Source organism: Carcharodon carcharias, unplaced genomic scaffold (assembly GCF_017639515.1).
Source record: "Carcharodon carcharias isolate sCarCar2 unplaced genomic scaffold, sCarCar2.pri scaffold_993_ctg1, whole genome shotgun sequence".
Taxonomy (NCBI): Eukaryota; Metazoa; Chordata; class Chondrichthyes; order Lamniformes; family Lamnidae; genus Carcharodon; species Carcharodon carcharias.
The window spans coordinates 1-59464 of record NW_024471199.1 but is presented as its reverse complement, the minus strand read 5'-3'; the positions used below and the strand labels follow the sequence as shown (position 1 = coordinate 59464).

The 59464-nt window shown below is 62.3% G+C and overlaps 1 protein-coding gene across 1 annotated transcript; it reads left to right on the top strand.

Moving 5' to 3' along the window:
* Nucleotides 1–24240: 24240 nt before the first annotated feature.
* On the top strand, nt 24241–47753 carry LOC121275239 (adiponectin receptor protein 1-like). The gene is made up of 7 exons (XM_041182662.1): nt 24241–24464; nt 30922–31065; nt 34395–34566; nt 34751–34937; nt 38621–38808; nt 44299–44492; nt 47520–47753. The coding sequence occupies exons 1-7, from the start codon at nt 24336–24338 to the stop codon at nt 47646–47648; spliced, it is 1143 nt and encodes a 380-aa protein (XP_041038596.1). The 5' UTR covers nt 24241–24335; the 3' UTR covers nt 47649–47753.
* The last annotated feature ends 11711 nt before the right edge of the window (nt 47754–59464 follow it).

The window sequence follows — 59464 nt, the reverse complement described above, 5'->3', positions numbered from 1 at the left end:
CCCCCCCTCCCCCCATCACTGCCCCCCGCTCCCCCATCACTGCCCCCTCCCCCCATTCACTGCCCCTCCTCCCCCCATCACTGCGCCCGCCCCATCAATGCCCCCTCCTCCCCCCCATCACTGCCCCCCTCCCCCCATCACTGCCCCCCCCTCCCCCTCATCACTGACTGCCCCCCCTTCCCCCCATCACTGCCCCCCCCCCCTCCCCCCATCACTGCCCCACCCTCCCCCGCATGCACTGGCCCACCCCCTCCCCCATCACTGCCCCCCTCCTCCCCCCATCACTGCCCCCCCTCCCCCCATCACTGCCCCCCCTCCCCCCATCACTGCCCCCCTCCCCCCATCACTGCCCCCCCTCCCCCCATCACTGCCCCCCCTCCCCCCATCACTGCCCCCCCTCCCCCCATCACTGCCCCCCCTCCCCCCATCACTGCCCCCCCTCCCCCCATCACTGCCCCCCCCCTCCCCCCATCACTGCCCCCCCTCCCCCCATCACTGCCCCCCTCCCCCATCACTGCCCCCCTCCCCCCATCACTGCCCCCTCCTCCCCCCATCACTGCCCCCCCCATCACTGCCCCCCTCCCCCATCACTGCCCCCCCTCCCCCCATCACTGCCCCCCCATCACTGCCCCCCTCCCCATGACTGCCCCCCCTCCCCCATCACTGCCCCCCCTCCCCCCATCACTGCCCCCCCCTCCCCCCCCCATCACTGCCCCCCCCTCCCCCCATCACTGCCCCCCGCCCCCCATCACTGCCCCCCCTCCCCGCATCACTGCCCCCCCTCCCCCCACCACTGCCCCCCCCACCACTGCCCCCCATCTCTGCCCCCGCATCACTGTCCCCCCCTCCCCCCATCACTGTCCCCCCCCTCCCCCCATCACTGTCCCCCCCCTCCCCCCATCACTGCCCCCCCTCCCCCCATCACTGCCCACTGCCGCCCTCCTTCCCCGCATCACTGCCCCCCCCTCCCCCCCATCACTGCCCCCCTCCCCCCATCACTGCCCCCCCTCCCCCCATCACTGCCCCCCCGCCCCCCATCACTGCCCCCCCTCCCCCCATCACTGCCCCCCCTCCCCCCATCACTGCCCCCCCTCCCCCCATCACTGCCCCCCTCCCCCCATCACTGCCCCCCTCCCCCCATCACTGCCCCCCCTCCCCCCCATCACTGCCCCCCGCCCCCCATCACTGCCCCCCTCCCCCCATCACTGCCCCCCCTCCCCCCATCACTGCCCCCCCTCCCCCCATCACTGCCCCCCTCCCCCCATCACTGCCCCCCCTCCCCCCATCACTGCCCCCCCATCACTGCCCCCCCCTCCCCCCATCACTGCCCCCCCTCCCCCATCACTGCCCCCCTCCCCCCATCACTGCCCCCCTCCTCCCCCCATCACTGCCCCCCCATCACTGCCCCCCCTCCCCCCATCACTGCCCCCCTCCCCCCATCACTGCCCCCCCTCCTTCCCCCATCACTGCCCCCCTCCCCCAATCACTGCCCCCCTCCCCCCATCACTGCCCCCTCCTTCCCCCATCACTGCCCCCTCCCCAATCACTGCCCCCTCCCCCAATCACTGCCCCCCTCCCCCCATCACTGCCCCCCTCCCCCATCACTGCCCCCCCTCCCCCCATCACTGCCCCCCTCCCCCCATCACTGCCCCCCCTCCCCCCAATCACTGCCCCCCATCACTGCCCCCCCCATCACTGCCCCCCCCCCATCACTGCCCCCCTCCGCCCATCACTGCCCCCCCTCCCCCACCACTGCCCCCCCTCCCCCAACACTGCCCCCCCCTCCCCCACCACTGCCCCCCTCCCCCCACCACTGCCCCCTCCCCCACCACTGCCCCCCTCCCCCCAACACTGCCCCCCCTCCCCCCACACTGCCCCCCCCTCCCCCCACCACTGCCCCCCCTCCCCCCACCACTGCCCCCCCTCCCCCCACACTGCCCCCCCCTCCCCCCATCACTGCCCCCCCCTCCCTCCCCCCACCACTGCCCCCCCTCCCCCCACCACTGCCCCCCCCTCCCCCCAACACTGCCCCCCTCCCCCCATCACTGCCCCCCCCATCACTGCCCCCCCATCACTGCCCCCCTCCCCCCATCACTGCCCCCCCTCCCCCCATCACTGCCCCCCCTCCCCCCATCACTGCCCCCCCTCCCCCCATCACTGCCCCCCCCTCCCCCCATCACTGCCCCCCCCTCCCCCCATCACTGCCCCCCCTCCCCCCATCACTGCCCCCCCCTCCCCCCATCACTGCCCCCCCTCCCCCCATCACTGCCCCCCCTCCCCCCATCACTGCCCCCCCATCACTGCCCCCCATCACTGCCCCCCCATCACTGCCCCCCCTCCCCCCATCACTGCCCCCCCCTCCCCCCATCACTGCCCCCCCTCCCCCCATCACTGCCCCCCCCCATCACTGCCCCCCCCCATCACTGCCCCCCCCATCACTGCCGGGCCCCCCCCTCCCCGCCATCACTGCCCCCCCTCCCCCCATCACTGCCCCCCCCTCCCTGCATCACTGCCCCCCTCCTCCCCCCATCACTGCCCCCCTCCCCCCATCACTGCACCCCCCTCCCCCCATCACTGCCCCCCCTCCCCCCCATCACTGCCCCCCCTCCCCCCATCACTGCCCCCCCCTCCCCCCATCACTGCCCCCCCCTCCCCCCCATCACTGCCCCCCCTCCCCCCATCACTGCCCCCCCTCCCCCCCATCACTGCCCCCCCTCCCCCCATCCTGCCCCCCCTCCCCCCATCACTGCCCCCCCTCCCCCCATCACTGCCCCCCCTCCCCCCATCACTGCCCCCCTCCCCCATCACTGCCCCCCCCCTCCTCCCATCCTGCCCCCCCCCACCACTGCCCCCGCCTCCCCGCATCACTGCCCCCCCCTCCCCCCACCACTGCCCCCCCCCACCACTGCCCCCCCTCCCCGCATCACTGTCCCCCCTCCCCCCATCACTGTCCCCCCCTCCCCCCATCACTGTCCCCCCCTCCCCCCATCACTGTCCCCCCTCCCCCCATCACTGCCCCCCTCCCCCCATCACTGCCCCACTGCCCCCTCCTTCCCCGCATCATCTGCCCCCCCCTCCCCCCATCACTGCCCCCCTCCCCCCATCACTGCCCCCCCTCCCCCCATCACTGCCCCCCCTCCCCCCATCACTGCCCCCCCTCCCCCATCACTGCCCCCCCTCCCCCCATCACTGCCCCCCTCCCCCCATCACTGCCCCCCCTCCCCCCATCACTGCCCCCCCCTCCCCCCATCACTGCCCCCCTCCCCCCATCACTGCCCCCCTCCCCCCCATCACTGCCCCCCCTCCCCCCATCACTGCCCCCCTCCCCCCATCACTGCCCCCCCTTCCCCCATCACTGCCCCCCCTCCCCCCATCACTGCCCCCCTCCCCCATCACTGCCCCCCTCCCCCCATCACTGCCCCCCCCTCCCCCCATCACTGCCCCCCTCCCCCCATCACTGCCCCCCCCTCCCCCCATCACTGCCCCCCCTCCCCCCATCACTGCCCCCCCTCCCCCCATCACTGCCGCCCCTCCCCCCATCACTGCCCCCCCCCCTCCCCCCATCACTGCCCCCCCCTCCCCCCCATCACTGCCCCCCTCCCCCCATCACTGCCCCCCCATCACTGACCCCCCCCCTCCCCCCATCACTGCCCCCCCTCCCCCCATCACTGCCCCCCCCCCCCCCCACTCCCCCCCCATCACGGCCCCCCCATCACTGCCTCCCCCCCCCCATCACTGCCCCCCCCCCGCCCATCACTGCCCCCCCTCCGCCCATCACTGCCCCCCCCTCCCCCAACCACTGCCCCCCCTCCCCCCACCACTGCCCCCCCCTCCCCCCACCACTGCCCCCCTCCCCCACCACTGCCCCCCCCTCCCCCCACCCACTGCCCCCCGCCTCCCCCCCACCACTTGCCCCCCCCCACGCTCCCACCCACCACTCGCCCCCCCTCCCCCCCACCACTGCCCCCCCCTCCCCCCACCACTGCCCGCCGCCCCCCCCTCCCCCCACACTGCCCCCCCCCCCCCTCCCCCCACCACTGCCCCCCCTCCCCCCACCACTGGCCCCCCCTCCCCCCATCACTGCCCCCCCCTCCCCCCACCACTGCCCCCCCTCCCCCACCACTGCCCCCCACCCCCCATCACTGCCCCCCCCCAACCCCGAGAGAGAGCATCTAGGTAAACCCCCCACACCAAGAGAGAGCACAGGTAAACCCCCCCCTCACCCAGAGAGAGAGCACAGGTAAATCCCCCCCCCCCCTCACCCAGAGAGAGAGCATCAGGTAAACCCCCCCCTCACCCAAGAGAGAGCATCAGGTAAACCCCCCCTCACCCAGAGAGAGAGCATCAGGTAACCCCCCCCCCACACCCAGAAGAGAGCATCAGGTAAACCCCCCCCTCACCCAGAGAGAGAGCATCAGGTAAACCCCCCCCTCACCCAGAGAGAGAGCATCAGGTAAACCCCCCCCCTCACCCAGAGAGAGAGCATCAGGTAAACCCCCCCCCTCACACCAGAGAGAGAGCATCAGGTAAACCCCCCCCTCACCCAGAGAGAGCATCAGGTAAACCCCCCCCTCACCCAGAGAGAGAGCATCAGGTAAACCCCCCCCCCCTCACCCAGAGAGAGAGCATCAGGTAAACCCCCCCCTCACCCAGAGAGAGAGCATCAGGTAAACCCCCCCCCTCACCCAGAGAGAGAGCATCAGGTAAACCCCCCCCCCTCACCCAGAGAGAGAGCATCAGTAAACCCCCCCCTCACCCAGAGAGAGCATCAGGTAAACCCCCCCCTCACCCAGAGAGAGAGCATCAGGTAAACCCCCCCTCACCCAGAGAGAGAGCATCAGGTAAACCCCCCCCTCACCCAGAGAGAGCATCAGGTAAACCCCCCCCCCCTCACCCAGAGAGAGAGCATCAGGTAAACCCCCCTCCCACCCAGAGAGAAGCATCAGTACACCCACCCCCCCCCCCCCCTCACCCAGAGAGAGAGCATCATGTAAACCCCCCCTCACCCAGAGAGAGAGCATCAGGTAAACCCCCCCTCAACCCAGAGAGAGAGCATCAGGTAAACCCCCCCCCTCACCCAGAGAGAGAGCATCAGGTAAACCCCCCCCCCTCACCCAGAGAGAGAGCATCAGGTAAACCCCCCCCCCTCACCCAGAGAGAGAGCATCAGGGGGTAAACCCCCCCCCTCACCCAGAGAGAGAGCATCAGGTAAACCCCCCCCTCACCCAGAGAGAGAGCATCAGGTAAACCCCCCCCCTCACCCAGAGAGAGAGCATCAGGTAAACCCCGCCCCCCCTCACCCAGAGGAGAGAGCATCAGGTAAACCCCCCCCTCACCCAGAGAGAGAGCATCAGGTAAACCCCCCCCCCCCTCACCCAGAGAGAGAGCATCAGGTAAACCCCCCCCCCCTCACCCAGAGAGAGAGCATCAGGTAAACCCCCCCCCCCTCACCCAGAGAGAGAGCATCAGGTAAACCCCCCCCCCCTCACCCAGAGAGAGAGCATCAGGTAAACCCCCCCCTCACCCAGAGAGAGAGCATCAGGTAAACCCCCCCCTCACCCAGAGAGAGAGCATCAGGTAAACCCCCCCCCTCACCCAGAGAGAGAGCATCAGGTAAACCCCCCCCCTCACCCAGAGAGAGAGCATCAGGTAAACCCCCCCCTCACCCAGAGAGAAGCATCAGGTAACCCCCCCCTCACCCAGAGAGAGAGCATCAGGTAAACCCCCCCCCCCTCACCCAGAGAGAGAGCATCAGGTAAACCCCCCCCTCACCCAGAGAGAGAGCATCAGGTAAACCCCCCCCCCTCACCCAGAGAGAGAGCATCAGGTAAACCCCCCCCTCACCCAGAGAGAGAGCATCAGGTAAACCCCCCCCTCACCCAGAGAGAGAGCATCAGGTAAACCCCCCCCCCTCACCCAGAGAGAGAGCATCAGGTAAAACCCCCCCCTCACCCAGAGAGAGAGCATCAGGTAAGCCCCCCCCCTCACCCAGAGAGAGCATCAGGTAAACCCCCCCCTCACCCAGAGAGAGAGCATCAGGTAAACCCCCCCTCACCCAGAGAGAGAGCATCAGGTAAAACCCCCCCCCCTCACCCAAGAGAGCATCAGGTAAACCCCCCCCTCACCCAGAGAGAGAGCATCAGGTAAACCCCCCCCTCACCCAGAGAGAGCATCAGGTAAACCCCCCCCCCCCTCACCCAGAGAGAGAGCATCAGGTAAACCCCCCCCCTCACCCAGAGAGAGCATCAGGTAAACCCCCCCCTCACCCAGAGAGAGAGCATCAGGTAAACCCCCCCCCCTCACCCAGAGAGAGCATCAGGTAAACCCCCCCCCTCACCCAGAGAGAGAGCATCAGGTAAACCCCCCCTCACCCAGAGAGAGCATCAGGTAAACCCCCCCCCTCACCCAAGAGAGAGCATCAGGTAAACCCCCCCCCCCCCCTCACCCAGAGAGAGAGCATCAGGTAAACCCCCCCCCACCCAGAGAGAGAGCATCAGGTAAACCCCCCCCTCACCCAAGAAGAGAGCATCAGGTAAACCCCCCCCTCACCCAGAGAGAGGCATCAGGTAAACCCCCCCCCCTCACCCAGAGAGAGAGCATCAGTAAACCCCCCCCCTCACCCAGAGAGAGAGCATCAGGTAAACCCCCCCCTCACCCAGAGAGAGAGCATCAGGTAAAACCCCCCCCCCCCTCACCCAGAGAGAGAGCATCAGGTAAACCCCCCCCCCCCTCACCCAGAGAGAGAGCATCAGGTAAACCCCCCCCCTCACCCAGAGAGAGAGCATCAGGGTAAACCCCCCCCTCACCCAGAGAGAGAGCATCAGGTAAACCCCCCCCCACCCAGAGAGAGAGCATCAGGTAAACCCCCCCCACCCAGAGAGAGAGCATCAGTAAACCCCCCCCCCTCACCCAGAGAGAGCATCAGGTAAACCCCCCCCCCCTCACCCAGAGAGAGCATCAGGTAAACCCCCCCCCTCACCCAGAGAGAGAGCATCAGTAAACCCCCCCTCACCCAGAGAGAGAGCATCAGGTAGAACCCCCCCTCACCCAGAGAGAGAGCATCAGGTAAACCCCCCCCTCACCCAGAGAGAGAGCATCAGGTAAACCCCCCCCCTCACCCAGAGAGAGAGCATCAGGTAAACCCCCACCCTCACCCAGAGAGAGAGCATCAGGTAAACCCCCCCCCTCACCCAGAGAGAGAGCATCAGGTAACCCCCCCCTCACCCAGAGAGAGCATCAGGGAAACCCCCCCCTCACCCTGAGAGAGAGCATCAGGTAAACCCCCCCCCCCCTCACCCAGAAGAGAGCATCAGGTAAAACCCCCCCCTCACCCAGAGAGAGAGCTTCAGGTAAACCCCCCCTCACCCAGAGAGAGAGCATCAGGTAAACCCCCCCCCCCCCCTCCAAAACCATAGAGAGAGGCATCAGGTAAAACCCCCCCCTCACCCAGAGAGAGAGCATCAGGTAAACCCCCCCCCCCTCACCCAGAGAGAGAGCATCAGGTAAACCCCCCCCCTCACCCAGAGAGAGAGCATCAGGTAAACCCCCCCCTCACCCAGAGAGAGAGCATCAGGTAAACCCCCCCCTCACCCAGAGAGAGAGCATCAGGTAAACCCCCCCCTCACCCAAGAGAGAGAGCATCAGGTAAACCCCCACCTCACCCAGAGAGAGAGCATCAGGTAAACCCCCCCCCCCCTCACCCAGAGAGAGCATCAGTAAACCCCCCCCTCACCCAGAGGAGAGAGCATCAGGTAAACCCCCCCCCCTCACCCAGAGAGAGAGCATCAGGTAAACCCCCCCCCCTCACCCAGAGAGAGAGCATCAGGTAAAACCCCCCCCTCACCCAGAGAGAGCATCAGGTAACCCCCCCCCCTCCCAGAGAGAGAGCATCAGGTTAAACCCCCCCTCACACCAGAGAGAGCACAGGTAACCTCCCCCCTCACCCGAGAAGAGAGCTTCAGTAAACCCCCCCTCACCCAGAGAGAGCATCAGGTAAACCCCCCCCTCACCCAGAGAGAGAGCATCAGGTAAACCTCCCCCACACCCAGAGAGAGAGCATCAGGTAAACCCCCCCCCCTCACCCAGAGAGAGAGCATCAGGTAAACCCCCCCCCCTCACCCAGAGAGAGAGCATCAGGTAAACCCTCCCCCCCCTCCTCACCCAGAGAGAGAGCATCAGGTAAACCCCCCCCCCCTCACCCAGAGAGATGAGCATCAGGTAATACCCCCCCCCTCGACCCAGAGAGAGAGCATCAGGTAAACCCCCCCCCCTCACCCAAGAGAGGGGCATCAGGTAAACCCCCCCCCCTCACCCAGAGAGAGAGCATCAGGTAAACCCCCCCCTCACCCAGAGAGAGAGCATCAGGTAAACCCCCCCCCTCACCCAGAGAGAGAGCATCAGGTAAACCCCCCCCCCCTCACCCAGAGAGAGAGCATCAGGTAGAACCCCCCCCCTCACCCAGAGAGAGAGCATCAGGTAAACCCCCCCCTCACACAGAGAGAGAGCATCAGGTAAACCCCCCCCTCACCCAGAGAGAGAGCATCAGGTAAAACCCCCCCCCTCACCCAGAGAGAGAGCATCAGGTAAAACCCCCCCCTCACCCAGAGAGAGAGCATCAGGTAAAACCCCCCCCCTCACCCAGAGAGAGAGCATCAGGTAAACCCCCCCCCCTCACCCAGAGAGAGAGCATCAGGTAAACCCCCCCCTCACCCAGAGGAGAGAGCATCAGGTAAACCCCCCCCCCCCTCACCCAGAGAGAGAGCATCAGGTAAACACCCCCCCCTCACCCAGAGAGAGAGCATCAGGTAAACCCCCCCCTCACCCAGAGAGAGAGCATCAGGTAAAACCCCCCCTCACCCAGAGAGAGAGCATCAGGTAAAGCCCACCCCCCCCCCCTCACCCAGAGAGAGAGCATCAGGTAAACCCCCCCCTCACCCAGAGAGAGAGCATCAGGGTAAACCCCCCCCCCCCCTCACCCAGAGAGAGAGCATCAGGTAAACCCCCCCCTCACCCAGAGAGAGAGCATCAGGTAAACCCCCCCCCCCTCACCCAGAGAGAGAGCATCAGGTAAACCCCCCCCTCACCCAGAGAGGAGAGCATCAGGTAAACCCCCCCCCACCCAGAGAGAGAGCATCAGGTAAACCCCCCCCCCCCTCACCCAGAGAGAGAGCATCAGGTAAACCCCCCCCCTCACCCAGAGAGAGAGCATCAGGTAAACCCCCGCCCCTCACCCAGAGAGAGAGCATCAGGTAAACCCCCCCCTCACCCAGAGAGAGAGCATCAGGTAACCCCCCCCCCTCACCCAGAGAGAGAGCATCAGGGTAAACCCCCCCCTCACCCAGAGAGAGAGCATCAGGTAAACCCCCCCCTCACCCAGAGAGAGAGCATCAGGTAAACCCCCCCCCCTCACCCAGAGAGAGAGCATCAGGTAAACCCCCCCCCCTCACCCAGAGAGAGAGCATCAGGTAAACCCCCCCCCTCACCCAGAGAGAGAGCATCAGGTAAACCCCCCCCTCACCCAGAGAGAGAGCATCAGGTAAACCCCCCCCTCACCCAGAGAGAGAGCATCAGGTAAACCCCCCCCTCACCCAGAGAGAGAGCATCAGGTAAACCCCCCCCTCACCCAGAGAGAGAGCATCAGGTAAACCCCCCCCCTCACCCAGAGAGAGAGCATCAGGTAAACCCCCCCCTCACCCAGAGAGAGAGCATCAGGTAAAACCCCCCCCTCACCCAGAGAGAGAGCATCAGGTAAACCCCCCCTCACCCAGAGAGAGAGCATCAGGTAAACCCCCCCCTCACCCAGAGAGAGAGCATCAGGTAAACCCCCCCCTCACCCAGAGAGAGAGCATCAGGTAAACCCCCCCCTCACCCAGAGAGAGAGCATCAGGTAACCCCCCCCCTCACCCAGAGAGAGAGCATCAGGTAAACCCCCCCCCTCACCCAGAGAGAGAGCATCAGGTAAACCCCCCCCTCACCCAGAGAGAGAGCATCAGGTAAACCCCCCCCCTCACCCAGAGAGGAGAGCATCAGGTTAAAACCCCCCCCTCACCCAGAGAGAGAGCATCAGGTAAACCCCCCCCCCCTCACCCAGAGAGAGGCATCAGGTAAACCCCCCCCTCACCCAGAGAGAGAGCATCAGGTAAACCCCCCCCCGTCACCCAGAGAGAGAGCATCAGGTAAACCCCCCCCCTCACCAGAGAGAGAGCATCAGGTAAACCCCCCCCTCACCCAGAGAGAGAGCATCAGGTAAGACCCCCCCCTCACCCAGAGAGAGAGCATCAGGTAAACCCCCCCCCTCACCCAGAGAGAGAGCATCAGGTAAACCCCCCCCCTCACCCAGAGAGAGAGCATCAGGTAAACCCCCCCCCCCTCACCCAGAGAGAGCATCAGGTAAACCCCCCCCTCACCCAGAGAGAGAGCATCAGGTAAACCCCCCCCTCACCCAGAGAGAGAGCATCAGGTAAACCCCCCCCTCACCCAGAGAGAGAGCATCAGGTAAACCCCCCCCTCACCCAGAGAGAGAGCATCAGGTAAACCCCCCCCCTCACCCAGAGAGAGAGCATCAGGTAAACCCCCCCCCTCACCCAAGAGAGAGCATCAGGTAAACCCCCCCCTCACCCAGAGAGAGAGCATCAGGTAAACCCCCCCCTCACCCAGAGAGAGAGCATCAGGTAAACCCCCCCCCTCACCCAGAGAGAGAGCATCAGGTAAACCCCCCCCTCACCCAGAGAGAGAGCATCAGGTAAACCCCCCCCTCACCCAGAGAGAGAGCATCAGGTAAACCCCCCCCCTCACCCAGAGAGAGAGCATCAGGTAAACCCCCCCCTCACCCCAGAGAGAGAGCATCAGGTAAACCCCCCCCCTCACCCAGAGAGAGAGCATCAGGTAAACCCCCCCCCTCACCCAGAGAGAGCATCAGGTAAACCCCCCCCTCACCCAGAGAGAGAGCATCAGGTAAACCCCCCCCCTCACCCAGAGAGAGAGCATCAGGTAAACCCCCCCCCCCTCACCCAGAGAGAGAGCATCAGGTAAACCCCCCCCTCACCCAGAGAGAGAGCATCAGGTAAACCCCCCCCCTCACCCAGAGAGAGAGCATCAGGTAAACCCCCCCCCTCACCCAGAGAGAGAGCATCAGGTAAACCCCCCCCCCCTCACCCAGAGAGAGAGCATCAGGTAAACCCCCCCCTCACCCAGAGAGAGAGCATCAGGTAAACCCCCCCCTCACCCTAGAGAGAGCATCAGGTAAACCCCCCCCTCACCCAGAGAGAGAGCATCAGGTAAACCCCCCCCCTCACCCAGAGAGAGAGCATCAGGTAAACCCCCCCCTCACCCAGAGAGAGCATCAGGTAAACCCCCCCCTCACCCAGAGAGAGAGCATCAGGTAAACCCCCCCCCTCACCCAGAGAGAGAGCATCAGGTAAACCCCCCCCCTCACCCAGAGAGAGAGCATCAGGTAAACCCCCCCCTCACCCAGAGAGAGAGCATCAGGTAAACCCCCCCCCTCACCCAGAGAGAGAGCATCAGGTAAACCCCCCCCCCTCACCCAGAGAGAGAGCATCAGGTAAACCCCCCCCTCACCCAAGAGAGAGCATCAGGTAAACCCCCCCCCTCACCCAGAGAGAGAGCATCAGGTAAACCCCCCCCCTCACCCAGAGAGAGAGCATCAGGTAAACCCCCCCCCTCACCCAGAGAGAGAGCATCAGGTAAACCCCCCCCCTCACCCAGAGAGAGAGCATCAGGTAAACCCCCCCCTCACCCAGAGAGAGAGCATCAGGTAAACCCCCCCCCCCCCTCACCCAGAGAGAGCATCAGGTAAACCCCCCCTCACCCAGAGAGAGCATCAGGTAAACCCCCCTCACCCCAGAGAGAGAGCATCAGGTAAAACCCCCCCCCCCTCACCCAGAGAGAGAGCATCAGGTAAACCCCCCCCCCTCACCCAGAGAGAGAGCATCAGGTAAACCCCCCCCACCCTCACCCAGAGAGAGAGCATCAGGTAAACCCCCCCCCTCACCCAGAGAGAGAGCATCAGGTAAACCCCCCCCCTCACCCAAGAGAGAGCATCAGGTAAACCCCCCCTCACCCAGAGAGAGAGCATCAGGTAAACCCCCCCCTCACCCAGAGAGAGAGCATCAGGTAAACCCCCCCCCTCACCAGAGAGAGAGCATCAGGTAAACCCCCCCCCCTCACCCAGAGAGAGAGCATCAGGTAAACCCCCCCCCTCACCCAGAGAGAGAGCATCAGGTAAACCCCCCCCCTCACCCAGAGAGAGAGCATCAGGTAAACCCCCCCCTCACCCAGAGAGAGAGCATCAGGTAAACCCCCCCCCCTCACCCAGAGAGAGAGCATCAGGTAAACCCCCCCCCTCACCCAGAGAGAGAGCATCAGGTAAACCCCCCCCCCCTCACCCAGAGAGAGAGCATCAGGTAAAACCCCCCCCCCCTCACCCAGAGAGAGAGCATCAGGTAAACCCCCCCCCTCACCCAGAGAGAGAGCATCAGGTAAACCCCCCCTCACCCAGAGAGAGAGCATCAGGTAAACCCCCCCCCCCTCACCCAGAGAGAGAGCATCAGGTAAACCCCCCCCTCACCCAGAGAGAGAGCATCAGGTAAACCCCCCCCCTCACCCAGAGAGAGAGCATCAGGTAAACCCCCCCCCCTCACCCAGAGAGAGAGCATCAGGTAAACCCCCCCCTCACCCAGAGAGAGAGCATCAGGTAAACCCCCCCCCCTCACCCAGAGAGAGAGCATCAGGTAAACCCCCCCCTCACCCAGAGAGAGAGCATCAGGTAAACCCCCCCCCTCACCCAGAGAGAGAGCATCAGTAAACCCCCCCCTCACCCAGAGAGAGAGCATCAGGTAAACCCCCCCCCCCTCACCCAGAGAGAGAGCATCACGGTAAACCCCCCCCCCCTCACCCAGAGAGAGAGCATCAGGTAAACCCCCCCCTCACCCAGAGAGAGAGCATCAGGTAAACCCCCCCCCCCTCACCCAGAGAGAGAGCATCAGGTAAACCCCCCCCTCACCCAGAGAGAGAGCATCAGGTAAACCCCCCCCCTCACCCAGAGAGAGAGCATCAGGTAAACCCCCCCCCTCACCCAGAGAGAGAGCATCAGGTAAAACCCCCCCCTCACCCAGAGAGAGAGCATCAGGTAAACCCCCCCCCCTCACCCAGAGAGAGAGCATCAGGTAAACCCCCCCCCCTCACCCAGAGAGAGAGCATCAGGTAAACCCCCCCCCCTCACCCAGAGAGAGAGCATCAGGTAAACCCCCCCCTCAACCCAGAGAGAGAGCATCAGGTAAACCCCCCCCTCACCCAGAGAGAGAGCATCAGGTAAACCCCCCCCTCACCCAGAGAGAGAGCATCAGGTAAACCCCCCCCCCCCTCACCCAGAGAGAGAGCATCAGGTAAACCCCCCCTCACCCAGAGAGAGAGCATCAGGTAAACCCCCCCCTCACCCAGAGAGAGAGGCATCAGGTAAACCCCCCCCCTCACCCAGAGAGAGAGCATCAGGTAAACCCCCCCCCTCACCCAGAGAGAGAGCATCAGGTAAACCCCCCCCTCACCCAGAGAGAGAGCATCAGGTAAACCCCCCCCCCTCACCCAGAGAGAGAGCATCAGGTAAACCCCCCCCCCTCACCCAGAGAGAGAGCATCAGGTAAAACCCCCCCTCACCCAGAGAGAGAGCATCAGGGAAAACCCCCCCCCCTCACCCAGAGAGAGAGCATCAGGTAAACCCCCCCCCTCACCCAGAGAGAGAGCATCAGGTAAACCCCCCTCCCCCCCTCACCTCAGAGAGAGAGCATCAGTAAACACCCCCCCCCCTCACCCAGAGAGAGAGCATCAGGTAAACCCCACCCCCTCCCTCACCCAGAGAGAGAGCATCAGGTAACCCCCCCCTCACCCAGAGAGAGAGCATCATGGTAAACCCCCCCCCCCTCACCCAGAGAGAGAGCATCAGGTAAACCCCCCCTCACCCAGAGAGAGAGCATCAGGTAAAACCCCCCCCCTCACCCAGAGAGAGAGCATCAGGTAAACCCCCCCTCACCCAGAGAGAGAGCATCAGGTAACCCCCCCCTCACCCAGAGAGAGAGCATCAGGTAACCCCCCCCCTCACCCAAGAGAGAGCATCAGGTAAACCCCCCCCTCACCCAGAGAGAGCATCAGGTAAACCCCCCCTCACCAGAGAGAGAGCATCAGGTAAACCCCCCCCCCTCACCCAGAGAGAGAGCATCAGGTAAACCCCCCCCTCACCCAGAGAGAGAGCATCAGGTAAACCCCCCCCACACCCAGAGAGAGAGCATCAGGTAAACCCCCCCCCCTCACCCAAGAGAGAGCATCAGGTAAACCCCCCCCTCACCCAGAGAGAGAGCATCAGGTAAACCCCCCCCTCACCCAGAGAGAGAGCATCAGTAAACCCCCCCTCACCCAGAGAGAGAGCATCAGGTAAACCCCCCCCCTCACCCAAGAGAGAGCATCAGGTAAACCCCCCCCCCCCCCTCACCCAGAGAGAGAGCATCAGGTAACCCCCCCCCTCACCCAGAGAGAGCATCAGGTAAACCCCCCCCTCACCCATAGAGAGAGCATCAGGTAAACCCCCCCCTCACCCAGAGAGAGAGCATCAGGTAAACCCCCCCCCCTCACCCAGAGAGAGAGCATCAGGTAATCCCCCCCCCTCCACCCAGAGAGAGAGCATCAGGTAAACCCCCCCCTCACCCCAGAAGAGAGCATCAGGTTAAACCCCCCCCCTCACCCAGAGAGAGAGCATCAGGTATACCCCCCCTCACCCAAGAGAGAGCATCAGTATACCACCCCCTCACCCAGAGAGAGAGCATCAGGTAACCCCCACCCCCCCCTCACCCAGAGAGAGAGCATCAGGTAAACCCCCCCCCCCTCACCCAGAGAGAGAGCATCAGGTAAACCCCCCCCCTCACCCAGAGAGAGAGCATCAGGTAAAACCCCCCCCTCACCCAGAGAGAGAGCATCAGGTAAACCCCCCCCCCTCACCCAGAGAGAGAGCATCAGGTAAACCCCCCCCTCACCCAGAGAGAGAGCATCAGGTAAACCCCCCCCCTCACCCAGAGAGAGAGCATCAGGTAAACCCCCCCCCTCACCCAGAGAGAGAGCATCAGGTAAACCCCCCCCTCCCCAGAGAGAGAGCATCAGGTAAACCCCCCCCTCACCCAGAGAGAGAGCATCAGGTAAAACCCCCCCCCTCACCCAGGAGAGAGAGCATCAGGTAAACCCCCCCCCTCACCCAGAGAGAGAGCATCAGGTAAACCCCCCCCCCTCACCCAGAGAGAGAGCATCAGGTAAACCCCCCCCCTCACCCAGAGAGAGAGCATCAGGTAAACCCCCCCCTCACCCAGAGAGAGAGCATCATGTAAACCCCCCCCTCACCCAGAGAGAGAGCATCAGGTAAACCCCCCCCTCACCCAGAGAGAGAGCATCAGGTAAACCCCCCCCCTCACCCAGAGAGAGAGCATCAGGTAAACCCCCCCCTCACCCAGAGAGAGAGCATCAGGTAAACCCCCCCCCCTCACCCAGAGAGAGAGCATCAGGTAAACCCCCCCCTCACCCAGAGAGAGAGCATCAGGTAAACCCCCCCCTCACCCAGAGAGAGAGCATCAGGTAAACCCCCCCCCCTCACCCAGAGAGAGAGCATCAGGTAAACCCCCCCCCTCACCCAGAGAGAGAGCATCAGGTAAACCCCCCCCTCACCCAGAGAGAGAGCATCAGGTAAACCCCCCCCCCTCACCCAGAGAGAGAGCATCAGGTAAACCCCCCCCTCACCCAGAGAGAGAGCATCAGGTAAACCCCCCCCCTCACCCAGAGAGAGAGCATCAGGTAATCCCCCCCCTCACCCAGAGAGAGAGCATCAGGTAAACCCCCCCCTCACACCCAGAGAGAGAGCATCAGGTAAACCCCCCCCCCCCTCACCCAGAGAGAGCATCAGGTAAACCCCCCCCTCACCCAGAGAGAGAGCATCAGGTAAACCCCCCCCTCACCCAGAGAGAGAGCATCAGGTAAACCCCCCCCCTCACCCAGAGAGAGAGCATCAGGTAAACCCCCCCCTCACCCAGAGAGAGCATCAGGTAAACCCCCCCCCTCACCCAGAGAGAGAGCATCAGGTAAACCCCCCTCACCAGCGAGAGAGCATCAGGTAAACCCCCCCCCTCACCCAGAGAGAGCATCAGGTAAACCCCCCCCTCACCCAGAGGAGAGAGCATCAGGTAAACCCCCCCTCACCCAGAGAGAGAGCATCAGGTAAACCCCCCCCCCCACCCAGAGAGAGAGCATCAGGTAAACCCCCCCCCTCAACCAGAGAGAGAGCATCAGGTAAACCCCCCCCTCACCCAGAGAGAGAGCATCAGGTAAAACCCCCCCCTCACCCAGAGAGAGAGCATCAGGTAAACCCCCCCCTCACCCAGAGAGGAGAGCATCAGGTAAACCCCCCCCTCACCCAGAGAGAGAGCATCAGGTAAACCCCCCCCTCACCCAGAGAGAGAGCATCAGGTAAACCCCCCCCCCTCACCCAGAGAGAGAGCATCAGGTAAACCCCCCCTCACCCAGAGAGAGAGCATCAGGTAAACCCCCCCCCTCACCCAGAGAGAGAGCATCAGGTAAACCCCCCCCCTCACCCAGAGAGAGAGCATCAGGTAAACCCCCCCCCCTCACCCAGAGAGAGAGCATCAGGTAAACCCCCCCCCCCCTCACCCAGAGAGAGAGCATCAGGTAAACCCCCCCCCTCACCCAGAGAGAGAGCATCAGGTAAACCCCCCCCCCTCACCCAGAGAGAGAGCATCAGGTAAAACCCCCCCCTCACCCCAGAGAGAGAGCATCAGGTAAACCCCCCCCCTCAACCAGAGAGAGCATCAGGTAAACCCCCCCCCCCTCACCCAGAGAGAGAGCATCAGGTAAACCCCCCCCCTCACCCAGAGAGAGAGCATCAGGTAAACCCCCCCCTCACCCAGAGAGAGAGCATCAGGTAAACCCCCCCCCTCACCCAGAGAGAGAGCATCAGGTAAACCCCCCCCCCCTCACCCAGAGAGAGGCATCAGGGTAAAACCCCCCCCCCCTCACCCAGAGAGAGAGCATCAGGTAAACCCCCCCCTCACCCAGAGAGAGAGCATCAGGTAAACCCCCCCCCTCACCCAGAGAGAGAGCATCAGTAAACCCCCCCCCCTCACCCAGAGAGAGAGCATCAGGTAAACCCCCCCCCCCCTCACCCAGAGAGAGAGCATCAGGTAAACCCCCCCCCCTCACCCAGAGAGAGCATACAGGTAAACCCCCCCCCCCCTCACCCAGAAGAGAGCATCAGGTAAACCCCCCCCCCTCACCCAGAGAGAGAGCATCAGGTAACCCCCCCCTCACCAGAGAGAGAGCATCAGGGTAAACCCCCCCCCCCTCACCCAGAGAGAGAGGCATCAGTAAACCCCCCCCCCTCACCCAGAGAGAGCATCAGGTAAACCCCCCCCCTCACCCAGAGAGAGAGCATCAGGTAAACCCCCCCCCTCACCCAGAGAGAGAAGCATCAGGTAAACCCCCCCCCCTCACCCAGAGAGAGAGCATCAGGTAAACCCCCCCCCCTCACCCAGAGAGAGAGCATCAGGTAAACCCCCCCCTCACCCAGAGAGAGAGCATCAGGTAAACCCCCCCTCACCCAGAGAGAGAGCATCAGGTAAACCCCCCCCCTCACCCAGAGAGGAGAGCATCAGGGTAAACCCCCCCCCTCACCCAGAGAGAGCTCAGGTAAAACCCCCCCCCCCTCACCCAGAGAGAGCATCAGGTAAACCCCCCCCCCCTCACCCATAGAGAGCATCAGGTAACCCCCCCCCTCACCCAGAGAGAGAGCATCAGGTAAACCCCCCCCCTCACCCAGAGAGAGAGCACTCAGGTAAACCCCCCCCCCCCTCACCCAGAGAGAGAGCATCAGGTAAACCCCCCCCCTCACCCAGAGGAGAGCATCAGGTAAACCCCCCCCCTCACCCAGAGAGGAGCATCAGGTAAACCCCCCCCCTCACCCAGAGAGAGAGCATCAGGTAAACCCCCCCCTCACCCAGAGAGAGGCATCAGGTAACCCCCCCCCCTCACCCAGAGAGAGAGCATCAGGTAAACCCCCCCCCCTCACCCAGAGAGAGAGGCATCAGGTAAACCCCCCCCCCCCCTCACCCAGAGAGAGAGCATCAGGTAAACCCCCCCCCCCTCACCCAGAGAGAGAGCATCAGGTAAACCCCCCCCCTCACCCAGAGAGAGAGCATCAGGTAAACCCCCCCCCCCTCACCCAGAGAGAGCATCAGGTAAACCCCCCCCCCCCTCACCCAGAGAGAGAGCATCAGGTAAACCCCCCCCTCACCCAGAGAGAGAGCATCAGGTAAACCCCCCCCCCCCTCACCCAGAGAGAGAGCATCAGGTAAACCCCCCCCCCCCCTCACCCAGAGAGAGCATCAGGTAAACCCCCCCCTCACCCAGAGAGAGAGCATCAGGTAAACCCCCCCCCTCACCCAGAGAGAGAGCATCAGGTAAACCCCCCCCTCACCCAGAGAGAGAGCATCAGGTAAACCCCCCCCTCACCCAGAGAGAGAGCATCAGGTAAACCCCCCCCCCTCACCCAGAGAGAGAGCATCAGGTAAACCCCCCCCCTCACCCAGAGAGAGAGCATCAGGTAAACCCCCCCCTCACCCAGAGAGAGAGCATCAGGTAAACCCCCCCCCCCTCACCCAGAGAGAGCATCAGGTAAACCCCCCCCTCACCCAGAGAGAGAGCATCAGGTAAACCCCCCCCCTCACCCAGAGAGAGCATCAGGTAAACCCCCCCCTCACCCAGAGAGAGAGCATCAGGTAAACCCCCCCCTCACCCAGAGAGAGCATCAGGTAAACCCCCCCCCCTCACCCAGAGAGAGAGCATCAGGTAAACCCCCCCCCCTCACCCAGAGAGAGAGCATCAGGTAAACCCCCCCCCTCACCCAGAGAGAGAGCATCAGGTAAACCCCCCCCCCTCACCCAGAGAGAGAGCATCAGGTAAACCCCCCCCCCTCACCCAGAGAGAGAGCATCAGGTAAACCCCCCCCTCACCCAGAGAGAGAGCATCAGGTAAACCCCCCCCTCACCCAGAGAGAGAGCATCAGGTAAACCCCCCCCTCACCCAGAGAGAGAGCATCAGGTAAACCCCCCCCCTCACCCAGAGAGAGAGCATCAGGTAAACCCCCCCCTCACCCAGAGAGAGCATCAGGTAAACCCCCCCCTCACCCAGAGAGAGAGCATCAGGTAAACCCCCCCCTCACCCAGAGAGAGCATCAGGTAAACCCCCCCCCTCACCCAGAGAGAGCATCAGGTAAACCCCCCCCTCACCCAGAGAGAGAGCATCAGGTAAACCCCCCCCCCCTCACCCAGAGAGAGAGCATCAGGTAAACCCCCCCCTCACCCAGAGAGAGAGCATCAGGTAAACCCCCCCCTCACCCAGAGAGAGAGCATCAGGTAAACCCCCCCCCCCTCACCCAGAGAGAGAGCATCAGGTAAACCCCCCCCCTCACCCAGAGAGAGAGCATCAGGTAAACCCCCCCCCTCACCCAGAGAGAGAGCATCAGGTAAACCCCCCCCTCACCCAGAGAGAGCATCAGGTAAACCCCCCCCTCACCCAGAGAGAGAGCATCAGGTAAACCCCCCCCTCACCCAGAGAGAGAGCATCAGGTAAACCCCCCCCTCACCCAGAGAGAGAGCATCAGGTAAACCCCCCCCTCACCCAGAGAGAGAGCATCAGGTAAACCCCCCCCCCCTCACCCAGAGAGAGAGCATCAGGTAAACCCCCCCCTCACCCAGAGAGAGAGCATCAGGTAAACCCCCCCCCCTCACCCAGAGAGAGAGCATCAGGTAAACCCCCCCCTCACCCAGAGAGAGAGCATCAGGTAAACCCCCCCCTCACCCAGAGAGAGAGCATCAGGTAAACCCCCCCCTCCTCACCCAGAGAGAGAGCATCAGGTAAACCCCCCCCCTCACCCAGAGAGAGAGCATCAGGTAAACCCCCCCCTCACCCAGAGAGAGAGCATCAGGTAAACCCCCTCCTCACCCAGAGAGAGAGCATCAGGTAAACCCCCCCCCTCACCCAGAGAGAGAGCATCAGGTAAACCCCCCCCTCACCCAGAGAGAGCATCAGGTAAACCCCCCCCTCACCCAGAGAGAGAGCATCAGGTAAACCCCCCCCCTCACCCAGAGAGAGAGCATCAGGTAAACCCCCCCCCCCCTCACCCAGAGAGAGAGCATCAGGTAAACCCCCCCCTCACCCAGAGAGAGAGCATCAGGTAAACCCCCCCTCACCCAGAGAGAGAGCATCAGGTAAACCCCCCCCTCACCCAGAGAGAGAGCATCAGGTAAACCCCCCCTCACCCAGAGAGAGAGCATCAGGTAAACCCCCCCCTCACCCAGAGAGAGAGCATCAGGTAAACCCCCCCCTCACCCAGAGAGAGAGCATCAGGTAAACCCCCCCCTCACCCAGAGAGAGAGCATCAGGTAAACCCCCCCCTCACCCAGAGAGAGAGCATCAGGTAAACCCCCCCCCCCCACCCAGAGAGAGAGCATCAGGTAAACCCCCCCCCCCCCCCCTCACCCAGAGAGAGCATCAGGTAAACCCCCCCCCACCCAGAGAGAGCATCAGGTAAACCCCCCCCCCCCTCACCCAGAGAGAGAGCATCAGGTAAACCCCCCCCCCCCCTCACCCAGAGAGAGCATCAGGTAAACCCCCCCCTCACCCAGAGAGAGAGCATCAGGTAAACCCCCCCCTCACCCAGAGAGAGAGCATCAGGTAAACCCCCCCCTCCTCACCCAGAGAGAGCGTCAGGTAAACCCCCCCTCACCCAGAGAGAGAGCATCAGGTAAACCCCCCCCCTCACCCAGAGAGAGAGCATCAGGTAAACCCCCCCCTCACCCAGAGAGAGAGCATCAGGTAAACCCCCCCCCCCCCCTCACCCAGAGAGAGAGCATCAGGTAAACCCCCCCCCCCTCACCCAGAGAGAGAGCATCAGGTAAACCCCCCCCCCCCCCTCACCCAGAGAGAGAGCATCAGGTAAACCCCCCCCTCACCCTGAGAGACCATCAGGTAAACCCCCCCCTCACCCTGAGAGACCATCAGGTAACCCCCCCCCCCCCCCCAGAGAGAGCATCAGGTAAAACACCCCCCCCCTCCTCCAGAGAGAGCGTCAGTGGTTGGGGTGTGAATGGGTTGGGGTGTGAATGGGTTGGGGTGTGAATGGGTTGGGGTGTGAATAGGTTGGGGTGTGAATGGGGTGAGGGTGAAGTGGGTGGGGTGTGAAGCCGGTGTGAATGGGGTGGGGTGTGAATGCGGTAGTGTGAATGGGGTGAGGGTGAATGGGGTGAGGGTGAATGGGGTGAGGGTGAATGGGGTGAGGGTGAATGGGGTGAGGGTGAATGGGGTGAGGGTGAATGGGGTGAGGGTGAATGGGGTGAGGGTGAATGGGGTGAGGGTGAATGGGGTGAGGGTGAATGGGGTGAGGGTGAATGGGGTGAGGGTGAATGGGGTGAGGGTGAATGGGGTGAGGGTGAATGGGGTGAGGGTGAATGGGGTGAGGGTGAATGGGGTGGCGTGTGAATGGTGTGAGGGTGAAGTGGGTGGGGTGTGAAGCCGGTGTGAATGGGGTGGGGTGTGAATGGGGTGGGGTGTGAATGGGGTGGGGTGTGAATGGGGTGGGGTGTGAATTGGGGTGGGGTGTGAATTGGGGTGGGGTGTGAATTGGGGTGAGGGTGAATGGGGTGAGGGTGAATGGGGTGGCGTGTGAATGGGGTGGGGTGTGAATGGGGTGGGGTGTGAATTGGGGTGGGGTGTGAATTGGGGTGGGGTGTGAATTGGGGTGAGGGTGAATGGGGTGAGGGTGAATGGGGTGGCGTGTGAATGGGGTGAGGGTGAAGGGGGTGGGGTGTGAAGGGCTTGTGAAGGGTGTGGGGTGTGAATTGGAGTGGTGTGTGAATGGGGTGGGGTGTGAAGGGGCGGGGTGTGAGGGGTGTGAAGGGGCGGGGTGTGAGGGGTGTGAAGGGGCGGGGTGTGAGGGGTGTGAAGGGGCGGGGTGTGAGGGGTGTGAAGGGGCGGGGTGTGAGGGGTGTGAAGGGGGGGGGGTGTGAGGGGTGTGAAGGGGCGGGGTGTGAGGGGTGTGAAGGGGCGGGGTGTGAGGGGTGTGAAGGGGGTGGGGTGTGAGGTGGTGGGGTGTGAGGGGTGTGAAGGGGGTGGGGTGTGAGGTGGTGGGGTGTGAGGGGTGTGAAGGGGGTGGGGTGTGAGGTGGTGGGGTGTGAGGGGTGTGAAGGGGGTGGGGTGTGAGGTGGTGGGGTGTGAGGGGTGTGAAGGGGGTGGGGTGTGAGGTGGTGGGGTGTGAGGGGTGTGAAGGGGGTCGGGTGTGAGGTGGTGGGGTGTGAGGGGTGTGAAGGGGGTGGGGTGTGAGGTGGTGGGGTGTGAGGGGTGTGAAGGGGGTGGGGTGTGAGGTGGTGGGGTGTGAGGGGTGTGAAGGGGGTGGGGTGTGAGGTGGTGGGGTGTGAGGGGTGTGAAGGGGGTGGGGTGTGAGGTGGTGGGGTGTGAGGGGTGTGAAGGGGGTGGGGTGTGAGGTGGTGGGGTGTGAGGGGTGTGAAGGGGGTGGGGTGTGAGGTGGTGGGGTGTGAGGGGTGTGAAGGGGGTGGGGTGTGAGGTGGTGGGGTGTGAGGGGTGTGAAGGGGGTGGGGTGTGAAGGGGCGGGTTGTGAGGGGTGTGAAGGGGGTGGGGTGTGAAGGGGCGGGTTGTGAGGGGTGTGAGGTGGTGGGGGTGTGAGGGGTGTGAAGGAGGTGGGGTGTGAGGTGGTGGGGTGTGAGGGGTGTGAAGGGGGTGGGGTGTGAGGTGGTGGGGTGTGAGTGGTGTGAAGGGGGTGGGGTGTGAGGTGGTGGGGTGTGAGGGGTGTGAAGGGGGTGGGGTGTGAGGTGGTGGGGTGTGAGGGGTGTGAAGGGGGTGGGGTGTGAGGTGGTGGGGTGTGAGGGGTGTGAAGGGGGTGGGGTGTGAGGTGGTGGGGTGTGAGGGGTGTGAAGGGGGTGGGGTGTGAAGGGGCGGGTTGTGAGGGGTGTGAAGGGGGTGGGGTGTGAAGGGGCGGGTTGTGAGGGGTGTGAGGTGGTGGGGGTGTGAGGGGTGTGAAGGGGGTGGGGTGTGAGGTGGTGGGGTGTGAGGGGTGTGAAGGGGGTGGGGTGTGAGGTGGTGGGGTGTGAGGGGTGTGAAGGGGGTGGGGTGTGAGGTGGTGGGGTGTGAGGGGTGTGAAGGGGGTGGGGTGTGAGGTGGTGGGGTGTGAGGGGTGTGAAGGGGCGGGGTGTGAGGGGTGTGAAGGGGGTGGGGTGTGAGGTGGTGGGGTGTGAGGGGTGTGAAGGGGGTGGGGTGTGAAGGGGCGGGTTGTGAGGGGTGTGAAGGGGGTGGGGTGTGAAGGGGGTGGGGTGTGAAGGTGGTGGGGTGTGAGGGGTGTGAAGGGGGTGGGGTGTGAGGTGGTGGGGTGTGAGGGGTGTGAAGGGGGTGGGGTGTGAGGTGGTGGGGTGTGTGGGGTGTGAGGGGTGTGAAGGGGGTGAAGGGGGTGGGATGTGAGGTGGTGGGGTGTGAGGGGTGTGAAGGGGGTGGGGTGTGAGGTGGTGGGGTGTGAAGGGGCGGGGTGTGAGGGGTGTGAAGGGGGTGGGGTGTGAAGGGGGTGGGGTGTGAAGGGGCGGGGTGTGAGGGGTGTGAAGGGGGTGGGGTGTGAAGGGGGTGGGGTGTGAAGGGGGTGGGGTGTGAAGGGGCGGGTTGTGAGGGGTGTGAAGGGGGTGGGGTGTGAAGGGGGTGGGGTGTGAAGGGGGTGGGGTGTGAGGGGGTGGGGGTGAGGGGTGTGAGGGGTTTGAGGGGGTGAGGGGGTGGGGGTGAGGGGGTGAGGGGGTGGGGTGTGAGGGGTTTGAGGGGGTGGGGGGTGAGGGGGTGGGTGTGAGGGGGTGGGGGTGAGGGGTGTGAGGGGTTTGAGGGGGTGAGGGTGTGAGGGGGTGGGGTGTGAGGGGTTTGAGGGGGTGGGGGGTGAGGGGTTGGGGTGTGAGGGGGTGAGGGGGTGGGGGTGAGGGGTGTGAGGGGTTTGAGGGGGTGGGGGTGAGGGGTGTGAGGGGTGGGGGTGAGGGGTGTGAGGGGTTTGAGGGGGTGGGGGGTGAGGGGGTGGGGGTGAGGGGGGTGAAGGGGGAACAGCTGATGCTCTGACTGCCGCTCTCTGCTCTCTGACAGGAGCCAGGATGAGGGCCGGAGGAAAGGCCATTTCCTGACCAGCTGAAGAGTAGAATCCACCTCTGGTCCGTGGAGACAGCCCATGCCCTGTTTTTGCAATGCTCACCAGCAGCGCAGCCCATGTCGGCCAATGGGCAGCTTCGAAAGGCAGCAAAGGAAGATCCCAGAAGCAGCTGGAATGTGCAGCTTTCAGTTTGTTACCTGATGGGGAGGAGAGTGTGAAATGTGTGAGTAACATGTTTCTCATCCATACGTTCTGGTAATCGTCATGTCCGTGTGTGTGTGCAGTGTGTAATTCTGAATGGGATAATGGTCCCTGTTCACGCATGCTCCACCCTTCAGTGTGATCAGAGCTGTGGACTGGACTGGACTGCTCCACCCTTCAGTGTGATCAGAGCTGTGGACTGGACTGGACTGGACTGCTCCACCCTTCAGTGTGATCAGAGCCGATCTTTGGCCTCATGTCCACTTGGCCGCCTGCTCCCCATTTCCCTCGATTCTCTCAAACATCGAAAATCTGTCTCTCTCAGCAATAGATAGTCAGCAATTGAGCATCTACAACCCTGTGGGGTAATGCATTGCAAAGGTTCATAACGCCCTGAGAGAAATAAATTCTCCTCATCTTGTTCCTTATCCGGACCCTCAGGTTGTAGACTCCTCAGCTGGGGAAACAACCTCTTGCTTCATCTACCCTGTCTGTTCCCTGAAGAATTTTGTGTGTTAGCTGTTTCTCCATATAGACTGCATTGTTTATTCTCCGCCGGCTGCCAGTTGGTGAACAACAGAGCTAGAGCCAATTTCCAGTGAATTCAGAGCTGAGAACTCACCTCCCTGACTCTGCAAAGTCTGTCCACCATCTACAAGGCACAAGTCAGGAGTGTGATGGGACACTCCCCACTTGCCTGGATGAGTGCAACTCCCACAACACTCAAGAAGCTGGACACTGTCCAGGACAAAGCAGCCCCGCTTGATGGGCTCCCCATCCACAAACATTCACTCCCTCCACCACCGACGCACAGGGGCAGCAGTGTGTGTACCATCTACAAGATGCACTGCAGCATCTCGCCAAGGTTCCTTTGACAGCGCCGTCCAAACCCACCACCTCTACCACCTAGAAGGACAAGGGCAGCAGACACATGGGGAACACCCACCACCTGCAAGTTCCCCTCCGAGCCCCTCACCATCCCGACTTGGAAATATATCGGCTGTTCCTTCACTGTCGCTGTGTCAAAATCCTGGAACTCCCTCCCTAACAGTACGGTGGGTGTACCTACACCACACGGACCCAATCCTGGAACTCCCTCCCTAACAGCACGGTGGGTGTACCTACACCACACGGGGACACAATCCTGGAACTCCCTCCCTAACAGCACGGTGGGTGTACCTACACCACACGGACCCAATCCTGGAACTCCCTCCCTAACAGCACGGTGGGTGTACCTACACCACACGGACCCAATCCTGGAACTCCCTCCCTAACAGCACGGTGGGTGTACCTACACCACACGGACCCAATCCTGGAACACCCTCCCTAACAGCACGGTGGGTGTACCTACACCACACGGACACAATCCTGGAACTCCCTCCCTAACAGCACGGTGGGTGTACCTACACCACACGGACACAATCCTGGAACACCCTCCCTAACAGCACGGTGGGTGTACCTACACCACACGGACACAATCCTGGAACACCCTCCCTAACAGCACGGTGGGTGTACCTACACCACACGGGCTGCAGCCGCTCAAGAAGGCAGCTCACCCCCCACCTTCTGAAGGGGGCAATCAGCCCCATCCCCCCGGGCTCCAGCCCCACCCACAGTCTCCAGCCCGGGCTCCAGCCCCGCCCCCCCTGGGCTCCAGCCCCACCCCCCTGGGCTCCAGCCCCGCCTTCAGCCCCACCCCCCTGGGCTCCAGCCCCACCCCCCCGGGCTCCAGCCCCACCCACAGTCTCCAGCCCGGGCTCCAGCCCCGCCCCCCCTGGGCTCCAGCCCCACCCCCCTGGGCTCCAGCCCCGCCTTCAGCCCCACCCCCCCGGGCTCCAGCCCCACACACAGTCTCCAGCCCGGGCTCCAGCCCCGCCCCCCCTGGGCTCCAGCCCCACCCCCCTGGGCTCCAGCCCCGCCTTCAGCCCCACCCCCCTGGGCTCCAGCCCCACCCCCCCGGGCTCCAGCCCCACCCACAGTCTCCAGCCCGGGCTCCAGCCCCGCCCCCCCTGGGCTCCAGCCCCACCCCCCTGGGCTCCAGCCCCGCCTTCAGCCCCACCCCCCTGGGCTCCAGCCCCACCCCCCTGGGCTCCAGCCCCACCCACCTGGGCTCCAGCCCCGCCCACAGTCTCCAGCCTGGGCTCCAGCCCCGCCCCCCTGGGCTCCAGCCCCGCCCCCCCGGGCTCCAGCCCCGCCCCCCCGGGCTCCAGCCCCGCCCCCCCGGGCTCCAGCCCCGTCCCCCCTGGGCTCCAGCCCCGCCCCCCCCTGGGCTCCAGCCCCGTCCCCCCTGGGCTCCAGCCCCGTCCCCCCTGGGCTCCAGCCCCGTCCCCCCTGGGCTCCAGCCCCGTCCCCCCTGGGCTCCAGCCCCGCCCCCCCTGGGCTCCAGCCCCGCCCCCCCTGGGCTCCAGCCCCGCCCCCCCTGGGCTCCAGCCCCGCCCCCCTGGGCTCCAGCCCCGTCCCCGTCCCCCCTGGGCTCCAGCCCCGTCCCCCCTGGGCTCCAGCCCCGTCCCCCCTGGGCTCCAGCCCCGTCCCCCCTGGGCTCCAGCCCCGCCCCCCTGGGCTCCAGCCCCGTCCCCCCTGGGCTCCAGCCCCGTCCCCCCTGGGCTCCAGCCCCGTCCCCCCGGGCTCCAGCCCCACCCCCTTGGGCTCCAGCCCCGCCCACAGTCTCCAGCCTGGGCTCCAGCCCCGCCCCCCCTGGGCTCCAGCCCCGCCCCCCCTGGGCTCCAGCCCCGCCCCCCCTGGGCTCCAGCCCCGCCCCCCCTGGGCTCCAGCCCCGCCCCCCCTGGGCTCCAGCCCCGCCCCCCCGGGCTCCAGCCCCGCCCCCGGGCTCCAGCTCCAGCCCCGCCCCCCCTGGGCTCCAGCCCCGCCCCCCCTGGGCTCCAGCCCCGCCCCCCTGGGCTCCAGCCCCGCCCCCCCTGGGCTCCAGCCCCGCCCCCCCTGGGCTCCAGCCCCGCCCCCCCTGGGCTCCAGCCCCGCCCCCCCTGGGCTCCAGCCCCGCCCCTGCCCCTGCTCCCGGGCTCCAGCCCCGTCCCCCCTGGGCTCCAGCCCCGCCCCCCCTGGGCTCCAGCCCCGCCCCCCCTGGGCTCCAGCCCCGCCCCCCCTGGGCTCCAGCCCCGTCCCCCCTGGGCTCCAGCCCCGTCCCCGTCCCCCCTGGGCTCCAGCCCCGTCCCCCCTGGGCTCCAGCCCCGTCCCCCCTGGGCTCCAGCCCCGTCCCCCCTGGGCTCCAGCCCCGTCCCCGTCCCCCCTGGGCTCCAGCCCCGTCCCCGTCCCCCCTGGGCTCCAGCCCCGTCCCCCCTGGGCTCCAGCCCCGTCCCCCCTGGGCTCCAGCCCCGTCCCCCCTGGGCTCCAGCCCCGTCCCCCCTGGGCTCCAGCCCCGCCCCCCTGGGCTCCAGCCCCGCCCCCCTGGGCTCCAGCCCCGTCCACAGTCTCCAGCCCGAGCTCCAGCCCTGTCCCCGGGCTCCAGCCCCGCCCCGCCCCCGCCCCCGCCCCCGCCCCCCCTGGGCTCCAGCCCTGTCCCTGCCCCTGCTCCCGGGCTCCAGCCCCGTCCCCCCTGGGCTCCAGCCCCGTCCCCCCTGGGCTCCAGCCCCGTCCACAGTCTCCAGCCCGAGCTCCAGCCCTGTCCCCGGGCTCCAGCCCCGCCCCGCCCCCGCCCCCCCTGGGCTCCAGCCCCGTCCCCCCTGGGCTCCAGCCCCGGCCCCCCCTGGGCTCCAGCCCCGGCCCCCCCTGGGCTCCAGCCCCGGCCCCCCCTGGGCTCCAGCCCCGGCCCCCCCTGGGCTCCAGCCCCGGCCCCCCCTGGGCTCCAGCCCCGGCCCCCCCTGGGCTCCAGCCCCGGCCCCCCCTGGGCTCCAGCCCCGGCCCCCCCTGGGCTCCAGCCCCGGCCCCCCCTGGGCTCCAGCCCCGGCCCCCCCTGGGCTCCAGCCCCGGCCCCCCCGGGCTCCAGCCCTGCCTTCAGCCCCGCCCCCCCCGGGCTCCAGCCCCGGCCCCCTGGGCTCCAGCCCCGCCTTCAGCCCCACCCCCCTGGGCTCCAGCCCCACCCCCCTGGGCTCCAGCCCCACCCCCCTGGGCTCCAGCCCCACCCACAGTCTCCAGCCCCACCCACAGTCTCCAGCCCGGGCTCCAGCCCCGCCCCCCTGGGCTCCAGCCCCGCCCACAGTCTCCAGCCTGGGCTCCAGCCCCGCCCCCCTGGGCTCCAGCCCCGCCCCCCTGGGCTCCAGCCCCGCCCCCCTGGGCTCCAGCCCCGCCCCTGGGCTCCAGCCCCAGCTCCAGCCCAGGCTCCAGCCCCGCCCCCCGGGCTCCAGCCCCGCCCCCCCTGGGCTCCAGCCCCGCCCCTGGGCTCCAGCCCCGGCTCCAGCCCAGGCTCCAGCCCCGCCCCCCCTGGGCTCCAGCCCCGCCCCCCCCCTGGGCTCCAGCCCCGCCCACAGTCTCCAGCCTGGGCTCCAGCCCCGCCCCCCTGGGCTCCAGCCCCGCCCCCCTGGGCTCCAGCCCCGCCCCCCTGGGCTCCAGCCCCGCCCCCCTGGGCTCCAGCCCCGCCCCTGGGCTCCAGCCCCGCCCACAGTCTCCAGCCCCGTCCCCCCTGGGCTCCAGCCCCAGCTCCAGCCCAGGCTCCAGCCCCGCCCCCCGGGCTCCAGCCCCGCCCCCCGGGCTCCAGCCCCGCCCCCCCCTGGGCTCCAGCCCCGCCCCTGGGCTCCAGCCCCGCCCCTGGGCTCCAGCCCCGCCCCTGGGCTCCAGCCCCGGCTCCAGCCCCGGCCCCCCCTGGGCTCCAGCCCCGGCCCCCCCTGGGCTCCAGCCCCGGCCCCCCCTGGGCTCCAGCCCCGGCCCCCCCTGGGCTCCAGCCCCGGCCCCCCCTGGGCTCCAGCCCCGGCCCCCCCTGGGCTCCAGCCCCGGCCCCCCCTGGGCTCCAGCCCCGGCCCCCCCTGGGCTCCAGCCCCGGCCCCCCCTGGGCTCCAGCCCCGGCCCCCCCCTGGGCTCCAGCCCCGGCCCCCCCTGGGCTCCAGCCCCGGCCCCCCCTGGGCTCCAGCCCCGGCCCCCCCTGGGCTCCAGCCCCGCCCCCCCTGGGCTCCAGCCCCGTCCCCCCTGGGCTCCAGCCCCGCCCCCCCTGGGCTCCAGCCCCGCCCCCCCTGGGCTCCAGCCCCGCCCCCCTGGGCTCCAGCCCCGGCTCCAGCCCAGGCTCCAGCCCCGCCCCCCCCCCCCCTGGGCTCCAGCCCCGCCCCCCGGGCTCCAGCCCCGCCCCCCCTGGGCTCCAGCCCCGCCCCTGGGCTCCAGCCCCGGCTCCAGCCCAGGCTCCAGCCCCGGCCCCCCCTGGGCTCCAGCCCCGGCCCCCCCTGGGCTCCAGCCCCGCCCCCCCTGGGCTCCAGCCCCGCCCCCCCTGGGCTCCAGCCCCGCCCCCCCTGGGCTCCAGCCCCGCCCCCCCTGGGCTCCAGCCCCGTCCCCCCTGGGCTCCAGCCCCGGCCCCCCCTGGGCTCCAGCCCCGCCCCCCCCTGGGCTCCAGCCCCAGCTCCAGCCCAGGCTCCAGCCCCGCCCCCCGGGCTCCAGCCCCGCCCCCCCCGGGCTCCAGCCCCGCCCCCCCTGGGCTCCAGCCCCGCCCCTGGGCTCCAGCCCCGGCTCCAGCCCAGGCTCCAGCCCCGGCCCCCCCTGGGCTCCAGCCCCGGCCCCCCCCTGGGCTCCAGCCCCGCCCCCCCCTGGGCTCCAGCCCCGGCCCCCCCCTGGGCTCCAGCCCCGGCCCCCCCTGGGCTCCAGCCCCGGCCCCCCCTGGGCTCCAGCCCCGGCCCCCCCTGGGCTCCAGCCCCGCCCCCCCTGGGCTCCAGCCCCGCCCCCCCTGGCTCCAGCCCCGTCCCCCTGGGCTCCAGCCCCGCCCCCCCCTGGGCTCCAGCCCCGGCTCCAGCCCAGGCTCCAGCCCCGGCCCCCCCTGGGCTCCAGCCCCGCCCCCCCTGGGCTCCAGCCCCGGCCCCCCCTGGGCTCCAGCCCCGCCCCCCCCCCCCCCCCCGCCCCCCGGGCTCCAGCCCCGCCCCCCCTGGGCTCCAGCCCCGCACCCCCCCCCCCCTGGGCTCCAGCCCCGCCCACAGTCTCCAGCCCCGCCCCCCCTGGGCTCCAGCCCCGCCCCCCTGGGCTCCAGCCCCGGCTCCAGCCCAGGCTCCAGCCCCGCCCCCCCCCCCTGGGCTCCAGCCCCGCCCCTGCCCCTGCTCCCAGGCTCCAGCCCCGCCCCCGCCCCCGCCCCCGCCCTGCCTCGTGCGAGGACCAGCCCGGTCCTCTGCGATCAGTATCATACAGATGGTTTCCTGGGTGAACGTGTTTCTCTCAGCACCACTGACTTCCCTACAGTGACCCCTATCGGGCAGCACGTTGCCTGTGGTAGTGAGTGTATGGAAATCGCGCTGTCTGTCTGCTGATATTCCTGCCTGGTACAGAGCTGAAATGGTTGGCGTGTCGGGTTGGGAAGGACCTCCCTCTGCTGACTGGGGATTCCTGCTCTGTGTACGCAGGAAGGCTCCGACAGGACAGTGGATCAGGCTGTGTATAGACAGAGGGAGGAGGAGGACGAGGAGGAGGTCGATCATGTCCGGGTGCTCACACTGCCACTGCAGGCTCATCACGCCATGGAGAAGATGGAGGAGTTTGTCTTCAAGGTGAGCTCTCATCTTGGGGGTGTTACACCCTCTAAACTGCATCTGCGTGGAAACCTAACCCCAGCTTCAGACCGGCTTCCTGGTGTCCCAGGGTGAGGGGGGCGGAATTCGAGTCGAATCCAAAGGGATGGCTGATAAACTGCGGCGAGTCTAAAAAGAGGCTCTGAGTATGAGGTGAAGCTGAAGGAATGATAAATCAACCGACCTCTTGTATTGCAAAATTCTGTGCTTACGATTTAGAAGTCTCAGCATTGAGGTGAATGTCTGTGTGTGTGTTTCTGTGTGTGTGTTTCTGTGTGTGTGTTTCTGTGTGTGTGTTTCTGTGTGTGTGTTTCTGTGTGTGTGTTTCTGTGTGTGTGTTTCTGTGTGTGTGTTTCTGTGTGTGTCTGTGTGCGTGTGTGTCTGTGTCTGTGTCTGTGTCTGTGTGTGTGTGTGTGTCTGTGTCTGTGTCTGTGTATGTGTGTGTGTGTGTGTCTGTGTCTGTGTATGTGTGTCTGTATGTGTGTCTGTATGTGTGTCTGTATGTGTGTCTGTCTGTGTGTGTCTGTCTGTGTGTGTCTGTCTGTGTGTGTGTGTGTGTCTATATATGTGTGTGTGTGTCTATATATGTGTGTGTGTGTCTGTATGTGTGTCTGTATGTGTGTCTGTATGTGTGTCTGTATGTGTGTCTGTCTGTGTGTGTCTGTCTGTGTGTGTCTGTGTGTGTGTGTCTGTGAGTGTGTGTGTGTGTCTATATGTGTGTCTATATGTGTGTCTATATGTGTGTCTATATGTGTGTCTGTGTCTGTGTCTGTGAGTGTGTCTGTGAGTGTGTGTGTGTGTCTGTATGTGTGTCTGTCTGTGTGTGTCTGTGTGTGTGTGTCTGTGTGTCTGTGTCTGTGTCTGTGTGTGTGTCTATATGTGTGTCTGTATGTGTGTCTGTATGTGTGTCTGTATGTGTGTCTGTATGTGTGTGTCTGTGAGTGTGTGAGTGTGTGAGTGTGTGTCTGTGTGTGTGTGTGTCTGTGTGTGTGTGTGTCTGTGTGTGTGTGAGTCTGTGTGTGTGTGTGTGTGTGTGTGTGTGTGTGTGTGTGTGTAATTCTGTGTGGGGGTATTTACTCAATCCTCTCTCTGCACCAGGCAGCTCTGGTCAAGTTTGTGTCAACACCTCTGTTACATCACAGCAGCAGCCCTGACCATAAGTCTGTTTTAAACGAATGAATACAGACAGCAGCTGGATTGCTGCAAGTGGGCAGCAAGTTCCCCATAGGCTGGTTATCTGGTTATGGTGCTGCCTGTCTCAGGTTGGATGTGGGGGGGTGGGGGGGATGCTTGGGTGGGGGGCTGCGCATGTGTGTGTGCGGGTGGTTGTCTGTGTGGGACTGGAAGAATGCAATGCCGCATTCCCGGTCTCTGAGTAAGAATTCAGTCTGATTCTGTTTACCTTGGGAGTGGCTGAATGAGTATCAGTACCCTGGGGTAACTGAAGGTAGGTGGGTGCGTGTATCCACAGGGCGGGACATGGGCAGTTGTGCACACCGACTGACGTATATATACACTTTGTACACAGGCAGGAAGAGTGCAGTGTATCCACACAGGACAGAGACAGAACGATACTCACTGTTGTGACAGTTTTAGCACCTTCAGACTGGGCCTTGTGCTGTTTTGAATTTGTGACTTTGTGTGTGTGTGTGTGTGTGTGTATGTGGCAGAGGGATGCTCGAGCGGTCAGTGGCCAGGACAGTGTAACACAGAGAGTAATGAGGGGGATGGCCAGATCGTACAGAGTGAGGGACATGGGCCAGGAATCAGACTCCGGAAGAAAGCCAGTGTGGTGCTGTTAACAGGTTTCCACAAGGTACAGAAAGAGTTGGATGTCTCTGTTTGAAAAGTTCTAACTAACACACATGTCATACTGAAATCTAACCTCAGCAGGACTCCCAGCTCACTCCGTTGCCCTCCTCCCGACGTGGAGACTGGGACTAGAGTTCGTTGGGTGGTGTTCCTTCCCCTGCATTAATGTGAGGGGCCGGACCCTGAACAGTCGGTGGGATGTATGTTCCATTGGCCGTTGCAACCTTCTGGACGCCTGAGCTCCAGCGAGAAGGAGTTGGGGTGGAAGCAGGAAGGCTGACTGTTTCTTGTTTATCTCCCACCCCTGTCCCCAGGACACTGAATCCAGTGCGAGTCCATCACTGCGCTGCTGCTCTCTCCTGAAACTGCTGCCCCAACTTAAGACCACACAGTGATAGAATCAGACTCCTCACAGGAGAAGAGGAGGCCATTCCGTCCATCGTACTTGTACCAGCTCATTGAAAGATAAATCTAATTAATCCCACTGTTTCCCCCCCCCCACCCACCCCCTGTGAATTTTTCCCCTTCGAGTATTTCTCCAGTTCCCCCCTTTTGAACGTTTCTATTGAATCTGCTTCCGCCGCCCTTTCAGGCAGCGCCTTCCAGATCACCACAACTCGCTGTGTCAGACACATTCTCCTCATCTCCCCCCCCCCACCCACCCCCTCTGGATCTTCTACTGATTCTCTTCAATCTGTGTCCCCCCCCCCCCCTCCCTCCACTCTGGTCACCGACCCTCCCGCCACTGGAAACAGTTTCTCCTCATTGACTCGATCCAAACCCCCTCGTGATTCTGAACGCCTCGATTCAATCTCCCCCCTTAACCTTCTCCGCTCTAAAGGAGAACAATCCTGGCTCCTCCAGTCCCTCCACATGAACCAAAGTCCCCTCATCCCTGGGAACCGGTCCTGGTAAATCTCCCTCCCTCCGCACCCTCTCTGAGTCCCTCCACATCCTTCCCAAAGTGCGGGGCTCGGAATTGGACACGATTCTCTGGCTGGGACCTAACCCAGTGTTTGGGAAAGGGTTCAGAGTAACTTTCTCCTGTGTTTGTGTGCGTGTCTGTGATTGGGAGGTGGGACCAGGATAACCCCGTCTCGGCTGGGACAAAGCCCGTTGCTGTGAGGGATGGCGCTTGTTTCTTGTTTCCTGTGTTGCCCCGACGCAGTTCGTGTTAATGTTAATAAGTGAGGTGGTACTTCCAGCTTCTTAACTCTGCCACCAGTGGCAGTGCCAATCCCCTGGGTCCAATTACCTTTCTGGTCAGCCAACACACACCTGGCTGCGGGATGGACCATCCTCTGAGTGACAGGTAATACGGCAGGGGGGGGTGCTCGTGGGCACCCCAAGCTCTGCTCAGCTTCGCTGTGGGGTGCTGCAGTTCAGCGCCACACCCTCTGTGGCTTGTGTGTCGAGGACCGAGCGATGTGATTGATTTATTTCCCTGCCTCTCTTTGTCTCTCTCTCTCTCTCTCTCTCTCTCTTTCTCTGAGCAGGTTTGGGAGGGGAGGTGGCGAGTTATACCACATGATGTGCTCCCGGACTGGCTGAAGGACAATGACTTCCTCCTGCACGGACACCGGCCTCCTATGCCCTCATTCCGGGCGTGTTTCCGCAGTATCTTCAGGCTTCACACTGAGACCGGCAACATCTGGACACATTTAATAGGTAACGGCCCTTGCACAGTCATACAAGCAGCAACAGCAGCAGCAGCAGCACACCATCATTCACGATACTCGGAGTGTGGGGCAGTGTTCAATATTAAAAGGTTTAGCCCGGTTCTGACCGAGCTCACTGCCTGGGCTACAAATAGCCTTTCCCCTGCTGACTTTATCTTTTCCTTGTCTGCCAGGTTTCCTGTTCTTCCTGATCCTAGGAGTAATCTACATGTTCAGGCCCAATATTAACTTTGTGGCCCCAGTACAGGAGAAGGTTGTCTTTGGCATGTTCTTCCTGGGAGCCGTCCTGTGTCTCTGTTTCTCCTGGCTCTTCCACACCGTCTACTGCCATTCGGAAAAAGTCTCACGCACCTTCTCCAAGTAAGTCAGCTGCCTGCATTGCCCTGTGAGCACCTCCAGGGAGAGGGGGGGGTGCACACTCAGATACCCGGGAGAGAGTTACAACCTGGAATCTAATCGAGGGGTTCGGGGGGGTTTATATATAGAATAACAGATACCCGGGAGTGAGTTACAGACTGGAATCTAATCGAGGGGTTCGGGGGGGTTTATATATAGAATAACAGATACCCGGGAGAGAGTTACAACCTGGAATCTAATCGAGGTGTTCGGGGGGGTTTATATATAGAATAACAGATACCCGGGAGTGAGTTACAGACTGGAATCTAATCGAGGGGTTCGGGGTGGTTTATATATAGAGTAACAGATACCCGGGAGTGAGTCACAGAATGGAATCTAATTGAGGGGTTCGGGGGGTTTATATATAGAATAACAGATACCCGGGAGTGAGTTACAGAATGGAATCTAATTGAGGGGTTCGGGGGGTTTATATATAGAATAACAGATACCCAGGAGTGAGTTACAGAATGGAATCTAATTGAGGGGTTCGGGGGGTTTATATATAGAATAACAGATACCCGGGAGTGAGTCACAGAATGGAATCTAATTGAGGGGTTCGGGGGGTTTATATATAGAATAACAGATACCCGGGAGTGAGTTACAGAATGGAATCTAATTGAGGGGTTCGGGGGGTTTATACATAGAATAACAGATACCCGGGAGTGAGTTACAACCTGGAATCTAATCGAGGGGTTCGGGGGGGTTTATATATAAAATAACAGATACCCGGGAGTGAGTTACAGACTGGAATCTAATCGAGGGGTTCGGAGGGGTTTATATATAGAATAACAGATACCCGGGAGTGAGTTACAGACTGGAATCTAATTGAGGGGTTCGGGGTGGTTTATATATAGAATAACAGATACCTGGGAGTGAGTTACAGACTGGAATCTAATTGAGGGGTTCGGGGTGGTTTATATATAGAATAACAGATACCTGGGAGTGAGTTACAGACTGGAATCTAATCGAGGGGTTTGGGGAGGGGGTTTATATATAGAATAACAGATACCCGGGAGTGAGTTACAGACTGGAATCTAATCGAGGGGTTTGGGGAGGGGGTTTATATATAGAATAACAGATACCCGGGAGTGAGTTACAGACTGGAATCTAATTGAGGGGTTCGGGGAGGGGGTTTATATATAGAATAACAGATACCCGGGAGTGAGTTACAGACTGGAATCTAATTGAGGGGTTCGGGGGGTTTATATATAGAATAACAGATACCCGGGAGTGAGTTACAGACTGGAATCTAATTGAGGGGTTCGGGGTGGTTTATATATAGAATAACAGATACCCTGGGAGTGAGTTACAGACTGGAATCTAATCGAGGGGTTCGGTGGGGGGTTATATATAGAATAACAGATACCCGGGAGTGAGTTACAGAGTGGAATCTAATCGAGGGGTTCGGTGGGGTTTATATATAGAATAACAGATACCTGGGAGTGAGTTGCAGACTATAATCTAATCGAGGGGTTCGGGGGTTTATGTATAGAATAACAGATACCCGGGAGTGAGTTACAGACTGGAATCTAATCGAGGGGTTCGGGGGGGTTTATATATAGAATAACAGATACCCGGGAGTGAGTTACAGACTGGAATCTAATCGAGGGGTTCGGGGTGGTTTATATATAGAATAACAGATACCCGGGAGTGAGTTACAGACTGGAATCTAATCGAGGGGTTTGGGGAGGGGGTTTATATATAGAATAACAGATACCGGGGAGTGAGTTACAGACTGGAATCTAATTGAGGGGTTCGGGGGGTTTATATATAGAATAACAGATACCCGGAAGTGAGTTACAGACTGGAATCTAATTGAGGGGTTCGGGGTGGTTTATATATAGAATAACAGATACCTGGGAGTGAGTTACAGACTGGAATCTAATCGAGGGGTTCGGTGGGGGGTTATATATAGAATAACAGATACCCGGGAGTGAGTTACAGACTGGAATCTAATCGAGGGGTTCGGTGGGGTTTATATATAGAATAACAGATACCTGGGAGTGAGTTACAGACTATAATCTAATCGAGGGGTTCGGGGGTTTATATATAGAATAACAGATACCCGGGAATGAGTTACAGACTGGAATCTAATCGAGGGGTTCGGGGGCTCTATATGTAGAATAACAGATACCCGGGAGTGAGTTACAGACTGGAATCTAATCGAGGGGTTCGGGGGCTGGGTTTATACATAGAATAACAGATACCCGGGAGTGAGTTACAGACTAGAATCTAATCAAGGGTTCTGGGTGGTTTATATATAGAATAACAGATACCTGGGAGTGAGTTACAGACTGGAATCTAATTGAAGGGTTCAGGGTGGTTTATATATAGAATAACAGATACACGGGAGTGAGTTACAGACTGAAATCTAATCGAGGGGTTCGGGGTGGTTTATATATAGAATAACAGATACCCGGGAGTGAGTTACAGACTGGAATCTAATCGAGGGGTTCGGAGGGGTTTATATATAGAATAACAGATACCCGGGAGTGAGTTACAGACTGGAATCTAATCGAGGGGATTGCGGGGTTTATATATAGAATAACAGATACCTGGTAGTGAGTTACAGACTGGAATCTAATTGAGGGGTTCGGGGGGGTTTATATATAGAATAACAGATATCCGGGACTGAGTTACAGACTGGAATCTAATCGAGGGGTTCAGAAGTGTTTATATATAGAATAACAGATACCTGGTAGTGAGTTACAGACTGGAAACTAATCGAGGGGTTCAGGGGGGTTTATACATAGAATAACAGGTACCCGGGAGTGAGTAACAGACTGGAATCTAATCGAGGGGTTCAGGGTGGTTTATATATAGAATAACAGATACCCGGGAGTGAGTTACAGACTGGAATCTAATCGAGGGGTTCAGGGTGGTTTATATATAGAATAACAGATACCCGGGAGTGAGTTACAGACTGGAAACTAATCGAGGGGTTCGGGGTGGTTTATATATAGAATAACAGATACCGGGGAGTGAGTTACAGACTGGAATCTAATCGAGGGGTTCAGGGTGGTTTATATATAGAAGAACAGATACCTGGGAGAGAGTTACAGACTGGAATCTAATCGAGGGGTTCGGGGGGTTTATATGTAGAATAACGGGTGTAGAATACGTGCAAGTGTACAGAACATGAACGCTCTGTTCTTTCAGCCTGCAGGCTGCCTGTAATCGGGTTACCAGTCTCAATTGAGCCGGTTGCCTGATTGACCCGCCCTTTAAATATATGGTCACAACTCCACAACAGGGAGGTCAGAGGATCAATCCACAATCTGTGCTGCTGTGACAGGCCTCAAGGATTGTGTTGTTTCGAGTCTTGTTGGAGCTGGATGGCTTCAGGAGGAACAATTAAGCTGAGATCCCACTTGTGTGTCTGTGTCCTCTTCAGACTGCAGTGTGTTGCCTGCTGACTTTTACTGTGTAGACTAGCACTGGAGAAATGGTGACTGTAGGCATTTGAGACAGACTTCAGGGTTATAGGGATACAGCTGGAGAGTGGCATTAGCTGGACAGTTTGTTCACAGCCGGCATCGTACGTCGGGCCAAGTAACCTCCTCCTTTGTTGTGAGATTCTCCGATTTCATGTTGTGATCGCTCTGTTACTCTGGGATCACTTTGCTCCTTGTGTTGCCTGTTTCCAGGTTAGATTACTCTGGGATCGCTCTGCTGATCATGGGCAGTTTTGTGCCTTGGTTGTATTATTCCTTCTACTGCTCACCACAGCCCAGACTCGTGTATCTCGTCATAATTTGTGTGTTGGGAATAACAGCGATCGTGGTATCACAGTGGGATCGGTTTGCCACGCCGCAGTACAGGGCAGTGCGTGCCGGTAAGTGCTGCTTGTGGAGTAACCGTGATGGTTCCAGGTAGTAAATACCATTCACGGTGTAACCGGGATGGTTCTGGGTGGTAAATATCTCTCTCTGTGTAACCGGGATGGTTCTGGGTGGTAAATATCTCTCTCTGTGTAACCGGGATGGTTCTGGGTGGTAAATATCTCTCTCTGTGTAACCGGGATGGTTCTGGGTGGTAAATATCTCTCTCTGTGTAACCGGGATGGTTCTGGGTGGTAAATATCTCTCTCTGTGTAACCGGGATGGTTCTGGGTGGTAAATATCTCTCTCTGTGTAACCGGGATGGTTCTGGGTGGTAAATATCTCTCTCTGTGTAACCGGGATGGTTGCAGGTAGTAAATACCCTTCACGGTGTAACTGGGATGGTTCTGGGTGGTAAATACCTCTTTCTGTGTAACCGGGATGGTCCTGGATGGTAAATACCGTTTGTGGTCTAACGGGTATAGTTCTGGGTGGTAAATATCTCTTTCTGTGTAACTGGGATGGTTCTGGGTGGTAAATATCTCTTTCTGTGTAACCGGGATGGTTCTGGGTGGTAAATATCTCTTTCTGTGTAACCGGGATGGTTCTGGGTGGTAAATACCACTCACGGTGTAACTGGGATAGTTCTGGGTGGCAAATACCTCTCGCGGTGTAACCGGGATGGTTCTGGGTGGTAAATACCTCTTTCTGTGTAATCGGGATGGTTCTGGGTGGTAAATACCGTTTGTGGTCTAACTGGGATGGTTCTGGATGGTAAATACCTCTTTCTGTGTAACCGGGATGGTTCTGGGTGGTAAATACCACTCATGGTGTAACCGGGATGGATCTGGGTGGTAAATACCACTCACGGTGTAACCGGCATGGTTCTGGGTGGTAAATATCTCTCTCTGTGTAACCGGGATGGTTCTGGGTGGTAAATATCTCTCTCTGTGTAACCGGGATGGTTCTGGGTGGTAAATATCTCTCTCTGTGTAACCGGGATGGTTCTGGGTGGTAAATATCTCTCTCTGTGTAACCGGGATGGTTCTGGGTGGTAAATATCTCTCTCTGTGTAACCGGGATGGTTCTGGGTGGTAAATATCTCTCGCGGTGTAACCGGGATGGTTCTGGGTGGTAAATATCTCTCTCTGTGTAACCGGGATGGTTCTGGGTGGTAAATATCTCTCGCGGTGTAACCGGGATGGTTCTGGGTGGTAAATACATCTCGCGGTGTAAACCGTGGTTATTGGCACTTGGTGAGGAAATAGAGAGTCATTAATGGGCTCACTGCTGAAACATTGGCCCAAACAGTGGGCAGCAGGTGCCAGAAATCTGTAAGACACATCTTGGTGTGAATAGGCAGCAGGTGAATGGGCGTGTGTGGATCAGATGGGGAAAGAGCCCAGTAAACAACATGGATATCATTGAGGATCAGAAACTGAGCAGAACTAGAGGGAAGTAAGAGGAGAAATTTCTATCTGGCTGTGTACATCCATATCGGACTTTGATGGGATCAGGATATTGGGAGCAGGCTGAAGGGCGGGCACCGGCACATTGGGATTTTGAAGGGTCTGGGATATTGGGATTTTGATGGGTCTAGGATATTGGGATCTTGAGGGGTCTGGGATATTGGGATTTAAGGGGTCTGGGATATTGGGATTTAAGGGGTCTGGGATTTTGGGGGCTGGGATATTGGGATTTTGGGGGAGCTGGGATATTGGGATTTTGAGGGGGGGGCTGGGATATTGGGATTTTGGGGGCTGGGATATTGGGTTTTTGGGGGCTGGGATATTGGGTTTTTGGGGGCTGGGATATTGGGTTTTTGGGGGCTGGGATATTGGGTTTTTGGGGGCTGGGATATTGGGTTTTTGGGGGCTGGGATATTGGGTTTTTGGGGGCTGGGATATTGGGTTTTTGGGGGCTGGGATATTGGGTTTTTGGGGGAGTGCTGGGATATTGGGATTTTGGGGGGGGGCTGGGATATTGGGATTTTGGGGGGGGCTGGGATATTGGGATTTTGGGGGGGGCTGGGATATTGGGATTTTGGGGGAGCTGGGATATTGGGATTTTGGGGGAGCTGGGATATTGGGATTTTGGGGGAGCTGGGATATTGGGATTTTGAGGGGTCTGGGATATTGGGATTTTTGGGGGGCTGGGATATTGGGATTTTGGGGTCTGGGATATTGGGTTTTTGGGGGCTGGGATATTGGGATTTGAGGGGTCTGGGCTATTGGGATTTGAGGGGTCTGGGCTATTGGGATTTGAGGGGTCTGGGCTATTGGGATTTGAGGGGTCTGGGCTATTGGGATTTGAGGGGTCTGGGCTATTGGGATTTTGGGGGGGCTGGGATATTGGGATTTTGGGGTCTGGGATTTTGGGGCGGGGCTGGGCTATTGGGATTTTGGGGGGCTGGGCTATTGGGATTTTGGGGGGGGCTGGGATATTGGGATTTTGGGGGGGCTGGGATATTGGGATTTTGGGGTCTGGGATATTGGGATTTTGGGGCGGGGCTGGGCTATTGGGATTTTGGGGGGTCTGGGCTATTGGGATTTTGGGGTGGGGCTGGGCTATTGGGATTTTGGGGGGTCTGGGCTATTGGGATTTTGGGGTGGGGCTGGGCTATTGGGATTTTGAGGGGTCTGGGATATTGGGATTTTGGGGGTCTGGGCTATTGGGATTTTGGGGGGGTCTGGGCTATTGGGATTTTGGGGGGCTGGGATATTGGGATTTTGGGGGGCTGGGATATTGGGATTTTGGGGGGCTGGGATATTGGGATTTTGGGGGCTGGGATATTGGGATTTTGAGGGCTGGGATTTTGAGGGGTCTGGGATATTGGGATTTTGGGGGCTGGGATATTGGGATTTTGGGGGCTGGGATATTGGGATTTTGGGGGGGCTGGGATATTGGGATTTTGGGGGGGTCTGGGCTATTGGGATTTTGGGGGGGCTGGGATATTGGGATTTTGGGGGGGCTGGGATATTGGGATTTTGATGGGCTGGGATATTGGGATTTTGGGGGCTGGGATATTGGGATTTTGGGGCGGGGCTGGGCTATTGGGATTTTGGAGGGTCTGGGCTATTGGGATTTTGGGGGGTCTGGGCTATTGGGATTTTGGGGGGTCTGGGCTATTGGGATTTTGGGGGCTGGGCTATTGGGATTTTGGGGGCTGGGCTATTGGGATTTTGGGGGCTGGGCTATTGGGATTTTGGGGGCTGGGCTATTGGGATTTTGGGGGCTGGGATATTGGGATTTTGGGGGCTGGGATATTGGGATTTTGGGGGCTGGGATATTGGGATTTTGAGGGCTGGGATTTTGAGGGGTCTGGGATATTGGGATTTTGGGGGGCTGGGATATTGGGATTTTGGGGGGCTGGGATATTGGGATTTTGGGGGCTGGGATATTGGGATTTTGGGTTTTTGAGGGGTCTGGGATATTGGGATTTTGGGGGACTGGGATATTGGGGGGGGGGGGCTGGGATATTGGGATTTTGGGGGGGCTGGGCTATTGGGATTTTGGGTTTTTGAGGGGTCTGGGATATTGGGATTTTGGGGGACTGGGATATTGGGGGGGGGGGCTGGGATATTGGGATTTTGGGGGGTCTGGGATATTGGGATTTTGGGGGGGCTGGGCTATTGGGATTTTGGGGCGGGGCTGGGCTATTGGGATTTTGGGGCGGGGCTGGGCTATTGGGATTTTGGGGCGGGGCTGGGCTATTGGGATTTTGGGGTCTGGGCTATTGGGATTTTGGGGCGGGGCTGGGCTATTGGGATTTTGGGGGCTGGGCTATTGGGATTTTGGGGCGGGGCTGGGCTATTGGGATTTTGGGGTCTGGGCTATTGGGATTTTGGGGCGGGGCTGGGCTATTGGGATTTTGGGGGCTGGGATATTGGCATTTTGGGGGCTGGGATATTGGGATTTTGGGGGCTGGGATATTGGGATTTTGAGGGGTCTGGGATATTGGGATTTTGGGGGCTGGGATATTGGGATTTTGGGGGCTGGGATATTGGGATTTTGGGGGCTGGGATATTGGGATTTTGGGGGGCTGGGATATTGGGATTTTGGGGGCTGGGATATTGGGATTTTGGGTTTTTGAGGGGTCTGGGATATTGGGATTTTGGGGGACTGGGATATTGGGGGGGGGGGGCTGGGATATTGGGATTTTGAGGGGTCTGGGATATTGGGATTTTGGGGGGCTGGGATATTGGGATTTTGGGGGGCTGGGATATTGGGATTTTGGGGGGCTGGGATATTGGGATTTTGGGGGCTGGGATATTGGGATTTTGGGTTTTTGAGGGGTCTGGGATATTGGGATTTTGGGGGACTGGGATATTGGGGGGGGGGGCTGGGATATTGGGATTTTGGGGGGGTGCTGGGATATTGGGATTTTGGGGAGGGGCTGGGATATTGGGATTTTGGGGGGGTGCTGGGATATTGGGATTTTGGGGAGGGGCTGGGATATTGGGATTTTGGGGAGGGGCTGGGATATTGGGATTTTGGGGAGGGGCTGGGATATTGGGATTTTGGGGAGGGGCTGGGATATTGGGATTTGGGGGCGGCTGGGATTTTGGGGGGACTGGGATTTTGGGGGGGCTGGGATTTTGGGGGGGGGGGGGGGGGCTGGGATATTGGGATTTTGGGGGGCAGGGATTTTGGGGGGGCTGGGATTTTGGGGGGGTCTGGGATATTGGGATTTGGGAGGGGGGCTGGGATATTGGGGGGTGCTGGGATATTGGGGGGGGCTGGGATATTGGGATTTTGGGGGGGCTGGGATTTTGGGGGGGCTGGGATTTTGGGGGGGGGGGGCTGGGATTTTGGGGGGGCGCTGGGATATTGGGATTTTGGGGGGTCTGGGATATTGGGATTTTGGGGGGTGCTGGGATTTTGGGGGGGCTGGGATATTGTGATGGGGGGCCGCGCTGGGATATTGGGATTTTGGGGGGTCTGGGATATTGGGATTTTGGGGGCTGGGCTATTGGGATTTTGGGGGGGGGGCTGGGATTTTGGGGGGGGCTGGGATATTGTGATGGGGGGGCGCGCTGGGATATTGGGATTTTGGGGGGTCTGGGATATTGGGATTTTGGGGGGCTGGGATTTTGGGGGGGGCTGGGATATTGGGATTGCGGGGGGGGGGCTGGGATTTTGGGGGGGCTGGGATATTGGGATGGGGGGGGTCTGGGATATGGGGATTTTGGGGAGTGCTGGGATTTTGGGGGCTGGGCTATTGGGATTTTGGGGGACTGGGATTTTGGGGGGGGCTGGGATATTGGGATGGGGGGGCTGGGATTTTGGGGGGACTGGGATATTGGGATGGGGGGGCGCTGGGATATGGGGATTTTGGGGGGGCTGGGATATTGGGATGGGGGGCGCTGGGATATGGGGATTTTGGGGGGTGCTGGGATTTTGGGGGGGCTGGGCTATTGGGATTTTGGGGGACTGGGATTTTTGAGCGATGGGATGCAAACTGTGAATCTGATGGACATTGACGATCTCCCTTTGTTCTGTAGGTGTGTTCCTGGGCCTTGGACTCAGTGGTCTCGTACCCACACTCCACTTCATGATTGCAGAAGGATTCATCAAAGCTGCTACTGTTGGCCAGATGGGTTGGCTCTTCCTCATGGCAATATTGTACATCCTGGGAGTCGCACTCTACGCTGCTCGTATCCCAGAACGCTTTTTCCCTGGGAAGTGTGACATCTGGGTAGGTACTGCAGCAGCCCTGTTTTAACCATGGGTTAGAGGCAATGGGGGCCCTGTGTTTGTGATGAGGCTGGGACCTTTCTTCACTGTGTCTACTGTGTATGTTGGAGAGACACATTGCAGGTCTCAGCAGCTCACAGCGCTCACACACCAACCTGAAGACACACAGTGCACACAGCCCATTCTGATCAGTAAGACAGGCACCATCTCACTCTTACTGACACTAGTGTGACCAGATACCCTCGCCCGTACTGAGTGTGTAACACACGTGTGACTCAGTCCCCCTCACTCGTACTGAGTGTGTAACACACGGTGTGACCCAGTCCCCCTCGCTCGTAGTGAGTGTGTAACACATGGTGTGACCCAGTCCCCCTCGCTCGTATTGAGTGTGTAACACACAGTGTGACCCACACCTCCTCGCTTGTACTGAGTGTGTAACACACGATGTGACCCACACCCCCTCGCTCGTACTGAGTGTGTAACACACGGTGTGACCCAGTCCCCCTCGCTCGTACTGAGTGTGTAACACATGGTGTGACCCACACCCCCTCGCTCGTAGTGAGTGTGTAACACACGGTGTGACCCAGTCCCCCTCGCTCGTAGTGGGTGTGTAACACACGGTGTGACCCAGTCCCCCTCGCTTGTACTGAGTGTGTAACACATGGTGTGACCCAGTCCCCCTCGCTCGTAGTGAGTGTGTAACACACGGTGTGACCCAGTCCCCCTCGCTCGTACTGAGTGTGTAACACACGTGTGACTCAGTCCCCCTCACTCGTACTGAGTGTGTAACACATGGTGTGACCCAGTCCCCCTCGCTCGTATTGAGTGTGTAACACACGTGTGACTCAGTCCCCCTCACTCGTACTGAGTGTGTAACACACGGTGTGACCCACACCCCCTCGCTTGTATTGATTGTGTAACACATGGTGTGACCCAGTCCCCCTTGCTTGTACTGAGTGTGTAACACATGGTGTGACCCAGTCCCCCTCGCTCTTAGTGAGTATGTAACACACGGTGTGACCCAGTCCCCCTCGCTCGTACTGAGTGTGTAACACACGTGTGACTCAGTCCCCCTCACTCGTACTGAGTGTGTAACACATGGTGTGACCCAGTCCCCCTCGCTCGTATTGAGTGTGTAACACACAGTGTGACCCACACCTCCTCGCTTGTACTGAGTGTGTAACACACGATGTGACCCACACCCCCTCGCTCGTACTGAGTGTGTAACACACGGTGTGACCCAGTCCCCCTCGCTCGTACTGAGTGTGTAACACATGGTGTGACCCACACCCCCTCGCTCGTAGTGAGTGTGTAACACACGGTGTGACCCAGTCCCCCTCGCTCGTAGTGGGTGTGTAACACACGGTGTGACCCAGTCCCCCTCGCTTGTACTGAGTGTGTAACACATGGTGTGACCCAGTCCCCCTCGCTCGTAGTGAGTGTGTAACACACGGTGTGACCCAGTCCCCCTCGCTCGTACTGAGTGTGTAACACACGGTGTGACCCACACCCCCTCGCTTGTATTGATTGTGTAACACATGGTGTGACCCAGTCCCCCTTGCTTGTACTGAGTGTGTAACACATGGTGTGACCCAGTCCCCCTCGCTCTTAGTGAGTATGTAACACACGGTGTGACCCAGTCCCCCTCGTTCGTACTGAGTGTGTAACACACGGTGTGACCCACACCCCCTCGCTTGCACTGAGTGTGTAACACATGGTGTGACCCAGTCCCCCTCGCTTGTACTGAGTGTGTAACACACGTTCGGACCAGCCCACCTTGCCTGTACTGCGTGTGTAACACACGGTGAGACCGGTCCCCCTTGTCTGTACTGTGTGTGTAACACACACTGTGACCAGTCCCCCTTGCCTGTACTGCGTGTGTAACACGATGTGACCAGTCCCCCTCGCCTGTACTGTGTGTGTAACACACGGTATGACTAGTCCCCCTCGCCTGTACTGTGTGCGTAACACACGGTGTGACCAGCCCCCCTTGCCTGTACTGCGTGTGTAACACACGGTGTGACCAGTCCCCCTCGCCTGTACTGCGACTGTAACACACGGTGTGACCAGTCCCCTTCGCCTGTACTGTGACTGTAACACACAGTATGACCAGTCCCCCTCGCCTGTACTGTGTGTGTAACACATGGTGTGACCAGCTCCCTCGCCTGTACTGCATGTGTAACACACGGTGTGACCAGTCCCCCTCGCCTGTACTGCGTGTGTAACACACGGTGTGACCAGTCCACCTCGCCCGTACTGTGTGTGTAACACACGGTGACCAGCCCCCTTCGCCTGTACTGCGACTGTAACACATGGTGTGACCAGTCCCCCTCGCCTGTACTGCGTGTGTAACACATGGTGTGACCAGTCCCCCTCGCCTGTACTGCGTGTGTAACACACGGTGTGACTGCCCCCCCCTCGCCTGTACTGTGTGTGTAACACACGGTGTGACCAGTCCCCCTCGCCTGTACTGCGTGTGTAACACATGGTGTGACCGCCCCCCCCCTCGCCTGTACTGTGTGTGTAAGACACGGTGTGACCAGTCCACCTCGCCTGTACTGTGTGTGTAACACACGGTGTTACCAGCCCCCTCGCCTGTACTGTGTGTAACACACGGTGTGACCAGTCCCCCTTGCCTGTACGGTGTGTGTAACACACGGTGTGACCAGTACCCCTCGCCTGTACTGCGACTGTAACACGGTGTGACCAGTCCCCTTTGCGTGTACTGCGACTGTAACACACGGTGTGACTGGCCCCCCTCACCTGTACGGTGTGTGTAACACACGGTGTGACCGGCCCCCTCGCCTGTACTGCGACTGTAACACACGGTGTGACCGGCCTCCCTCGCCTGTACTGTGACTGTAACACACGGTGTGACCGGCCCCCCTCGCCTGTACTGTGACTGTAACACACGGTGTGACCGGCCCCCCTCGCCTGTACTGCGAATGTAACACACGGTGTGACCGGCCCCCTTCGCCTGTACTGCGACTGTAACACACTAACGCTGCCAATATCTTCTGTTTTTCAGTTTCACTCCCACCAGATCTTCCATGTTCTGGTGGTTGCTGCTGCTGTCGTTCACCTCCACGGAGTTTCACAGCTGCAGGCGTTCCGCTCCTCGCTGGGGGGAGGCTGCACCTCCGACATGATGGTGTAACTGGATTTACTGAGTGAGAAACAGGGAGAGAGAAACAATTGCAGTTTCAAACCGGAAGATGGATTTGTTCTCTTTTTATACCCGAGTATAATTTTTTTAAAAGAAGCACAAGGTGTGGATTATTGAATGAGAGCAGTGCAGCTTCTCCCCCCGCCATCTCCACTCCTTCACTCTGGATGTGGCTGAGGATTCCCCCCCACCGGGATTTGACGATGGTCCCCGATCAGGCTGCCTCTCTGCCTCTGCAGTCCTGCTGTCTGGGTTAAAACCTGCTGAGACCTCGTCTCCTGGGCCATGGAATCTCTGCTCCTGGGGTAATGCCGAGCCTCCTGAACGCTGCTGCTGCCCTGCTCTCGCCAAGCTGCTGTTGGCCTGTTCCGCCCGGAGCTGGGATCCGATCCTGGAGGATGGGGAAGGGCGCGGGGACAGGATCGCTGGTGGCTTCAGCAGCTCCCGGCTTTTGTCTGTTTGTCTCTCCCGCCGGTTTGGGAAGCTGCTCCGAGCTGGGGAGGGGACAGGCTACAGGCTCAAAACACACATGGGTCGTGTCTCACCCACTGGCACAGTCCATCCACAGTCCCTCCCTGACTCTCCGCCCCCAGCAACCACCACCATCGTATCCCTCCCTGGCCCTGCAGTCCATCCGTCGGGGCGATGGCCTTTGCCTTGTGCAGGCTGGGTCGCTTTGAGGGCCAGTGTCCCTGCTGTGTACCATCCTGAGCGCAGTTACATTCCTGCTGCAACCGTGTACCCTGCAACTGCAGTGCAGCAAGTGGTTGAAGCTCTGCGTTCTCTTGAGCATTACATGGGCCCTTGCTGGAGGTGGATTCTACATTGAAATCAGACTGAGACCGTGGGGAAGCTCTTCCAAATGCCCCTCACTCGCAAAACTAACAGCCCAAGGTCAGGGACTGAGGCTGCTGTGGGTAACGTTAAACCTTTACCAACCGCAAGAATTGTGTCGAATCCTGGGCTCCACGCTTTAGGAAGGATGACGACAACCTCGGAGAGGGTGCGGACTGAGGGAGACTTACCAGGACCGGTTCCCGGGGATGAAGGGACTTCAGTTCATGTGGAGAGACCGGGAGGAGCCGGGATTGTTCTCCTTAGAGCGGAGAAGGTTAAGGGGGGAGATTGAATCGAGGCGTTCAGAACCACGAGGGGGGTTTGGATCGAGTCAATGAGGAGAAACTGTTTCCAGTGGCGGGAGGGTCGGTAACCAGAGTGGAGGGGGGGGGACACAGATTGAAGAGAATTGGTAAAAGATCCAGAGGGGGTGGGTGGGGGGGGAGATGAGGAGAATGTGTCTGACACAGCGAGTTGTGGTGATCTGGAAGGCGCTGCCTGAAAGGGCGGCGGAAGCAGATTCAATAGAAACGTTCAAAAGGGGGGAATCTGAGAAATACTCGAAGGGGAAAAATTCACAGGGTGTGTTGGGCGGGGATGGAGAGTGGGATTAATGAGCCAGCACAGGGACAAGGGGCTGAATGGCGATGGGGCGAGGGGGAAAGGGCGATGGGGCAAGGGGGAAGGGCGATGGGTCGAGGGGGAAGGGCGATGGGTCGAGGGGGAAAGGGCGAGGGGGAAAGGGCGATGGGGCGAGGGGGAAGGGCGATGGGGCGAGGGGGAAAGGGCGATGGGGCGAGGGGGGAAAGGGCGAGGGGGGAAAGGGCGAGGGGGAAAGGGCGAGGGGGAAAGGGCGAGGGGGAAAGGGCGATGGGGCGAGGGGGAAAGGGCGATGGGGCGAGGGGGAAAGGGCGATGGGGCGAGGGGGAAAGGGCGATGGGGCGAGGGGGAAAGGGCGATGGGGCGAGGGGGAAAGGGCGATGGGGCGAGGGGGAAGGGCGATGGGGCGAGGGGGAAGGGCGATGGGGGGAAGGGCGATGGGGCGAGGGGGGAAAGGGCGAGGGGGGAAAGGGCGAGGGGGGGAAAGGGCGAGGGGGGGAAGGGCGAGGGGGGGAAGGGCGAGGGGGGAAAGGGCGATGGGCAAGGGGGAAAGGGCGATGGGCGAGGGGGGAAAGGGCGAGGGGGAAAGGGCGATGGGTGAGGGGGAAAGGGCGATGGGGAGAGTGGGAAAAGGACGAGGGGGAAAGGGTGAGGGGGGAAAGGGTGATGAGTGAAAGGGCGAGGGGGAAAGGGCGATGGGCGAGGGGGGAAAGGGCGATGAGCGAAAGGGCGAGGGGGAAAGGGTGATGGGGCGAGGGGGGAAAGGGCGATGGGGCGAGGGGGGAAAGGGCGATGGGGCGAGGGGGGAAAGGGCGATGGGGCGAGGGGGGAAAGGGCGATGGGGCGAGGGGGGAAAGGGCGATGGGGCGAGGGGGGAAAGGGCGATGGGGCGAGGGGGGAAAGGGCGAGGGGGAAAGGGCGAAGGGTCAAGGGGGGAAAGTGCGATGGGTCGAGGGGCAAAGGCCAAGGGGGGATGGGGCGATGGGGGAAAGGGTGTTGGGGTGAGGGGGGAAAGGGCGAAGGGTCAAGGGGGGAAAGGGCGATGGGGCGAGGGGGGAAAGGGCCAAGAGGAAAGGGCGATGGGGCGAGGGGGGAAAGGGCCAAGAGGAAAGGGCGATGGGGCGAGTGGGAAAAGGGCGAGGGGGAAAGGGCAATGGAGCGAGGGGGAAAGGGTGAGGGAGATAGGGCGAGGGGGGAAAGGGTGATGGGGCAAGTGGGAAAAGAGTGAGGGGGGAAAGGGCGAGGGGTCGAGGGGGGAAAGGGTGATTGGGCAAGGGGGAAAGGGCGATGGGCGAGGGGGGAAAGGTCGATGGGGCGAGGGGGGAAAGGGCGAGGGGGGAAAGGGCGATGGGGTGAGGGGGAAAGGTCGATGGGGCGAGGGGGCAAAGGGAGAGGGGGGAAAGGGCGATGGGGCGAGGGGGAAAGGTCGATGGGGCGAGGGGGGAAAGGGAGAGGGGGGAAAGCGCAAAGGGCGATGGGTCGAGGGGTAAAGGCGAGGGGGCAAGGATGGAAAGGGCGATTGGGCGAGGGGTAAAGGGCAATGGGGCGAGGGGGAAAGGGCGATGGGGCGAGGGGGAAAGGGCGAGGGGGGAAAGGGCGATGGGGCGAGGGGGGAAAGGGCGATGGGGCGAGGGGGGAAAGGGCGATGGGGCGAGGGGGGAAAGGGCGATGGGGCGAGGGGGGAAAGGGGCGATGGGGCGAGGGGGGGAAAGGGCGATGGGGCGAGGGGGGAAAGGGCGATGGGGCGAGGGGGGAAAGGGCGATGGGGGCGAGGGGGGAAAGGGGCGATGGGGCGAGGGGGGAAAGGGCGATGGGGCGAGGGGGGAAAGGGCGATGGGGCGAGGGGGGGAAAGGGCGATGGGGCGAGGGGGGAAAGGGCGATGGGGCGAGGGGGGAAAGGGCGATGGGGCGAGGGGGGAAAGGCGATGGGGCGAGGGGGGAAAGGGCCAAGAGGAAAGGTAGGGGGGAAAGGGCCAAGAGGAAAGGGTGAGGGGGGAAAGGGCCAAGAGGAAAGGGTGAGGGGGGAAAGGGCCAAGAGGAAAGGGTGAGGGGGGAAAGGGCCAAGAGGAAAGGGTGAGGGGGGAAAGGGCCAAGAGGAAAGGGTGAGGGGGGAAAGGGCCAAGAGGAAAGGGTGAGGGGGGAAAGGGCCAAGAGGAAAGGGTGAGGGGGGAAAGGGCCAAGAGGAAAGGGTGAGGGGGGAAAGGGCCAAGAGGAAAGGGTGAGGGGGGAAAGGGCCAAGAGGAAAGGGTGAGGGGGGAAAGGGCCAAGAGGAAAGGGTGAGGGGGGAAAGGGCCAAGAGGAAAGGGTGAGGGGGGAAAGGGCCAAGAGGAAAGGGTGAGGGGGGAAAGGGCCAAGAGGAAAGGGCGATGGGGCGAGTGGGAAAAGGGCGAGGGGGAAAGGGCGATTGAGCGAGGGGGAAAGGGTGAGGGAGATAGGGCGAGGGGGGAAAGGGTGATGGGGCAAGTGGGAAAAGAGTGAGGGGGGAAAGGGCGATGGGGCGAGGGGGGAAAGGGCGATGGGGCGAGGGGGGAAAGGGCGATGGGGCGAGGGGGGAAAGGGCGATGGGGCGAGGGGGGAAAGGGCGATGGGGCGAGGGTGGAAAGGGCGATGGGGCGAAGGGGGAAAGGGCGATGGGGCGAGGGGGGAAAGGGCGATGGGGCGAGGGGGGAAAGGGCGATGGGGCGAGGGGGGAAAGGGCGATGGGGCGAGGGGGGGAAAGGGCGATGGGGCGAGGGGGAAAGGGCGATGGGGCGAGGGGGGAAAGGGCGATGGGGCGAGGGGGGAAAGGGCGATGGGGCGAGGGGGGGAAAGGGCGATGGGGCGAGGGGGGAAAGGGGCGATGGGGCGAGGGGGGAAAGGGCGATGGGGCGAGGGGGGAAAGGGCCAAGAGGAAAGGGTGAGGGGGGAAAGGGCCAAGAGGAAAGGGTGAGGGGGGAAAGGGCCAAGAGGAAAGGGTGAGGGGGGAAAGGGCCAAGAGGAAAGGGCGATGGGGCGAGGGGGAAAGGGTGAGGGAGATAGGGCGAGGGGGGAAAGGGTGATGGGGCAAGTGGGAAAAGAGTGAGGGGGGAAAGGGTGAGGGGTCGAGGGGGGAAAGGGTGATGGGGCGAGGGGGAAAGGGTAATGGGTGAGGGGGGAAAGGGCGATGAGCGAAAGGGCGAGGGGGAATGGGTGATGGGCGAGGGGGGAATGGGTGATGGGCGAGGGGGGAATGGGTGATGGGCGAGGGGGGAAAGGGCGAGGGGGAATGGGTGATGGGCGAGGGGGGAAAGGGCGAGGGGGAAAGGGTGATGCGGCGAGTGGGAAAAGGGCGAGGAGGAAAGGGCGAGGGGGGAAAGGGTGATGAGCGAAATGGCGAGGGGGAAAGGGTGATGGGGCGAGGGGGGAAAGGGTGATGGGGCGAGGGGGGAAAGGGCGATGGGCGAGGGGGGAAAGGGCGATGGGCGAGGGGGGAAAGGGCGATGAGCGAAATGGCGAGGGGGAAAGGGTGATGGGGCGAGGGGGGAAAGGGCGATGGGCGAGGGGGGAAAAGGGCGATGAGCGAAAGGGCGAGGGGGGAAAAGGGCGATGAGCGAAAGGGAAAGGGTGATGGGGCGAGGGGGGAAAGGACCAAGGGGAAAGTGCGATGGGGCGAGTGGGAAAAGGGCGATGAGCGAAAGGGCGAGGGGGGAAAAGGGCGATGAGCGAAAGGGCGAGGGGGAAAGGGCGATGGGCGAGGGGGAAAGGGCGATGGAGCGAGGGGGAAAGGGTGAGGGAGATAGGGCGAGGGGGGAAAGGGTGATGGGGCGAGTGGGTAAAGAGTGAGGGGGAAGGGGCGAGGGGGAAAGGGCGAGGGGTCGAGGGGGGAAATGGCAAGGGGGCGAGGGGGGAAAGGGCGATGGGGCGAGAGCGAAAGGGCGATGGGCGAGGGGGGAAAGGGCGATGAGCAAAAGGGCGAGGGGGAAAGGGTGATGGGGTGAGGGTGGAAAGGGCAATGGGGTGAGGAGAAAGCCAATGGGGCGGGGGGAAAGGGTGATTGGGCAACGGGGAAAGGGCGAGGGGGGAAAGGGCGATGGGGCGAAGGGGAAAGGGCGATGGGGCGAAGGGGAAAGGGCGATGGGCGAGGGGGGAAAGGGTGATGGGTCGAGGGGTAAAGGCCGAGGGGGGATGGGGTGAGGGAGCAAAGAGCGATGGGGCGAGGGGGAAAGGTCGATGGGGCGAGGGGGGAAAGGGCAGAGGGCGAGGGGGCAAGGATGGAAAGGGCGATTGGGCGAGGGGTAAAGGGCAATGGGGCGATGGGATGGGGCGAGGGTGGAAAGGGTGATGGGGCGAGGGGGGAAAAGGGCGATGGTGCGAGGGGGAAAGGGCGATGGGGCGAGGGGGAAAGGGCGATGGGGCGAGGGGAAAGGGCGATGGGGCGAGGGGGGAAGGGGCGAGGGGGGGAAGGGGCGATGGGGTGAGGGGGAAAGGGCGATGGGGCGAGGGGGGGAAAGGGCGATGGGCGAGGGGGGGAAAGGGCGATGGGGCGAGGGGGGAAAGGGCGATGGGGCGAGGGGGAAAGGGCGAAGGGTCAAGGGGGAAAGTGCGATGGGTCGAGGGGGCAAAGGCCAAGGGGGCATGGGGCGCATGGGGGAAAGGGTGTTGGGGTGAGGGGGGGAAAGGGCGAAGGGTCAAGGGGGGGAAAGTGCGATGGGGCGAGGGGGGAAAGGCCAAGAGGAAAGGGTGATGGGGCGAGTGGGAAAAGGGCGAGGGGGAAAGGGCGATGGGCGAGGGGGAAAGGGCGATGGGGCGAGTGGGAAAAGGGCGAGGGGGAAAGGGCGATGGAGCGAGGGGGAAAGGGTGAGGGAGATAGGGCGAGGGGGGAAAGGGTGATGGGGCGAGTGGGTAAAGAGTGAGGGGGAAGGGGCGAGGGGGAAAGGGCGAGGGGTCGAGGGGGAAATGGCAAGGGGGCGAGGGGGGAAAGGGCGATGGGGCGAGAGCGAAAGGGCGATGGGCGAGGGGGGAAGGGCGATGAGCAAAAGGGCGAGGGGGAAAGGGTGATGGGGCGAGGGTGGAAAGGGCAATGGGGTGAGGAGAAAGCCAATGGGGCGGGGGGAAAGGGTGATTGGGCAATGGGGAAAGGGCGAGGGGGGAAAGGTCGATGGGGCGAAGGGGAAAGGGCGATGGGGCGAAGGGGAAAGGGCGATGGGCGAGGGGGGAAAGGGCGAGGGGGGAAAGGGTGATGGGTCGAGGGGTAAAGGCCCGAGGGGATGGGGTGAGGGGAGCAAAGAGCGATGGGGGGCGAGGGGGAAAGGTCGATGGGGCGAGGGGGGGGAAAGGGCAAAGGGGCGAGGGGGCAAGGATGGAAAGGGCGATTGGGCAAGGGTAAAGGGCAATGGGGCGATGGGATGGGGCGAGGGGGAAAGGGGCGATGGGGCGAGGGGGAAAGGGCGATGGGGCGAGGGGGGAAGGGGCGAGGGGGGGAAGGGGCGATGGGGTGAGGGGGAAAGGGCGATGGGGCGAGGGGGGGAAAGGGCGATGGGGCGAGGGGGGGAAAGGGCGATGGGGGCGAGGGGGAAAGGGGCGATGGGCGAGGGGGGAAAGGCGATGGGGCGAGGGGGGAAAGGGCCAAGAGAAAGGGTGAGGGGGGAAAGGGCCAAGAGGAAAGGGTTGAGGGGGGAAAGGGCCAAGAGGAAGGGTGAGGGGGGAAAGGGCCAAGAGGAAAGGGTGAGGGGGGAAAGGGCCAAGAGGAAAGGGTGAGGGGGGAAAGGGCCAAGAGGAAAGGGTGAGGGGGGAAAGGGCCAAGAGGAAAGGGTGAGGGGGGAAAGGGCCAGAGAAAGGGTGAGGGGGGAAAGGGGCCCAAGAGAAAGGGTGAGGGGGGAAAGGGCCAAGAGGAAAGGGTGAGGGGGGAAAGGGCCAAGAGGAAAGGGTGAGGGGGGAAAGGGCCAAGAGGAAAGGGTGAGGGGGGAAAGGGCCAAGAGGAAAGGGTGAGGGGGGAAAGGGCCAAGAGGAAAGGGGTGAGGGGGGAAGGGCCAAGAGGAAAGGGTGAGGGGGGAAAGGGCCAAGAGGAAAGGGTGAGGGGGGAAAGGGCCAAGAGGAAAGGGCGATGGGGCGAGTGGGAAAAGGGGCGAGGGGGAAAGGGCGATTGAGCGAGGGGGAAAGGTGAGGAGATAGGGCGAGGGGGGGAAAGGGTGATGGGGCAAGTGGGAAAAGAGTGAGGGGGGAAAGGGCGATGGGGCGAGGGGGGAAAGGGCGATGGGGGCGAGGGGGGAAAGGGCGATGGGGCGAGGGGGAAAAGGGGCGATGGGCGAGGGGGGAAAGGGCGATGGGGCGAGGGTGGAAAGGGCGATGGGGCGAAGGGGGAAAGGGCGATGGGGCGAGGGGGGAAAGGGCGATGGGGCGAGGGGGGAAAGGGCGATGGGGCGAGGGGGGAAAGGGCGATGGGGCGAGGGGGAAAGGGCGATGGGGCGAGGGGGGAAAGGGCGATGGGGCGAGGGGGGAAAGGGCGATGGGGCGAGGGGGGAAAGGGCGATGGGGCGAGGGGGGAAAGGGCGATGGGGCGAGGGGGGAAAGGGCGATGGGGCGAGGGGGGAAAGGGCCAAGAGGAAAGGGTGAGGGGGGAAAGGGCCAAGAGGAAAGGGTGAGGGGGAAAGGGCCAAGAGGGAAAGGGTGAGGGGGAAAGGGGCCAAGAGGAAAGGGGCGATGGGGCGAGGGGGAAAGGGTGAGGGAGATAGGGCGAGGGGGGAAAGGGTGATGGGGCAAGTGGGAAAAGAGTGAGGGGGGAAAGGGTGAGGGGTCGAGGTGAAAGGGTGATGGGGCGAGGGGAAAGGGAATGGGTGAGGGGGGAAAGGGCGATGAGCGAAAGGGCGAGGGGGAATGGGTGATGGGCGAGGGGGGAATTGGGTGAATGGGCGAGGGGGGAATGGGTAATGGGCGAGGGGGAAAGGGCGAGGGGGAATGGGTGATGGGCGAGGGGGAAAGGGCGAGGGGAAAGGGTGATGCGGCGAGTGGGAAAAGGGCGAGGAGGAAAGGGCGAGGGGGGAAAGGGTGATGAGCGAAATGGCGAGGGGGAAAGGGTGATGGGGGCGAGGGGGGAAAGGGTGATGGGGCGAGGGGGGAAAGGGCGATGGGCGAGGGGGGAAAGGGCGATGGGCGAGGGGGGAAAGGGCGATGAGCGAAATGGCGAGGGGGAAAGGGTGATGGGGGCGAGGGGGGGAAAGGGCGATGGGCGAGGGGGAAAAGGGGCGATGAGCGAAAGGGCGAGGGGGGAAAAGGGCGATGAGCGAAAGGGAAAGGGGGGATGGGGCGAGGGGGAAAGGACCAAGGGGAAAGTGCGATGGGCGAGTGGAAAAGGGCGATGAGCGAAAGGGCGAGGGGGGAAAAGGGCGATGAGCGAAAGGGCGAGGGGGAAAGGGCCGATGGGCGAGGGGGGAAAGGGCGATGGAGCGAGGGGGAAAGGGTGAGGGAGTAGGGCGAGGGGGGGAAAGGGTGATGGGGCGAGTGGGTAAAGAGTGAGGGGGAAGGGGCGAGGGGGAAAGGGCGAGGGGTCGAGGGGGAAATGGCAAGGGGGCGAGGGGGGAAAGGGCGATGGGGCGAGAGCGAAAGGGCGATGGGCGAGGGGGGGAAAGGGCGATGAGCAAAAGGGCGAGGGGGAAAGGGTGATGGGGTGAGGGTGGAAAGGGCAATGGGGTGAGGAGAAAGCCAATGGGGCGGGGGGAAAGGGTGATTGGGCAACGGGGAAAGGGCGAGGGGGGAAAGGGCGATGGGGCGAAGGGGAAAGGGCGATGGGGCGAAGGGGAAAGGGCGATGGGCGAGGGGGGAAAGGGTGATGGGTCGAGGGGTAAAGGCCGAGGGGGGATGGGGTGAGGGAGCAAAGAGCGATGGGGCGAGGGGGAAAGGTCGATGGGGCCGGGGGGGAAAGGGCAGAGGGCGAGGGGGCAAGGATGGAAAGGGCGATTGGGCGAGGGGTAAAGGGCAATGGGGCGATGGGATGGGGCGAGGGTGGAAAGGGTGATGGGGCGAGGGGGAAAGGGCGATGGGGCGAGGGGGAAAGGGCGATGGGGCGAGGGGGAAAGGGCGATGGGGCGAGGGGGAAAGGGCGATGGGGCGAGGGGGGGAAGGGGCGAGGGGGGGAAGGGGCGATGGGGTGAGGGGGAAAGGGCGATGGGGCGAGGGGGGAAAGGGCGATGGGGCGAGGGGGGAAAGGGCGATGGGGCGAGGGGGGAAAGGGCGATGGGGCGAGGGGGAAAGGGCGAAGGGTCAAGGGGGGAAAGTGCGATGGGTCGAGGGGCAAAGGCCAAGGGGGAATGGGGCGATGGGGGAAAGGGTGTTGGGGTGAGGGGGGAAAGGGCGAAGGGTCAAGGGGGGAAAGGGCGATGGGGCGAGGGGGGAAAGGGCCAAGAGGAAAGGGTGATGGGGCGAGTGGGAAAAGGGCGAGGGGGAAAGGGCGATGGGCGAGGGGGAAAGGGCGATGGGGCGAGTGGGAAAAGGGCGAGGGGGAAAGGGCGATGGAGCGAGGGGGGAAAGGGGTGAGGGAGATAGGGCGAGGGGGGAAAGGGTGATGGGGCGAGTGGGTAAAGAGTGAGGGGGAAGGGGCGAGGGGGAAAGGGCGAGGGGTCGAGGGGGGAAATGGCAAGGGGGCGAGGGGGGAAAGGGCGATGGGGCGAGAGCGAAAGGGCGATGGGCGAGGGGGGAAGGGCGATGAGCAAAAGGGCGAGGGGGAAAGGGTGATGGGGCGAGGGTGGAAAGGGCAATGGGGTGAGGAGAAAGCCAATGGGGCGGGGGGAAAGGTGATTGGGCAATGGGGAAAGGGCGAGGGGGGAAAGGTCGATGGTGCGAAGGGGAAAGGGCGATGGGGCGAAGGGGAAAGGGCGATGGGCGAGGGGGGAAAGGGCGAGGGGGGAAAGGGTGATGGGTCGAGGGGTAAAGGCCGAGGGGGATGGGGTGAGGGAGCAAAGAGCGATGGGGCGAGGGGGAAAGGTCGATGGGGCGAGGGGGGAAAGGGCAAAGGGCGAGGGGGCAAGGATGGAAAGGGCGATTGGGCAAGGGGTAAAGGGCAATGGGGCGATGGGATGGGGCGAGGGTGGAAAGGGTGATGGGGCGAGGGGGAAAGGGCGATGGGGCGAGGGGGAAAGGGCGATGGGGCGAGGGGGAAAGGGCGATGGGGCGAGGGGGGAAGGGGCGAGGGGGGAAAGGGCGATGGGGTGAGGGGGAAAGGGCGATGGGGCGAGGGGGGAAAGGGCGATGGGGCGAGGGGGGAAAGGGCGATGGGGCGAGGGGGGAAAGGGCGATGGGGCGAGGGGGGAAAGGGCGATGGGGCGAGGGGGGAAAGGGCGATGGGGGAAAGGGCGAGGGGGGAAAGGGCGATGGGGCGAGGGGGAAAGGGCGAAGGGTCAAGGGGGGAAAGTGCGATGGGTCGAGGGGCAAAGGCCAAGGGGGGATGGGGCGATGGGGGAAAGGGTGTTGGGGTGAGGGGGGAAAGGGCGAAGGGTCAAGGGGGGAAAGGGCGATGGGGCGAGGGGGGAAAGGGCCAAGAGGAAAGGGTGATGGGGCGAGTGGGAAAAGGGCGAGGGGGAAAGGGCGATGGAGCGAGGGGGAAAGGGTGAGGGAGATAGGGCGATGGGGGACAGGGTGTTGGGGTGAGGGGGGAAAGGGCGAGGGGGGGAAAGGGCGAGGGGTCGAGGGGGGAAAGGGCGAGGGGTCGAGGGGGGAAAGGGTGATGGGGCGAGGGGGAAAGGGTAATGGGTGAGGGGGGAAAGGGTGATGGGCGAGCGGGGGAAAGGGCGATGAGCGAAAGGCGAGGGGGAAAGGGTGATGGGGCGAGGGGGGAAAGGGCGATGAGGAAAGGGCGATGAGGAAAGGGCGATGGGCGAGTGGGGAAAGGGCGATGAGGAAAGGGCGATGAGGAAAGGGCGATGGGCGAGTGGGGAAAGGGCGATGAGGAAAGGGCGATGGGCGAGGGGGGAAAGGGTGATGAGCAAAAGGCCGAGGGGGGAAAGGGCGATGGGGCGAGGGAAAGGGTGATGGGGCGAGGGGGAAAGACGATGGGGCGAGGGGGAAAGGGCCCCTCAGGGATCCCTGCCCCTCCCTCCCTCCTGCCACAGTTTATTTTCATCGTCCAATCGTTTTGAGAATGAAGAAATCTCTAGGAATCGATTGGAAATATTCGGCAATCCCTGGTCTGGGATTCCTGGGCTTTCCTTTTGTTTGGAACATTTTGTAAATAATTGGAAATCTTGAATAAACCTCGATTTGAATTCCGTGTGTTTTCGTCCCCTCACTGGGTCTCCTCCTCCTCCCCCTCCCCCCTCCTCCCCCTCCTCCCCCTCCTCCCCACCCCTCCTCCCCCTCCTCCCCTCCCCCTCCTCCCCCACCCCCACCCCCACCCCCTCCCCCTCCTCCCCCTCCCCCTCCTC

Excerpts from the sequence above, each read along its gene's own strand:
- LOC121275239 (XM_041182662.1), top strand. The coding sequence starts at position 24,336 with ATGCTCACCAGCAGCGCAGCCCATGTCGGCCAATGGGCAGCTTCGAAA. Across the intron at positions 31,066-34,394 it reads TGGAGGAGTTTGTCTTCAAG|GTTTGGGAGGGGAGGTGGCG; the intron begins GTGAGCTCTCAT and ends TTCTCTGAGCAG. Across the intron at positions 34,567-34,750 it reads CATCTGGACACATTTAATAG|GTTTCCTGTTCTTCCTGATC; the intron begins GTAACGGCCCTT and ends CTTGTCTGCCAG.